General features: G+C 44.1%; 3 protein-coding genes across 5 annotated transcripts in view; all 3 read right to left on the minus strand.

The window, feature by feature from the left end:
- Nucleotides 1-6,771: 6,771 nt before the first annotated feature.
- PRSS16 (serine protease 16) lies at nucleotides 6,772-23,759 on the minus strand. The gene is made up of 12 exons (XM_087971190.1): nucleotides 23,396-23,759; nucleotides 20,475-20,668; nucleotides 19,855-19,954; nucleotides 19,302-19,431; nucleotides 18,232-18,355; nucleotides 17,338-17,415; nucleotides 15,989-16,036; nucleotides 14,312-14,584; nucleotides 12,798-12,939; nucleotides 10,889-11,068; nucleotides 8,092-8,237; nucleotides 6,772-7,193 (listed from the first exon to the last, which is right to left on the minus strand). The coding sequence occupies exons 1-12, from the start codon at nucleotides 23,460-23,462 to the stop codon at nucleotides 7,143-7,145; spliced, it is 1,533 nt and encodes a 510-aa protein (XP_087827316.1). The 5' UTR covers nucleotides 23,463-23,759; the 3' UTR covers nucleotides 6,772-7,142.
- Nucleotides 23,760-36,034: 12,275 nt separating this feature from the next.
- On the minus strand, nucleotides 36,035-57,850 carry CRX (cone-rod homeobox). 2 transcript variants are annotated; one of them, XM_087971198.1, is made up of 5 exons: nucleotides 57,704-57,850; nucleotides 50,990-51,047; nucleotides 42,689-42,917; nucleotides 38,990-39,141; nucleotides 36,035-36,967 (listed from the first exon to the last, which is right to left on the minus strand). In XM_087971198.1, exons 3-5 carry the CDS (start codon nucleotides 42,783-42,785, stop codon nucleotides 36,344-36,346), a joined length of 873 nt encoding a protein of 290 aa, XP_087827324.1. In that variant the 5' UTR covers nucleotides 42,786-42,917; nucleotides 50,990-51,047; nucleotides 57,704-57,850; the 3' UTR covers nucleotides 36,035-36,343. The 2 variants fall into 2 exon arrangements, with proteins under 2 accessions (XP_087827324.1, XP_026544129.1); XM_026688344.2 differs by lacking the exon at nucleotides 57,704-57,850 and adding an exon at nucleotides 51,240-51,485.
- Nucleotides 57,851-70,306: 12,456 nt separating this feature from the next.
- LOC113426031 (histone H3.3A) overlaps nucleotides 70,307-70,902 on the minus strand; it is a 6,267-nt gene continuing 5,671 nt past the window's right edge. For both annotated transcript variants that reach the window (XM_026688347.2, XM_026688348.2), the window contains exon 4: nucleotides 70,307-70,902. This exon is cut by the window's right edge and continues 222 nt beyond it. The gene's annotated coding sequence lies outside the window, so the exon portion shown is untranslated.

A 70,902-nucleotide genomic window follows, 5' to 3' on the forward strand; every position in this document is an offset into this window, starting at 1 on the left:
AGCTCTTTTGTGGTGTGATTCATTACTTCCTCCTTTTACTTCTGAAATTTATCGCCTATCGCGTAGGGTGTACTTCTCATACAATACAAGAGTTGCACCACTTGGCACTGCCATCCTTCTGTCCTGCAACCTGGGGCGACGCCGCTTTCTCTCACCTGGGCACCTCTGAACTTTGAATTAACTGCCCTGCTGGCAGCCATGGAGTTAGGTGTGGATTTTCAAAGCATACAGAGGCATTTTTCAGGACAAGCCCAACAAGTAAACAACCTCCGAGTTCACCAAAAGGTGAGTTAGGGTGGTTGCTATGAGTAAGTTACCTGCTGAGGTATAATTCCCCTTCTCTCCTCTTCCCAGTTCACTTTCAGAATTGGACACCTTTAAGCAAGTTGTCCTTTCTTCCAAAGCAAACTCCAGCGCAAACAGCACCCTGAATTCAGCCTCTAAAACAAAAAATTAAATTAAAAACAGGCTGCCAATTTTGAGCATCTGGTTAATTCCTCTGGGAAAACGATTCTTGGGGTTTTTTGTTTTTTTTCAGAGGGTGAAAATAGCTGGACGTCCCATCCTGAAGAATTCGATGGAGACGTCCTAAGATGAAAAAAGCCAAGAATGGAATTGGAAGGTAAGTTTTGATGGGTCAGGGCAGGGAAGCTTCAGAAAATCAGAAGTCATAATTATAGCAACAACCTGAGGAAGGTCTTATAACAATGATGTGAGTTCGAAAAAGGTTGGGCCAAAAGAACGCACAAGTCATTGTGTGGTTAGCAACCAGGGGTGGGATTCTACCAGTTTGCACCTATTTGCTAGAACCAGTTGTTAACATTCTAAGCAGTTGAAAGAACCGGTTGTTAGAAGAAATTACTGGCCTAATCCTGTAAGGAAGGCAGGAAGGAAACATTCTGGTGTTGCTTACAGAAACTGCCTCTCCATTAACCCTTATTACATTCTTGGCAGGACTAGACTTCCTGTCTCAGGAACTTTTTCCCTCCTTTGCTGGTACTTTGCTTGTGTGGAGTGACCATTCAAAGTTACAATGGCACGGAAAAAAGTGACTTATGACCATTTTTCACACCATTTTGCAGCATCCCCACAGTCATGACAGGCCAGGCGAGGAGATGCATGCCTCGATGTGAGTGATATTGAGTTGGCCATGCCCAGCCAATAACATGACCACCAAGCCACGTCCACCAATTAAACCACACCCACAGAATCCGTTGTTAAAATTTTTGAATCCCACCCCTGTTAGCAACCAATGCTTTCCTTGAAAAATTTGCTAATTTGTACTTCTTGGTGTGTGTGTGTGTGTGTGTGTGTGTGTGTGTGTGTGTGTGTAAGGTTGTAAGAAAGGACAGGAAACTGCATTTTAAAAAATAAGGATTTACAGCTCTATTTTTCCACGGCTATTTCTGTCTCCCTGTGTGGATTTGTTTTTGTTTTTTTTGCGGTGGAATAAAAATCCATTAGGAAAGGAAATTCAGTATAGTGTTATTCCAGGATGTTTTCTCAACCTCCCACTTCAGTTCTGGCATTTCCAGGTGGTTTTTAAGCCTGCTTAGTTTTATTCCAGATTTACCAAATTGAGATGATGCTGGCATTCATGTAAAGTTTGGTCTTTCCCCTAAAAAGCCTCTTCCGTGACGTATTTCATAACCGGAAGCTTTGAAGAAGAGATGGACTGCCATCTTCAGAAATAGTGCAAGGTTTCCTGCTTGGGTAGGGGGTTGGACTAGATGACCTACAAGGTCCCTTCCAACTCTGTTATTCGGTATTCTGCTTAGGCCATGGTGTTTAAAATATCTGAATTACTAGCACCAGGGAGTCCTCATCTTACAACCATAATGGAGCCTAGAAGTATGCGACTGTCCCCGGTCTTATTACCCCATTTTGTGATAGCTGCTAAAGCTAAACAATTCGACTCGTACCTTTTTGGCAATCTGTCGTAACTTTGAAGGTTTGCTAAGCAACCAGCTGTTAAGCAAGGACTACCTACCTATAAGGGATGTATTTCATAAGGCAAGGGATCCAGCCAGTGAATTATAAACTGTCACTACCTGTAAGTTAACAACTGAACTTCTCTAAGATCTATGACACTTTATTTGCACTGAAGTGTGAAAACCGGTCAGAAGTCACGCCTAATCTGTAACTCTGCAATTGATTTTTCTTGCCTAGGTGTAAAACGTTGCTTTTCTCCACGTTAAATGTCATGTTGGTGGATAGGGCCCATTGTTCAAGTCTGTCAAGATCTTTCTGGATCCTGAGCTTGATTTTCTGGGGTGTTGGCTATTCCTGCCAGCTTAGTGTCATCTGCAAATTAGATGAGTTCCCCTTCTATTCCCTCCTCGAAGACATTTATTATAAGGCCAAACAAACCATCATCTACTTCAGAGGTCCCCAAACTTGGCAATTTTAAGACTTGTGGACTTCAACTCCCAGAATTCCTCCTCCAGTCATGTTAGCCCAGGAATTCTGGGAGTTGAAGTCCACAAGTCTTAAAGCTGCCATGTTTGGTTGGCTGTTGTCAGAAGTCTAAACAGGGGTCTTCAAACATGGCAGCTTTAAGACTTGTGGACTTCAACTCCCAGAATTCCTCCTCCAGTCATGTTAGCCCAGGAATTCTGGGAGTTGAAGTCCACAAGTCTTAAAGCTTGCCAAGTTGGAAGGCCCTTGAATTAAACAAACCCTGCCATCTTTTCTCAGGTCACTGTGAAAGAGGAACCCAAATTACCCAACCCATCTCCATGGACACCTGGACCAGGGAAGAGGAGGCGGCTCCCTTCAAAGGGTTGCCCCCCTTACCTAAAGCATTTCTGGGGGCTCACCTGTCTCACGAACCTCTCCCTGAGATGGCAGACAAGGAAGAGGCCAAACCCCTTGAGGGAGAACACACCAGCCTCCATGGAAAAATCTTCTGGGTGCAGAGAGAAATGGTGAGATTCTCCGTTTTCCCTTTGGGGCAAAAAAGGTCTGAGAAAATGTTGCTTTCTAGAAGATTTTTGCACAATGTGCAAAATATGCAATCAAGTCAGCATCTGTTCTTAGCAACCATACAGGTAGATCTTTGATAGAAGGGAATATATATGTCTTTGCCTTCTGGTGCTTTGGAAAATAAGTTGACCCCCTTTTCTCTGTGGCAGCCCCTCAAATACTGGAATGCTGCTATCATGTCCCCCTTCGTCCTTCTTTTCTCTAGCTATATCCAGTTCCTGCAACTGTTCTTCATATGTTTTAGTCTCCAGGCCTTTAATCATCATCTTGGTTGCTCTTCTCTGCACTTTTTCCAAAGATTCAACATCCTTTTTTGTAACCTAGCGACCAAAACTGGATGCAGTATTCCAGGTGTGGCCTTACTAAGGCTTTAATAACACTTCGTGTGATTTTGATTCTATGCCTCTGTTTTTTACCACCAAGGATCGTATTAGCTTTTTTGGCTGCTGCTACACATTGCTGGCTCATATTTAATTGATCATCTTCTAGGACTCCAAGGTCCCTCTCACAGTTATTGCTCATGAGCCAGGTTTCACCTAAGTTGTCTTTGTACCTTTGTTTTTTCCCTGCTGAGGTGTAAAATCTTGCTTTTCTCCACATTAAATATAATTTTGTTGCATAGGGCCCATTGTTCAAGCTTGTTCAGTAACTGAAACGACATGGAAGCCTGCAAAGGAACTGTGCCAAATATCCCCGTTTTTATCTGCACGCATTCCTTATCCAAACACAGATTGGCAATTCTCCACCCCGAGATGCTTTTATGTTATTCCTTTCCAAAGGCATTTTGTGCTTGTGATAGTGGGGGGGAAAATGAACCTTTGACTTTGCTTTTAGTCCATTAGATTTGTTGTTATAAAAATGGCTAGTTATATACTAATGTGTAAAAGCACAAAGTTGAGGCTGGAGTCTATTATGTTAAAGAGTCAGAAGTCAATGCCTTTTTCTTTTTCTTTTTTTCCCCTTGTATCTTACATTTTCTTTTCCCTTCTCTTTTTCCTTCCCTCAATTTCCCATTTCTACCTCTTTTTGAATTTTTTTTATATATCCAGATAAAACAATAAAAGTTATTCTTTCCAGAAAGGACTCCCCCCCAAAACATTCCCAGTCAGGGGTGGGATCCGATAGGGTTAACTACCAGTTTGGTGATTTACGATGTGTTTCCCTGCGTGTGTAAATCTTCATCAGCTTGCTGCCTGGGCATCCGAGCAGCACTGAGTGCAGGGAAGCAGCGTTTGAAAAAGCACTTTTTTCCTGCTTTTTTAACTGCAGTTGTGCCTCGCATAGCAGCTGAGGTCGAAAAAGCAGGAAATAAAGGTCAGGTAAGAGCCCAGGCGGGCGGATGGGCCAAAACAGCAGCAGACATAGAACCGGTTCTATGTCTGCTGCTCTTCAGAGCTACCGGTTCTACAGAGCCGGACAGAGCCGGTAAATCCCACCCCTGATCCCGGTCCTTGGTAAATAATAAAAGCTGTTTTGTTTGGCATTCCCTCTTCCCAGCTGCGTCTGCGAAGGAGTGATCTAATGCTTTTTCATCACCTCTACGTCCTTGCCTTGGAGATCCAGGATCTCAGCGAGTTACATCAAGAAATGGTGAACTTCTCAAAGGAGGAGCTGGCAGGAGAGGATGCCAACCGAGCCGGAGACAGGAAACCAATGGGGAAGAGCCAGCATGAAGTAGCTTTTGAACTGACCATCTGAAAGAAAAGACGGCTTCCTGTTTGAACTTTTAAGAAAACTTTTCCCAGATGTTAGTCTACTGAGATGGCTGTAGGCCATAAGAGAAGGTATTGCCTAGATATTGAGGATTTGGGTCTCTCTCTCTGTATGCTGCTGCTTCTCTGCGAACATCAGGTTCTTCTCCGCCTTCACGTGATTAAAATTTGGTTATTTATACCGTTTGCAGTATTCCAGGGTCATGTGATTATAACTTAAGACTTTCCCAGCTGGTTTTCAACAAAGTCAATGGAAGAAGCCCATTGATGTTGGTTGTGGAGTTGTGTCTGACCCATCGCGAGCCCATGGACAACATTCCTCCAGGCCTTCCTGTCCTCTACCATCTTCTGGAGTCCACTGAAGCTCACGCCAGCTGCTTTGGTGACTCCATCCAGCCCCTTCCTCCTCCTCCTCCCTCCTCCTCCTCCTCCTCCTCCTCCTCCTCCTCCTCCTCCTCCTCCTCCTTCCTTCTTCTTCTTCTTCTTCTTCTTCTTCTTCTTCTTCTTCTTCTTCTTCTTCTTCTTCTTCTTCTTCTTCTTCTTCTTCTTCTTCTTCTTCTTCTTCTTCTTCTTCTTCTTCTTCTTCTTCTTCTTCTTCTTCCTCCTCTTCTTCCTCTTCTTCCTCTTCTTCTTCTTCTTCTTCCCTCGATCGTTCCCAGTGTTAGGTTCTTCTCCAGTGAGTCCTTCCTTCTCATGAGGTGGCCAAAGTCTTTGAGCTTCATCTTCAGGAACTGGCCTTCTAAAGAACAGTCAGGGCTGATCTCCTCTAGGACTGACCGGTTGGATGGCCTTGCAGTCCAAGGGTCTCGCAGGAATCTCCTCCTCCAGCCTCAGAGTTCAAAGGCCTCCATTCTTTGGCGCTCAGCCTTTCATATGGTCCAACCCTCACAACCATACATTGCAACTGGGAAAAACTATACCCTTGACTATACACACTTTTGTTGCCAGGGGGGTGTCTCTGCTTTTTAGTATGCTGTCTGGATTTGCCACAGCTTTTCTCCCCAGGAGCGTCTTTTAATAACAGCCTTAATTGAGTCATAAAATTGGGCCTGACTCTATTATTACCTTTATTGTCAGAGTACAACCCGTATAACAATGAGATTGGCTGAGCCTCCCTTTGTGCACAACACACCCAACACAACTCACAGTGAGGACAGAAGTCCCTAACCCAGTCCCAATCTTATTACACTATGTGACCTTGTTGCACAATGCGCCGGCCCTGCAAGTCTGTCATATTATGTTGACATGAAGTTATTTTCCAATCAGAAGTCTTGACAGCCGACAGGTATAAATTGTTCTTCAGCCTGTTGGCGCGGCTGGCTCTGCTTCTCTATCTCCCATCCGATGGGAGGAGAGTGAAGAAGGGCTGACCAGGGTGTGAATCGTCCCCGAGGATTTTCCTCACTCTTCTAAGGCAGCGAGCCCCTAGCGAGGTCATCTAGTGGTGTCAGGGAACAGCCCACAATGTTCTGTGCTGGGCTCACCAATCTCTGTAATGTCTTTCTATCTGCGGCTGTCAAGCCGACATACCACACCATCATGCAATACGTGAGGACGCTTTCTATTGTGGACCGGTAAAAGGAGGTCTCATCAGTCATTGTTCCACTTTATTCTTTCGCAAGACCCTGAGGAAATGGAGTCTCTGTTGGGCCTTCCTGGCCACCTGGGTTACCTGATTTCCAGGTGAGATCTTCGCTGAGGTAGACTCCCAGGAATTTAAAATTTAAAAGAGGAAACTCTCTCCACACAGCCTCTCTTGAATGTAAAGTGGAGCAGATTCCTCTCCTTCCAGAAGTCTAACACCATTTAATGGCATTATTTAGCGATGGAGGTTCTGGACCCAGTTGTTAAGTCAAGGTTTACCCATAAAGGGAAAAAGTTTCATCATTGCTAAATTTCTTTCTATCGCAAGCAGCTCAAAGCCACTATTTCTTTTTTTTTAAAAAAAACAGCAACATTTCCTCTCTAGCTTCCTTTTACTTAAGTAGATATGACTTCATTTGCAAGTGACCTCACAACGATCCAGGTCATAGATTTCCTCCCTTCCCCCCCACCCCCCCAAAGCCACTTAACTACGGTTTATCAACTTTATTTCTTATTGTAATAAATTTACATTTTGTCCCAATAGGTTGGGTTTCACATGTTGCAAATTGGAAACCAGCCCGGTGAGGGCTTCGTGCTGCAGGCTAAGTCAGCCAAGATCCACAGAGTTCATTAAATCATTTTTTTTTAAAAAATGTGCATTTAGAAAGTAGTGTGCGTGGTTTTTTTTTTATAAAAAAGTTAAAAAGCAGAGCCAAGGTGGCAAAAGAGGTAGTTTTCTTGTGTGCCGAAGGAATTTCGTGCAAATCTCTACGTGAAGGCAAGTCCAAACAGCGTTTGCTTCGTATCTCTAGCTACACAAAATGGTCCAGCTACTTTTCTTTCTTGTGTACGCAGGTTATCTCAGGGAATTTTTGCTAAATTCAGCCATTTGCCAACCCAGGCGGTAATTTGCTAAAGAAAGAAAAAGAAAAAAATAGAGCAAATTTTATTAACTTCAAAGAAGTATTAGTTTGTCTTTCTCAGCGGATTCTTTGCCAATCTTCTGTTCTTACTTGCTTCCTCCTCTATTTATTCATTTCTACCTGCCTTTATTATTTTTATAAATAACTCAAGGCTGCAAAATATACAGAATACTCCTCCTTCCTCTTTTTTCCCAAAACAACAATCCTGTGAGGTGGTTTGGGCTGAGAGAGGGGGACTGACCCAAAGTCACCCACCTGGCTTTCATGCCTAAGGCAGGACTAGAACTCCCAGTCTCCTAGTGATTGGCCCAAAGTCACCCAGCTGCCTTTCATGCCTAAGGCGGGACTAGAACTCACCGTCTCCGGTGATTGGCCCAAAGTCACCCACCGGCTTTCCTGCCTAAGGCAGGACTAGAACTCCCAGTCTCCTAGTGATTGGCCCAAGTCACCCAGCTGCCTTTCATGCTAAGGCGGGACTAGAACTCACCGTCTCCTGGTGATTGGCCCAAGTCCCACCTGGCTTTCCTGCCTAAGGCAGGACTAGAACTCCCTGTCTCCTAGTGATTGGCCCAAAGTCACCCAACCAGCTTTCACCCGTAAGGCGGGACTACAACCACTGTCTTCTGTTGATTGGTCCAAAGCCACCCAGCCGACTTTCATGCCTAAAGCAGAACTAGAACTTCCAGCCTCCCAGTTTCTAGCTGGTGCTAACCATTTGAGTCATTTATTTTCATTTGGAAAAAGTTCAGCTTGCCCCCAAAATTGAAGCCTCGATTTCAGACTACTTATTGTGTTTTTTTTTTTAAAATTTAATTTATTATGCCACCTGCTGCATTTCCCACACAACCTTCCCGTCTCTTTGCTTCAGCCTCCTTCACCAGTCTCACCTGTCTGGCCCGGATAAGGGACCAAGGGTCCCCGGGTGCAGGCGAATACATGTTGGCACAGTGCGAAGTACCGTTGATTAAAATGGCCAGTTCCGAGGAGGACTCGTTCTTGAGGACACTCAGGGCATGCCAAGGGTCAATGTCGCCTGCGAAAGGTTGGAAAGGAAAGGGGGGAAAAAAATCAGTCCGTCTCAGGCAGGGATGTTGGGGCTCAATTACGGTCGTAAGATGAGGACTTGTCTGACACCAGGCCTAAATACATCTGGTACTGTGTTGCAAAGCACAAATTTGCTAGAAATCGGCAAAGTTCTCTCGCACACTGTGTTTTTTAAACTGTGAGTTGATTTGAGCTTGGTTGTTTTCTTGCAGACATTTTTTTTTTAAAAAACAATTTTATTAATTTTAAAAGACAGACAAAACAAACAAAACATGAAAACATCCAGCTTTCTTTCATAGATATACAAACAGTGTGTCGGTTGGTTTACCAGTTTTTGTGCATTCATTTCATACTCTCAATTACAGTTACATCACATAATAACTCATATTATCAATCAAAGATTAAGTACCCTAGTATCACTATTAAACAATCATTTGACTATAATTTTATTCATTCATACTTTGCGAGATAAATATAATTTACTTAGTTTATTTTATAACAATTCATATAATCCTACCAGATCTATCCTGAAAACTTTTTATAGATGTGATATCGAATAAAAAAGAAAAAAAATGTCTCTTTATATATTCATTATTATCTAAAATTCTAAATATTCTATTATTGTGTTTTATCATCCAACCATTGATAGAAAAGGTCCCAAATTTTATAAAATTGTTATCCTCTTGTTCTCTAATTTCAAATGTCAATCTACTCATTTCAGCACATTCCAATATTTTCTTAATAATTTCTTCCTGCAATGGTATTTTCTCATTTTTCCAGTTTTTAGCAAATACAATTCTTGCAGACATTTCAGGACCCAAAGTAGGGAACAACATGAGTGTTACTCCTAGCACTGATGAGGCTACCTGGTTTGGGTCATATAATGTTTGCAAGAAAAAGAAGCAAGCTCAGAGACCACCAAAGACCCCACATTATTCCTCCTCCTCTTCGAGCCCCACTCCCTTCCAGAACTGATGATGTTACCTAGTTTGTCTGCAAGAAAACAACCAAGTCCAGAGACCAACAAGGACTATCATCATCATCATCATCATCATCATCATCATCTAATATTTAGTGAGATTCACAGCCTTTGGGGCTGGTTGGTAGCTCAACAGCTCGAGTCCTAACCATTATTATTATTATTATTATTATTATTAATCTTTAGTGAGATTCAACCTTTGGGGCTGGTTGGTAGCTCAACAGCTCGAGTCCTAACCATTATTATTATTATTATTATTAATAATAATCTTTAGTGAGATTCAACCTTTGGGGCTGGTTGGTAGCTCAACAGCTCGAGTCCTAACCATTATTATTATTATTATTATTATTATTATTATTATTATTATTATTATTAATCTTTAGTGAGATTCAACCTTGGGGCTGGTTAGTAGCTCAACAGCTCGAGTCCTTATTATTATTATTATTATTATTATTAATCTTTAGTGAGATTCACAGCCTTTGGGGCTGGTTGGTAGCTCAACAGCTCCAGTCCTAACCAAGGACCTAGAAACTGTTCAGGTAGCAACGGAGGATATAAGCTGTTCCAAGTAGGGTGGTTTTTTTGTAGAATCAGGGTGTTCAAGTCTGATAAATTCAGGATTTCCAAATAGCAAGGTAGCCCTTTAGGTATTGCTCCAAGGGCTCCAATTACAATTGGGATTATTATTATTATTATTATTATTATTATTATTATTATTATTATTATTATTATTATTATTATTATTATTATTATTACTATTACTATTACTATTACTATTACTATTATTATTTTTCTTCCACCTCCTCCTCCTCCTCTCCACAAACCCCACTCCCTTCTAGCACTGATGCTGTTACCTAGCTGGGTCATAAAACGTCTGCAAGAAAACAATCAAGCTCAGAGAGCACCAAGGATCCCTCAGGTCAGCCCTGAGTTACAAATATTCTCCTTTATTAATGAGCTGATGTGTTTTCCCATTCTCAGCCCCAAATAAAATCCACTCTAGACATCACGTTTGACTGCTGGCAACTTCCCGTCCACCTGGGTGTCCACGTTGCCGTGTCTTGGCAGAAGGGTTTTCCAACCTTCCTGGGATCTCCTATTGTTTGCCAGTTCCAATCCCACTTAGCCCTTTCACAGGGGTCTCCAAACTTGACAGCTTTAAAAACTTGTGGACTTCAACTCCCAGAATTCCTCCTCCAGTCAGGTTAACTCAGGAATTCTGGGAGTTGGAAGCCCACAAGTCTTAAAACTTGCCAAATTTGGAGACCCTTGCCCTTTCAAAAGCAGAGTGTCAGGGCTCCGACAATCCACCCCCATTCAAATCATATGTCTCTAGCCGCATCTCTCAGAGTTTAAAAAAAAATCATTTATTAGGAGTGACCATGTCGGCATTAACTGGGCGCAGCCGACTCTAAGACACATCATTCATTTCCCCCTTGACCCTAGTCTTCCCCCCACCCTCTGGATGCATATTCTCCAATGGGACACATCCATAGCCAAGAATCATCAATCATGCTCTCCAGTAATAATCTTGCGTGCCAACAGCTTCGGCTGCCTAGCAACTATCTGAAGCATTTAAGGAATGCACTGCTTTCCCCCCCCTTTCTGCTGGCAACTTTAAAAGACCAAAGAAATATTTTTGAGGTGACACAGCGACGTACCGTTAACAAAAAGAACCCGGCTTGCTTTGGGATGATCGGCCCCATAATAGTCGTTGGTGAAAGAGACGCCTTCGCTGACATTGCGACAAGAGATGTTGAAGACTTGAGTGCAGATATCTAACTGGTAGGCCAAGCTCATCTGAGGAGAAAAGGGGCACTCTGGGTCCTCGCAGGTCTGATCTAAAGTGGGAGGAGAAGCCATTTTGAAATGGGATTTACTACGCAGTTACAAAAGGAGATGCAGTGGCTCAGTGGCTGAGGCGCTGAGCTTGTCGATCAGAAAGGTCAGCAGTTTGGTGGTTCGAATCCCTAGCGTCGCGTCGCGGAGTGAGCTCCTGTTACTTTTGTCCCAGCAGCTTCTGCCAACCTAGCAGTTCAAAAGCATGTAAAAAAAAAAAATGCAAGCAGAAAAATAGGGACCCCTTTGGTGGGAAGGGAACAGCCTTCCGTGCCCCTTCGAAGGCGTTGAGTCATGCCGGCCACATGACCACGGAGACGTCTTCGGACAGCACTGGCTCTTCGGCTTTGTGACGGAGATGAGCACCGTCCCCTAGAGCCAGAAGCGGCTAGTACGGATGTGCAAGGAGGGGAACCTTTTCCTTTTACCTACGCAGTTTACACTGAGGGGTAGAATCAAGATCAAGCGAAGCCTCAGGATCGCTTTATAATGCCTTGGTAAGAAGGCCAAAGAGTGCAGAGAAGAGCCACACAGAGGATGAGGGAATTAGAGGGTAAAACATACGAAGACCAGTTGCAGGAACTGGGAATGTCTAGTTTAATGAAAAGAAGGATTAGGGGGACGTGATAGCGGGGTTCCAATATCTGAGGGCTGCCATAAAGAAGAGGGAGTTAGGTTATTCTCCAGAGCAGAGAGAGAGAGAGAGAGAAGTAAGCTAGGAACAAGGAGAGGGAGACCGGGGGAGAGGGGAGGGAGGAAGAGGGAGGGAGAAAGAGGGAGGGAGGGAGAGGGAGAGGGGAGGGGAGAGGGAGACAGAGGCAGGGAGGGGAGGAAGAGGAGAGAGGGAGGGAGGAAGAGGGAGAGGCAGGGAGGGGGAGGAAGGCGGAGAGAGAGACAAAGAGGCAGAGGAGAGAGAGAGGAGGAGGGGAGAGACAAAGGGAGGGGAGGGAGAGGGAGGGGAGAGGGAGGGGGAGGCAGGGAGGGGGAGGCAGGGAGGGGGAGGAAGGCGGAGAAAGAGACAAAGGGGGCAGAGGGAGAGGAGGAGGGAGAGGGAGGGAGAGGGAGAGAGAGACAAAGGAGGGAGAGGGAGAGGAGGGAGAGGGAGGGAGAGAGAGACAAAGGGAAGGGGAGGGGAGAGAGAGAGGAGGGAGGGAGAGAGACAAAGGAGGGAGAGGGAGAGGAGGAGGGAGAGGGAGGGAGAGTGAGAGAGAGACAAAGGGAGGGGAGGGAGAGGGAGAGGGAGGGGGAGAGGGAGGGGGAGGCAGGGGAGGGGAGGAGGAAGGCGGAGAGAGAGACAAAGGGGGCAGAGGGAGAGGAGGAGGGAGAGGGAGGGAGAGTGAGAGAGAGACAAAGGAGGGAGAGGGAGAGGAGGAGGGAGAGGGAGAGAGAGAGAGAGACAAAGGGAGGGGAGGGAGAGGGAGAGAGGGAGGGGAGAGGGAGAGGGAGGGGGAGGCAGGGGGAGGCAGGGAGGGGAGGAAGGCAGAGAGAGAGACAAAGGAGGGAGAGGGAGAGGAGGGAGAGGGAGGGAGAGAGAGACAAAGGGAAGGGGAGGGAGAGAGAGAGGAGGAGGGAGAGAGAGACAAAGGGGAGAGGGAGAGGAGGAGGAGAGGGAGGGAGGGAGAGGGAGAGAGAGAGACAAAGGGAGGGGAGGGGAGGGAAGACAGCCACAGCACATTGGAAACAGCCTGGGAGGATGGGAAAGGAATCCGGACGCTTTCAATGCTCACTTACAATAGCCAAATTCCGTGCAGGTCTGAAAGTACCATTGTCTCATCGCCAGATCCGACATCGCAATGCTGCTGTTGCGTAACTCCTCCAGGATTTCCTCATGAGAGTTCTCCAAACACGGCATTCCCAACTGGTCCAGGATTACCTGCCCCAGAGAAGAGCCAGTAAGGACTCTCGGAATTCTGCCTCCGGGTTTAGCGATCTATTGAATCGCTATCCCTCTTTGGTTATTTCTACAAAGAACTCAAGGCGAAGAACGTATCCAACACACTTTCTTGTCCATCTTTTCCACACAACAACAACCCTGTGAGGGGGGCTGGGTTGACTAGCCCAAAGACACCCAGCCGGCTTTCCTAGCTAAGGCGGGACTAGAAATCCCAGTCACCTGATGACTTGCCTGACGAAGATCATCCGGCTGGCTTCTATGCCTAAAGTGGGACTAGAACTCACCGTCTCCTGGGGATTGGGCCCCAGTCACCCAGCTGGCTTTCATGGCTAAGGCAGGACTAGAACTCTCAATCGCCTGATGACTGGCCCAGGGTCACCCAGCTGGCTTTCATGATTGGGGTAGGATCAGGCCTCACTATATCTTGGAGATTGACTCTAAGTCATCCAGCTGGTTTTCCTGGCTAAGGCAGGACTAGAACTCCCAGTCTCCTGGTTACTGGCCCAGGGCCACCCAGCTGGCTTTCATGGCTAAGGAAGGACTAGAACTCCCAGTCTCTTAGTTACTGACCCAGGGCCACCCAGCTGGCTTTCATGGCTAAGGCAGGACTAGAACTCCCAGTCTCCTGGTTACTGGCCCAGGGCCACCCAGCTGGCTTTCATGGCTAAGGCAGGACTAGAACTCCCAGTCTCCTAGTTACTGGCCCAGGGCCACCCAGCTGGCTTTCATGGCTAAGGCAGGACTAGAACTCCCAGTCTCCTAGTTACTGGCCCAGGGCCACCCAGCTGGCTTTCATGCCTAAGGTGGGACCAGAACTCCCGTCTCCTGGTGACTGGCCCAGGGTCACCCACCTGGCTTCATGCCTAAGCAGAACCAGAACTCCCAGTCTCTAGTTACTGGCCCAGGGTCACCCAGCTGGCTTTCATGGCTAAGGCAGGACTAGAATTCCCAATCTCTGGTTACTGGCCCAGGGTCACCCACCTGGCTTTCATGGCTAAGGTGGGACCAGAACTCCCAGTCTCCTGGTGACTGGCCTGTCTCTCCTGGCTTTCATGTCTAAGGTGGGACTAGAACTCCCGTCTCCTGGACTGGCCCAGGACCAACCAGCTGACTTTCATCTGAGGTGGGATTAATCTCACCAACTCCTGGGGATTGGCCCAAGTCACCCAGCTGGCTTCTATACCTGGTATGACTAGAACTCCCAGTCGCCTGGTCTCCTGGTTTCAGCCTGGTGTCTTAACCACTAACCCAAACCGGCTCTCTCTGGCCACCCTTGTCACTGGTTCACAGTCAGGAGCCAGGGCACGGCCTTCTCGGTGGTGTCCCCCCCCCAGAAATACAAATGCCTTACACGATTGGTGACAACGAGCCTTTGATAGGGGGTGCCAACGCTGCTGTTCGTCATGATGCTGCACATACTGGCCACGGTGCCCGACACGATCGCCTCGTAGTTGTACTGTACGGCTCCCATGAAGACGTCGGCTAGGTTGGTGACCAACACTTGGCAGTCTTTGTCCCCTTGCAAAGGGCTGCAGGAGTGGAAATCTACGCTGAGTTTTGCCAGCCGTCCGACACGCACCATGCTGTCCACGGAAGCGAAGGCCTCTCTCACTCTTTGCAGGCACTGGGGGAGAAAGCAGAGAAGCCCCAACCCAAAGTTAGGAGGGTCCTTGGTTGGGCGGGGGGGCTGGACATTCATGGATAGGAAGCCGAAAGTAGCAGAACTGAAGAATGCGCATGGAATTAGGAGGGGGAAAAATTGAGATCCGCACAGGGTCAAGTTTGCAGTGCTGAATGGTAAGTTTCTAGCTAGGTTCGGCTTCAGGAAGTACGCTAAGCCATCGAGCTGAGCTAGCAAGCCAAGAGGTCTGGGTTCTGGGTTCAAATGCTCGGCGGGGTTGGAGGACAAAGCTTCAAAGCACCATATTGCACCACCCTCTTTTCAATTTGGATGCTCCTGCAAAATACTCCTGGTGAAATTGCAGGGGTCGATGTCAGATTGCGAGTGCAGATAAAAGGACTCGGGTCTCGGTTTCCAGGAGGCGCAGCAGAAAGCAGATTGAGGGAATCTAGCGAGGAGCAGCCTTGCCAACCTCTTGAGATCCCAGGGATCTTGAGATCGGAACATTTCTTGCCTTAAAAGTCAATAGGACTTCAAGCGATAGGGAATGTAAGCCCAGAGGGGGAAGATTCAGACTTGTCAATTTATTTGCTTTTGACTTTTTGCTGAAAATTGGAAAAAAAAATTCTTGTAATTTAGGGGTCCAATGATTAGAAAGGATAAACTGTGGAAAAAAGGAGACCATGATGCAACCTCAGAGAGAAAGGATAAAATATAAATGTATTTATAGCTTCTGTAAAGAATATTGGATGTCCTTCCTTCCTTCCTTCCCCCCTCCCTCCCTCCACTTCCTTCCTCCTTCTCCTTCCTCCCCCTGCCTTCCCTCCCTCTTTCCTTCCTTCCCTCCCTCTCTCTTTTCCTTCCTTCCTTCCCTCCCTTTCTTCCTCCACTTCCTTCCTCCTTCCCTTCCCTTCTCTTCCCTCCCTCCCTCTTTTCCTTCCTTCCATCCCTTCCTTCCTCCTTTTCCTTCCTTCCCCTGCCCTCCCTCCCTTTTTCCTTCCTTCCCTCCCTCTTTTCCTTCCTTCCCTCCCTTCCTCCACTTCCTTCTTCCTTCTCCTTCCTTCCCCTGCCCTCCCTCCCTCTTTCCTTCCTCCACTTCCTTCCTCCTTCCCTTTCCTTCTCTTCCCTCCCTCTTTTCCTTCCTTCCTTCCTTCCTTCCTTCCTTCCTTCCTTCCTTCCTTCCTTCCTTCCTTCCTTCCTTCCCTTCCTTCCCTTCCCTTTCCCCTTCCTTCTTTTATATGCTGCCTATCTCCCCCATGGAATGCTTCCTTCTCTTCCTTCCCTCTTTCCTTTCTCTTCCTTCATATCACTTTTATTTTATTTTTCCTTAAATTTGTACTGTTCTCACTTTAACAAAACCCTTTTTAAAATAATTTTCTTTTAAAAATATTTTTTAAGACAACTGACCGCTTTGGAACCTTTAACCACTGGATTCGATAGACTTGCAGCGACAATCTAAAGGAATGGAAGCAAAAGGAAAAATGACATTTAAGGGTTTTCTCAAACATATGTTCCAGCTTCTTTCTAAAATATTGCAGCTTCAATCTGGAATCAAAGGTTTCACAACAGACTTCCCTTGGCCACAATATGGTTAACCAATGTGTTAAAAAAGATAGATGAGAACTAAGTTTGTGCATGAACCATGCTGTTTTCCTTCTCCTTTTTTTCTTCCGACAGAGTGGAAAACACCGGTTTTGTTTCCTTCCATGAAATATGTAGGCGAATCTTTCACTGTGCAAGTAGTGCACAGCTCAGTGTTTTTTAAGCTTGAAATACGTGGACTTCAACTCCCACAATTTTCTAGCTAGCGTTGCTGGCAAGGGAATTCTGGGAGTTGAAGGCCACACATCTCAAAGTGGCCCATACTAAAACAACTATACAGAGAGATAAATTATGGTGCTTGCTTTTTTCTCTCTCCTTTGTCTCTTCCAAGTTAGAAAGCACCATCCATCCATCCATCCATCCATCCATCCATCCATCCATCCATCCATCCATCTATCTATCTATCTATCTATCTATCTATCTATCTATCTATCTATCTATCTATCTATCTATCTATCTATCATCCCTATCTATTTATCTATCATCCCTATCTATCTATCTATCTATCTATCTATCTATCATCTATCTATCATCCATCTCTATCATCTATCTATCTATCTATCTATCTATCTATCTATCATCCCTATCTATCATCCCTATCTATCATCCCTATCTATCTATCTATCTATCTATCTATCTATCTATCATCTATCTATCTATCATCTATCTATCTATCTATCTATCTATCTATCTATCTATCTATCATCTATCTATCATCTCTCTCTCTCTCTCTATCTATCTATCTATCTATCTATCTATCTCTATCTCTCTATCTCTCTATCTATCTATCTATCTATCTATCTATCTATCTATTTATCATCTATCTATCATCCCTATCTATCTATCATCCCTATCTATCTATCCTCTCTCTCTTCTTCTATCTATCTATCTATCTATCTATCTATCTATCTATCTATCTCTATCTATCTATCTATCTATCTATCTATCTATCTATCTATCTATCTATCTATCATCTATCTATCTATCTATCTATCTATCTATCTATCTATCTATCTATCCTATCTATCTATCTATCCTCTCTCTCTCTATCTATCTATCTATCTATCTATCTATCTATCTATCTATCTATCTATCTATCTATCATGAACATCTCAGAATTCAGAAGTTATTTTGGGATCCCGGCAAAAGCTGACCTTGTTGTAGCCGGTGAAATCCATCTGGGCTTTAACTGGGGCGGACGAAGCGATGGCGGCAAAGACCAGATGGGGAAACTGCAAGAAAGAAAGAAAGGAAGGAAGATCAATAAAGGCATGGAAAAAAAAAAATTTCCCTGTAATATTTGGGACTCTCGGCGAGGGAAGAGAGATAGCCTTTCAACCAACTCCGTTTCCCTGGCCTTTGACCTCCATAAAGCCGTTTCTGATGTGCAGAAGGAGCCATTAAGATGCCGCCCCCCCCCTCAAGGTTCCACTTTCTGCAAAAAGAGTTTGATTCCCCACAGCTAATCCTCATTTAACAGCCACAGTTGAGATTGCAATCTCAGGAACGCAATCTTCACAAAGCAAAATCTTTGCTTCACTCAACGATCACAACCCTGGCAATTCTCTTGCAGTCGTTAAGTGGCCTCACGGTTAGTTAAGCAGACGGAATCCTGTATTTCGGAAGCTTTCCAGATCCTACCGTCAAGATTCCAGCAATCGCTCTAATTAAATCATGATTCTCGAGCCAAACTTCAAAGGATTCATTAGAGGCGACCTACTGGCCCTGCCCTGTATGAAGCCAACTCTGGCCTACGTCATTTACAGTCCCCCGTGACCCCGTTTCCCCCCTCCCCCTTGGGTGTGTCATAAATTAGATTCTCCAATTGAGCACCTTCCTGGGCTGGGTGTCATCATTCATGTTCTCCAATTAAATATATTCGCAGGCAAAAGCTCTGGTAGTTTAGTTACAATCTTTTAAAGATAAAGAGTTGGAATGTACTTTCGCTTTGGTGCACTGCTCTTCCCACATTTCCTTCCTCCATCCCTTTTTTTTTTAATGGCAACTACTAAAACAGGCATAGGAATGTTTTACGAGTTGACATCTACCTTTAGCCTAAACCAGGCAGCCAAAGAACCAGGATACGAGCCTCCGAAGCAAATCCAGGTGTGATTTGCTCTCAAGTTGTACTTCTCGGTGATAAAATGGCGGAAGGCAACCAGATCAGAGAGACTGAAAGGGAGAAGGTTTCAGAGAGTGTTAACAAGACACGGCGGGCGTTTCTCCATCTCAAATCTTACGGATTGTGCCTGGCACACCCTGGACAAGGTGTTGTAAGCTCTTCCTGCCCTCTGAAATGCTGTCTAAAATGGGCCTGGGTTCAAGTCAATGCAATAACCAGTGGCCGACAACTCGCGCCTCGGGTTTCTAGACCTCAAGGCAGTAAAAATAGACTCGAACCTGTTTAGACTCTGCCTGAAGGAATCTCAGAAGCCTAAGGAAAAATTAAATGGATTTTTCAATGGTCAGAATAAAAACAAGGAAGAGACGCTGAACTTCGAATCTAAAAATCAGCAATTGCAGAATTATAGTTGGAGTTCCTTCTACCCACATATACCCACATTTGGAGTTCCTTCTACCCACATATCTAGAATAAGCCAACATGACCTGTAAGTCAAAAGACAGCAATAAAAGGTTTTTAATTGCTGCTGGTTTCTGATAATTTGATTTCTTTTTTTATCATTTTTATCTGGTGTTTTTAATATTGTTGTAAGCTGCTTATAGAGTCACTTGTCACTGAGATGGGTGGTATATAAATTTAAATTAAAATAAATAAATTTATATTTTTTATATTTTTTTTTAAACAAATAAAAAAACCAGGCCCATTTTTTTTTTTATTTTTGCAAATACAGACTGAAATAGAGAAAACATTGAGGATTTCTAGCTGTTTAAACCAGCACGTCCCAACCTCGCAATTTTAAGATCCGTGGACTTCAACTCCCAGAATTCCCCAGCCAGCCATGCTGGCTGGGGAATTCTGGGAATTGAAGTCCACAGATCTTAAAACTGCTAACGTTGGCAAACATGGGTCCAAAACAGTCTAGCAAACTCCAGAAGGTGGATGTGGATGTTAGCCAGCCCCTCAAGATGAAAACTGGTGAATTTTGGGCCAACTCACGCTTGCTGGCTAGACAGGAATTGAAGATTTTCATCCTGCAAACCATCAGGATTAAGGCTGGTCCCATAGAAGCGATGTTCCAATGCTACCACCATCGCTTTGTACTTCTCTGCCAAATCTACATGATGTCCTGAAATTAGAATAAAATGCAACAGGGTGATGTGGGGTCTAAGCTTGGTGGTTTTCCTGTCGACATTTCATTACCAAACTAGGTAACAACATCAGTGCTACAAGGGGGAGAAAGTACAATTGTGCCCAAGAAGGGGTATTTTCTTCCCACACCCCAGGTGACTCTATGGTAATTCTATGAGGCCTCTCCTGTATGAAGCCTCTCCTCTCTACAGGGCAGCTGGGAGCTCTGTAGGAAAGGAGTCAAAAAAGTCAAGATGGCGTCCCCAATGACAAGATTTAAATTTGCAGAGCTGGGACCCTGGACATTTTCCTGGCTGCGCATCCCAGCTTCGCTTCTTCCCAGGGAGAGAAAGCCAAGCCGAACGTTCCTCTCCAGAGAGCGTGGCCTCCTGGCTGCTACCGCTCGGCCTGACTCACTTACCGGCCACCACAGAAAACGGCGTGAGGGTTTCTTCCCCGCCAATGTAGAGGAAAATGGGCCCTGCGGGACGCTGCCAAAATTGCTCATTAATCCAGTAGCGCTGAAATTCAGAAAGAAAGAAAGTGAGACGGAAGAGAATCAAATCACCAAATATAAAATTAGTAGTCAAGAAAAGCCACAATGCTGAAAATTAAGAACGGGGCACTGTTCACATTTGCATCCAACACCGTAGGAGTCTCCAGATTTGGCAATTTTAAGATTTGTCTATTTTTAACTCCCAGAATTCCTCAGCCAGCACAATTCCGGGATTTGAAGTCTACAAATCTTAAACTTCACTAGCTCACTGACTGGGGAATTCTGGGAGTTGAAGTCCATCTATCTTAACATTCAATAGTTCACTGACTAAGGCAACTTTTAAGATTTGTGGACCAACTCCCAGAATTCCTCAGCCAGCTATGCAAGTTGAAGTCCACATATCTTAATATTCAATAGCACACTGACAGGGGAATTCTGGGAGTTGAAGTCCACAGTTCTTAAATGGGCCTAAGTTGAGAAACACCACCAAGGCAGGGCCGATCTGAACGTACACAGCTGTCCGTTCTCAACTGCCGCTTTCTCACCTGGTTAAAGACGCGTCTCTCTTGACGGTTGAAGTGATCCAGACGCTGAGGGATGACCCCCACCTTAGTGGAGATTGAATTTAGCATCGTTGGCCTAAACTGGCTCTGCAGCTGCCAACGCATCTGCACTTCCCTCATGGCTTGTTGTTCGCGCTGCCGCTCGACATGCTGGCGGAAGAGCCAGAAAACTTTGCCTAAAAGGGCGACATGGGGGGGGAGAAATAAAGATTAAAAAGAAAAAGAAAAACTTTGCACAATACTTCAGTATAAACCCTGTCTAAACTCAAGGTGGTTTCCAGTTAGATGCAATGCCTAGGTGTGATGATCCAAAGGGGCGTGGCACAAAGGCAACCCAGTCACATAAGCAAGAAGAATCCTTTTATTATTTCCAACTTTGCCCCCAATGTGCAGGTTACCTTCGGCTGGAGGAAAAAAAACTCTCCCAGGAACAGCCTTTAACTGGAGAAAATTCAGTCCAAAAACAAAGTACATACAGACCAGGGGTAGGATTCTACCTAGTCGGACCAATTCTATAAAACCGGTTGTTATGATTCTGCCCAGCTCCGAGAACCGGCAAATCGCACCACTGGCTGGCCCTGCTCCTCCCCTCCCCCTCACTGCTTACCTGGCATGCGCTCCATCCAACTTGCCTGCGTTAGCCTATTTTTTGGTAAATTGCTATTTTTCTTTTCCCTCCCACCAGCTGTTCCAACTATCAGCTGTTCTGGAGATTTAGATTAGCTAGAAAGCAGGAAACGGTTGGATTTCTTGCTTTCTAGGTAATCTAAAAGCAGAGCCCAACCTTCCTAGCTTCTATTTTTCACTGCAGACTCAGGTAGCAGATTGCAGAATGGTAGATCTCTGAATGAATCTGTGATTCTGCAAGCAACTCAATCTGCCTGCCTGCTTGGCCTGATTTGGGGTAAAAGTTGCTCTTTTTTATATAAAAAGTTCAATATTTACATAATGGTGCGTTGGGAGTTAATTTTGTGAGTTTGCTTGCTAGCAAATTTTATGTGACATACTGAGCTAGCCAATGGCAGATAGATAGATCTCTGAATGAATCTGTGAACAATCAACCCATGGAACAGAAGTAGCCTTCAGACGTTGTGGGAGCTTCATCACTTGAGACTTTCAAGAAGAGACTGGACTGCAATTTGTCAGAAATGGTGTAGGGTCTCCTGCTTGGGCAGGGGGTTGGACTTGATGACCTACAAGGTCCCTTCCAACTCTGTTAATCTGTTATTATTGTGTTATTCAGTAGTGGGAGCTCCATCCCTGGAGGCTTTCAAGAAGAGACTGGACTGTCCTCTGTCAGAAATGGTGTAGGGTCTCCTGCTTGGGCAGGGGGTTGGACTTGATGACCTACAAGGTCCCTTCCAACTCTGTTAATCTACATGCTTGGTTACATTTGTATCGGGCAAGCGGCCCGTTCAGGCATCTGTTGAGTCTCTCTGCATAGCTGGAAATCAACACTTTCTCAAATTACAAGTCACTTTGGGGTTTTTGTTTTTGTAATTACAAGAAAAACGTCCAAGTCAGTTACAAGTAACTTTTAGTTCCTTGTTTTCTCCAAGAGGGAGACAGATGCTCTTCTCAAGCTACTTTTGCAGAAATGAAACAGAAGATCCGTTTCGGCTTCGTAATTCTCAGAAGCTAAAGGTATCAAAAAACCAGTCACAAGACCTCCATTTCCTGAAAGTGACTCACAGATTTCATCAGCCACAATCAAGGTTTATTTATTGGGCGAGATAAACTCAGAATGCACTGATTGATTGGCACTAGAAGGGCGCATTGAAACACTGAATAACCAAATAATGAAGGATTATATCATAATATAGGAGTCCTCAGATTTTACAGCTTTAAGACTTGTGGATTTCAACTCCCAGAATTCCTCCTGACCTCCAGTCATGTTAGCTCAGGAATTCTGGGAGTTGAAGTCCACAAGTCTTAAACATGCCAAGTTTAATATAAACATGGGTATTAACACTAGGCTTAGTAACTGTGGCCTGACTAGAAGCTAGAATAGAGGTAGAAATAAGAAAGAGGGGGAATATTAGCATATATATAATTTTTAATATAATAGAATATAAGCAATAACCAGATGGAAATTATTAGAGCAAGGGTCTTCAAACTTGACAAGTTTAAGACTTGTGAACGTCAACTCCCAGAATTCCTGAGCTAACAGGATTGGAGGAGGAATTCTGGGTTTTTACAACTGCAAAACCAAGCTTCCCCTTGCTGGCGCACTCTACCACCGAATATCACCTGGTGGGACAGGGTCTGTAATTAAGCATGCCGGGAGTGGAGGAGTCACTGAATAAAACCTTGAGCCTCCCGTTGCCAGCGCACTCTACCCCTATCCCCAGGAAGGGCAGGGGGCCACGTTGAAGCACCCGGAAAGTCCCTAGCGTTGACTGCCTAGACAGCCCCAGAGTGAGATAGGCAGAAGATAAATGGAATATGTACTTTTAACAAATAATGCTGCTGTTAAAAGTGAGCCTCCCCTTGCTGGCGCACTCTACCGCTGAATAACACCTGGTGAGGCCGGGTCTACAATTAAGTTGGAAGTGAAGGGGAGGGGGTCCTATGCTTTACAGCTGTAAAACTGAGCCTCCCCTTGCCAGCACATTCTACCACTTAATAATACAGTTGTAAAACTGAGCCTCCCCTTGTTAGCGCACTCTCCCACAGGTGAGTATCACCTGGCTGGGAAGGGGGCTGTGATTAAGCATGCTGACCTCCGTGTCTTTAAGTCCCCCCCCCCGCTCGCTCCCCAAATACTGAACTGGCCTCTATGGGAAACTGGGACCACCGCTGGTCCCAAGCAGAAGGCAAGCAAACAAGAGAGGAAAGGGGACCACGCGGTAACCCCAGCGGGCCGCTTCCCCCCCCACCTCCGGAGGGCCTTCCGAACTCACCTGCGTGAGCAAAGGCGAGTAGGGCGGCTAGCAGGAGCCCGCAGGAAAGGCGGAACCGGGCCAGCATCTTCCAAACCACCGGGAGCCGAAGAAGCGAAGCGAAGTCAAATCAAGTCTTGCTTGTCTCCCCCGGGACAAGAAAAAGCCTCGCTCACGTGAGCAGCGGACCCCACCCCCACCCCCCTCTCGGCCCTCCTCGCTTTGCAAAGGGACGTGCCAGGAAGCCCAAAAGGGGGAGGGGGGTCGGGGAGGGACGGGCCCGGGTTCAAAGGCCGGGACCTGCCTTGCCTTGCCTTGTCTTGTTTTGCTTTGCTTGCATCGGATCTGCAGCGTTTGCACAAACGTGTCAGCCCAAAGCCCGAACAGCTGATCTCATGTGATGCGCGACCCCGCCCCCTCCCCCTCTCTCTCTCACACAGACACACACCAGGCATGTGATGGTTTCACGTGATAGCGTGGATGAAGTCAACCTCGGGATTCCTGGCGGGGTGTGTGTGCGTGTGTGTGTGAACGCGGCCGCTGACACGGATCCCCAACTCTTGCCGGTTGCCCCTCCCTCCTCTCCACCCCGCACCCCTGGTTTCCTTCCTTGCCCCGCCAAACTTCAGCGCGGCTCCGCCCGCTGTGTGTTCCCGAGGCGCAAAGCAAGATAACAAGACTCGGAAGGGGCCTTGGAGGTCGTCTAGTCCAACCCCCAACCCCCCCCCGCTCAACAGAACCCTATACCCGGCCCGCTCAAGCAGGAGACCCTATACTATTTCAGACAATTGGTTGTCCGATCTTTTCTTTAAAAAACAAAAACAAAAAAGCGTCCAATGTTGGAAGCCCCCCACAACTTCTGAAGACAAGTCGTTCCACGGGTGAATTCTTCTCGATGATGAGAACATTTAATTCTTCTCCGGGGCTTTTCAGTCTCTTCTTGGGAAAAAAAAAATCTCCAGGGATGGAGTAATCACCACCCCAAAATTAATCGGGGGAAAAAAATCGAGTCGTGAGAAGATGAAACAAAGTTGGTGACGTCAGAAGGACCCACGCGCGGGGAAGACGCGGTCGCTCCTTCAGGGTCGTTCCCACGCCCGCCGCGGATCTTATAGGAAAAGGCCAACCGGTTTCCACGAACCTGAAGGGGAAACTCTCCTGCTTGGGGGGTTGGACTAGATGACCTACAAGGTCCCTTCCAACTCAATCTGTAAATCTGTAAACCCCAATAAAGAGAAAATCTCGGTTCCTCGTTCCGCGGAAGTCGGAAAACTTTCTCGCCGCCAGGGGGCAGCAGAGTCGCGGCGGTGAATCGAATTACAGTAGTGGTAGTGGTAGTATTGTTGGTTGATGCTTGTTTTATTTATTTGTGTGTGTGTATACATATATATACATGTATGGCACTCAGCTTTGTTCGGGTATTTTCCCACGTCATTGTAGTTGTGCTTTTAAAGTTGTAGCAACGTTTAGGCAGAATCTCATCTGCCATCATCAGGCTTGCTACAACTTTAAAAGCACAACTACAATGATGTGGGAAAATACCCGAACAAAGCTGAATGCCATACATGTAAGTACCCGCGAAAACTTAAGAAAAAACCATTCTGGCACAGCAATAGGCTGCCCCAAATTTAAATCTGAAACCACTGTAAAAGTCTGACTCACAGACAGACACAATACAGAAGCCTGATGATGGCAGATGAGATTCTGCTGAAACGTTGCTACAACTTTAAAAGCACAACTATAATGACGTGGGAAAATACCCGAACAAAGCTGAAGGCCATACATGTAAGTACCCGCGAAAACTTGAGAAAACATATATATACATATATATACAGACACACACACACGTAGGTCTAGGTGTGTTCGGGTCTTTTCCTGTGTAAGATTAAGACTATCTTGGTGATGTTTCAGCGAGGTCCCACTCGCCATCCTCAGGCTGGTGCTTTCGGCTTCGTGCCAGTAGACTGCTTGACTATTATATATAATAATACAATAAATCAGTTTTTAAACTTGAGTGATTTGATCCATTGAATGCGTCCTTTATTAAATTTATATGTTAGCTACTATCTGATATAGTGATGTATCCTGTACATACACACTATACATACCTATGTCATCATGTATGTATGAATGCATGCATGTCATCCATCTTCTCTTATTGAAATAGCTGCCCAGGTAATTTTTTTAATAATATTAAATCAGATAAGAAAGTTAATAGTAGGAACATGAAATTATGCTCATGTTTGTTTTAAAATGCTGAAAGACCTGGAACCACACTCGATGATGTATTTATTTTGCATTAGAAACCTTGCAAGCAAATTTAAGCTTCCTCACGCGCCCCCCCACCCACTCCATCCTGCCTGCCTGGCGACCCCCCCAAAAAAAATATCAATTATGTCTCCTATTCCTGCCCTGCTCCTGGCTTCACCTTGGCAAGGTCCCCTCCGCCCATCTGTCTCTGGGGGATCAAGGGAGATTATCATCCAATCTGCCTCTCTACTTTCCTGCTCTAAAACCTGCTGACAGGTTGGCAGATTAAATGTTCTCTGCCCCCTCCCCAAACTCCCATCTTCCTCCCTCCCCCATTTTCCTTCCAATTCAGCAGGTCAGCCAGCAACAAACCAGTTCTCCTCCTCCTCTTCCCCCTTCTTCCTACTTGCTCCCTTTCTCCTCTTCCCCCCTTCCTCCTCCTTCCCTCTTCCTCCTCTTCCCCTTCCTCTTCCTCCTCCTCTTTCCCCCTTCCTCCCTCCTCCTCCTCCTTTCCCCTTCCTTCTCCCACTCCCCTTCCTCTTCCCTCCTTCCTCCTCCCCTCCCCTTCCTCTTCCCCTCTTCCTCTCCTCCTCTTCCCCCTTCCTCTTCCTCCTCCTCCTTTCCCTTTCCTTCCTTCTCCCCCTCCCCTTCCTCTTCCCTCCTTCCTCCTCCCCTCCCCTTCCTCTTCCCCTCTTCCTCCTCCTCCTTTCCCCTTCCTCCTCCCCTTACCCCCTTCCTCCTCCTTCCTGCATCCTTGGAGGGCAAGATGTCTCTGAGCATACATGGATTGCCCTCAAATTCTGCCTCTGCCTACCAGCATCCATCGGTATTCATCTGCCTAGCGTCCTGTCAGTGTATGAGAGAGTTGAGGGCAGTTTGGAAACTGAAACAGTATTTGCTGTGTGAGTAGGAAGGAGACAGCATGGACCCTGAGCTTAGCTCAGCTCAACTGTTCTGTCCTAAAGCTGCTTGCCCTGTGAAAGTAAAACTGAAACTGAAACTCCTCTGCTTGTGTTTTGCATTTGGAACAGATTTCAGGTGGGGAGGGGGAGTAGAACAACTTAGCATCAGAGCGTGTTAATAATAATAATATACGAAATAGTAATACTCTGGTGGTCATTTCGAAAAATCCTTTCTTAGTGAGCCCCTAGAAGCCAAGAGGAACATACAGGCCAAATTTCAAGTTTGTAGGCTTCACGGTTTTGGAGATTTTTGTGATGATGCATGAGGGGTATTTCGCTTTTCGAGATATAGATTTGATTAAGTGTGATGATGTACGCTACCCAGAGTCCCTTCTGGAGAGGGGCCGCTGTAAAAAATGCAACGAATCAAAACACACATGGAGAAATATAAATTTTAACACTGCCTCTTTCCTCCTAAAGCCACTTACCGAAGCCTCCAAATCGAGGGAACGCCGTTCCCACGGAAGAAAAATATTTTTCCAAGGACCTGGCTGATTTTTCAACGCCATCCAAAGTTGGCAAAGGGGTACGCGCCCAACGGCAACCAGACCAGAGTTGAATCAAAGCCAACCCCCCCTCCATATATTTATTAATACAGCATCATCGAAAACATTTTGGGCCCAGGGTGCCACCCGTGTCTCCTTAACCCTGGCTGATCCTTTTAATTCTAAAACCTTGTCCTCTTTAATTAAAAAGGTTACCCCAGGGGACGGTGCACCGATCAGCAGATGCCAACGCCCCCCCAAAAAGGGAACCAATTTGCCATCCTTAGCAGCTCCTCTAATCCCCACTAATTCCGTTACCAATCTGGAGGGCCGTAAGAGGATTTGGGGGGCATTTGCTAAATTAGATAAGTAAAAATAACAAATGTCACTCCGTTGGAAGACTCGGGGTGGGGAGGGCAGTGGAATATGAAGGGCAGGAGCTGTTTCTCGAAGGTGAGGGCATTGCCCCCCAAAAAAAAAAAAATGTGGAAGAAAACAGGCCCAGTTTTTATCTCTCTGAAAATAAACTGGATAAACTGGGTTGGTTCCTTCTTCCTTTTTGTTTTTTAGCAGAATGCAAATTGCTGTGAGTTAAGGGGTCACTTCCAGTGGGATTGGAAGGTGGGTCTGGAATAGGGGAAGCCATAACAGGTGTTTAAAGTGACAAAAAGTCACGTATTGGCAGGTCCCTTCTTTGTTTTTGGGGTGGCTTTGCTTTCCAGTAGGAGCTCCCCGGTTTGGAAAGAACCCGAAGAGAAGACTTAGGAATGGATTAGGAGGACAGCTTCTCCCTGACCCTGAAAGAAACTTGCAAGGTCAACTCGTTCCTCCATCAACTCCCAGAGCAAAGGGGTCCGAACTTGGCAACTTTTAAGACTTGTGGCCATGCAGGGCTGGCTGCGGAATTGTGGGAGTTGGAAGTCCACAAGTCTTAAAAGCTGCTACGTTTGGACACCCGGGCTCCAGGGCACAGGATTATAGACGGGTGATGACCAAGGTCTAAATGGCCAGCCTCTAGACCAGTGATCCCCAACCTTTTTTATGCCGTGGCCCAGTACCGGCATCAGCTGGGCGCCGCGGCCCGGTACCGGCATCAGCTGGGCGCCGCCATCTTTTTATGAAAAAGTGCTTCCGGTGACCTCACCGAAGCACTTTTCATCAAAAAGATGGCGGCGCACGCTTCGTGAGCTTTTCCGGTAGAAATGGCTTTCTACCTGGAAAAGCTCACGAGGCAGCGCCGCCATCTTTTTGATGAAAAGTGCTTCCGGTGAGCTTTACCCGGCAAAGCTCACTGGAAGCACTTTTTCATCAAAAAGATGGCGGCGCCAGCAACCAGCGGCCCGGTAGGACTTGTTCCGCGGACCGGTACCGGTCTGCGGACCGGTGGTTGGGGACCCCTGCTCTAGACGGCTAGGCAAGTCTTGGGTGTCATGATCTCATGATTTATTTGGGGGGTTCGTTCCTGGTTTGAATGGATGGTTGGATGGGATGGGATGAGTGGAGGAAGGGAGGGAGAGAGATGGCTGGATGGAGGGATGGATTGATAGGAAGGAAGGAAGGAAGGAAGGAAGGAAGGAAGGAAGGAAGGAAGGAAGGAAGGAAGGAAGGAAAGGTGGATGGGTGGATGGGATGGATGGATGGATGGATAGATGGATAGATGGGATGGATGGATGGGATGGAATGGGGTGGGATGGATGGATGGGGTGGGTGGTTTGGTGGATGACAGCTTCTCCTTGATCTGTTCCAACAAGTCAGTTTTGGGTCAGCTGATCAATGGATTCCAAACGTGTGGATTTACTTCAGAAAGAGCACCATTTTCCTCAGCAGAACCTACTCAAAATGGCGGCCCTCACAGCCCAATTGAAGGTCCATCTCTTCTTTGCACGGACAACAAATGGGCAGAGCCTCCATACCCCTCCTGTAGCTGCTCTCTTGGCCATTCTGACCACCTGCTGGGGCACCTTTTTCTCCCAAGTCATCGTGAATTCCCTTCAATGGTTTGCAAATATTCCAAGAACGCCTCAAAACAGAAATTATTTCTCCCCTAGAAATAAAACATAGGAAGGAGCAGAGGTGGCATTTGGGAGCGGAAGGTTCTTTGCACGCTCCCATCTAAGATAAGGCTGGGAAAATTCATAAACAATGCTGTTCACACAACCCACAGGGAGTCCTCGACTTACAGCAGCTCGTTTAGTGACAGTTCAACGTTACTTATGACCATTTTTCACACCACCATTGCCGCATCCCCAGGGCCACGTGATCAAAATTCAGACACTCGGCAACTGACTCATCTTTATGACGGTCGAAGCGTCCCGGAGGTCGTGCGATTCCCCTTTTGTGACCCCTTGCCACGCAAGGTTAACAGGGAAGCTGGATTTCCTTAACAACCACGTGACTCACCGAACAACTGCAGTGATCCACTTAACAACGGTGGCCAAGAAAGGTCATAAAATAGGTCCAGACTCACTTAACCTCTCACTTAGCATTCTGGGGCTCCATTGTGGTCGTAAGTTGAGGAGTCCCTGTATTTCGCTTGGTTGCATTGATCAAAGAGCGCCCTCCACTGCTGCCATCGGAATGGTACGTAGGAAGGACCTTGGGAGATGGATGAACCACAGATAAGAGGCTACTGAGTACCCCCCCCCAAATGACCCAGAAGGCACCCTTTCAAGTCTCTTGGGCTGTAAAAGGGGAGGGAGGGAAGAAATGCGACTTGTATCAGGTGCGAAAGATCAGGTCCACACGAGAAAGTTCGATTAAACTGATTTATATTGCTATCGTCTTTGTACAGGAAGGTCTAGAGAGATTCTCAGTCATCCAGGTCATGGTTGTTCTCCAAGCTGCTTTTTCAGAATCTTCTGCACAAAAAGTCTTCTCAATCGATGGTCAAGACAAGCAGCCTTCAATTTACAACGATTGGTTTAGAAACCGTGGAAAGTTACAGCGGCGGCACTGAAAAAAAGTGGCTTTAGAAAAGCACCTGCCCTGTTGCGTGTGACCCAAATTCAGATGCTTGGCAACTGGCATGTATTTATGACGGTTGCAGGCTCACCTTTCGTGACCTTCCGACAAGCAAAGGCAGCGGGGAAGCCACTTCACAACCGTGTTAGTAACTTTAACAACCGCGGCGATTCACTTCACTGTGGCAAGACGTGTCGTAAAACGGGGCAAAAAACTCACCTAACAATTCTCTTGCTTAGAAACAGAAATGTTGGGGTCAACTGGTTGTAAGTTGAGGTTTACCTGTACCTGGCTGAAGTTAAGATCACTCCAGGGAGAACTGGAACTTCTTTTGCTTGTGACTACGTAAGGATTCTAGGCCGGACCCTCTTTTGACGCCACCTCTTCAGTGGTGCGAGATTCTGTTCAGGTAATCTTACAATAAAGTGGAATTCTTTCGTCTGAGCGTGCTTCCTGGCTAAACTACCTCACTGGGCTAACAGTGGTTGAGTCGACTCTTAGGGGCTTTGCACGATATGGTCAAGGTTCTCCTTGCATATCAGTGCTAGTCATTTCTGGCTCTAGTGGGCAGTGCTCATCTCCATTTCAAAGCCGAAGAGCCAGCACTGTCCGAAGACGTCTCCGTGGTCATGTGGCCGGCATGACTAAACACCTTCGAAGGGGCACGGAATGCTGTTCCCTTCCCACCAAAGTGATCTCTATTTTTCTACTTGCATTTTTTACGTGCTCTCGAACTGCTAGGTTGGCAGAAGCTGAGACCGGTTACGGGAGCTCACTCCGTGACGCGGCGCTAGGAATTCGAACCACCGAACTGCTGGCCTTTCTGATCGACAAGCTCAGCGTCTTAGCCACTGAGCCGCCGTGTCCCCTACAGTATGGTTGACTATATGGTCAACCAGCATCTAAATAAGCCATAATCCAAATGAGGTGGGTTCCATCAACACGCCAAGCTAACTCCCACCTGCGCGCCTGTTGTGCATGAAATACTAAGCCTGCAAGAGATCCGATTGAGGACATAGTTGGCGACAATCTCTCACTGATCGGTGATCGATCCAGGGCCAAAGAAGATCAATTGCTTTAATTGCTCAAAAGCGAAAAAGCACCTGGCCCAGCTGTCACCCCACACATTCAAGCTGCTGGTTGTTTTCAAAAGTCTTATTTCTTAACCCCAAACCGTATTGTCAACTCTTGATATCTCCTTCTGCACTTTGAACAAGGAAGTCCAGAGATAACAGCTTGCTTTGGCAGCGGGGGAAAAAAAAAAACAATTTAAGCTGCTCTTAAGGCATACCTGGTTGCGATGTGAATGAATTGACAACCTGTCCGTACATGAATGTATTGTGATTTCCTGTCCTAGCCCTGCAGTTGATTAAGATTTATAATAGCTTGCAAAGCCTGTTTGCAGAAGAGAGCGATTCTACTCCAGCCAGTCCTAGATTTACAAGCAGGGGTGGGCTGCGACCGGTTCTCCCCCAGAGGTGGTCTTCAGCTGGTTCTGAACCAGTTCTGGAGAACCGGTAGCGGCAATTCTGAGTAGTTCAGAGAACCGGCCAATGCCTTCTCTGATTGGCCCCGCCAACCCCATCTCTTCTCTGCCTCCCATTGAACCCCAGCTGATCGGCTGGGTCTCCTTTGGTTGCCCGGCATAGGAGAACGGAGCTGGAAAGCAGGTTAGTGGGGTGGGAAGGGAAGGGGGATTTTGCAGTATTCTTCCCCTGCCATGACCACCAAGCCACGCCCACCACACCTGCCAAGCCACACCTACAGAACCATTAGTTAAAAAAAATTGAATCCCATCATTGTTCTCCCTTGTCTGGGAAAACCCATAGCTAACCAGTAACTAATTTTATGGCCAGTTCAGCGAACTGGCAAATCTCACCCCTGGCTGGCTGCACCCCACCCTCCGCCCCCCTCCCAGGAGTCTCCAAGCACCCCGTTTTGGATGCCAGGCAATTGCAGGGCCTGCATGGAGGCCCCAGAAGGCCGGAAATGGGCCTGTTTCTGACCTCCACAGAGCCTCTGGAGCCAAGGGAGGACAAAAACTCCCCCCTACCCACCGTGGTGCAGGAGGCCGGTTAGGCCACGCCCACCATGGCCCCACCCACCCAGAGAACCAGTTGCTTAAAATTTTTGAAGCGCACACCCACACAATCGGGTGAACCTGTGGCACGCATGCCAGAAGTGGCACGCAGAGCAGGGGTGGGATTCTACCAGTTCGCACCTATTTGTTAGAACCGGTTGTTAACCTTCTAAGCACTTCGGAGAACCGGTTGTTAGAAGAAATTACTGGTCTAATCCTGTAAGGAAGGCAGGAAGGAAACATTCTGGTGTTGCTTACAGAAACTGCCTCTCCATTAAGCCTTATTACATTCTTGGCAGGATTAGACTTCCTGTCTCAGGAACTTCTCTGGAGTATTTTTCCCCCTCCTTTGCTGGTGCTTTGCTTGCATGGAGTGACCATTCAAAGTTACAATGGCACTGAAAAAAGTGACTTATGACCGTTTTTCACACTTACGACCGTTGCAGCATTCCACAGTCACGAGAGGCCAGGCAAGGAGATGCGGGCCTCAATGTGAGTGATATTGAGTTGGCCAATAACATGACCGCCAAGCCACGTCCACCCAGTCACATGACCACCAAGCCACACCCACCAACAAAGCCACGCCCATAGAACCGGTTAAAAAAATTGAATCCCATCCCTGACGCAGAGCCGTTTCTGCCGGCACACGAGAGGTCACCCAGAATAGCCCAACGGCACATGTGCGCATGCGCCCCCCCCACCAGTTGCTTGTCAGGTATCTGCCATGCATGCAGGAGAAGTGTGTGCATGCGCAGGGGGTTGGGGGTGCATGGAGGGGTCACCTACACATGTGCAGCGGGCGGGGAGGGGTCGCGCGCACATTGCATTATGGGTGGAGGCACATGTGTGCGTGTGTGCACTTTTGGCATGCGATGAGGAAAAGGTTAGCAGTCCCTGCTCTAGGGCTAAAGAAAGGCAGTTGTTCAGCGGGTCACACCCAGTTTTACCTCTCTTGTTCACGGTTGTTAAGAGAATCACCGCAGTCCTTCAGCAAATCCAGTTTCCCCGCGTTGACTTGACAGTGAGAAGCGAGCTGGGGAGGTTGCAAACAGCGCTCACGCGACCCTGGGAATGCGGCAACCGTCCTAAATACACACCAGTTGCCATGCAAGCATATCGCGACCACGTGACTGTCTTGCGACAGTTGTCAGTGCGAGGATTGGTTGCAACACGTCGCTTTTTTCCAGCACTGTTGAGATTTTGAACAGTCGCTAAATGAATGGTCGTAAGTTAGAAACACCCGTCCCCTTATTTGGTCACTGCAGAACCAATTGTTTTTGACCAGGAATTAAGATGACAACACATTACCCTCCCACACAAAAAAAACATCCTTGCTTTTAATAAATTTCGATGTGGTTTTTTTTTTTAAAACATTTTTAATATTTTTCGCCTTTTTTTTTAAAGCCACCAACAATTTGATGTAACTGCACAGGAAAACAGCATGTCACACACTAAGACAATAATAAATAGAGATCCATCCACAAAAATAATTTGCATGAAATGTTTTTTGCCTACAGAAAAAGGACAATTGTTTCTTTTGTTAAAAAAGTGATTAAGATAACTAGACTATATATATATGTATATATGTATATGTATGTGTGTGTGTGTATACACACACACACACACACACACACACACACACACACCAAGCATTTATTTTTAAATTTGAAAAGTCCAGGTCTTAAATGCATTGGAGAGGAGTAAAAATAATGTGTGTGTGTGTGTGTGTGTGTATGCATGCATGCATACATACATACATACACATATATATATATTAAACACTTATCACTGTTTTTACCTGTACAGTTTAATAAAATACAGCTTTGATAAATGAAGCTATAGAAAATGATAGATTTCTACATTTAATTAATTCCATCCTACTGTCGCCTCTTTAACCCACTGTTAAAAAATGACTAGCAAAAGAGGTTTTGTTGCCATTTCAATTTCTAAAGGATTAATGTACATAAAATACAAAAAAACTTCCCTCCAGGTTAGGCGCAAATGCAAAATGATCTCTAGGACTGTTGTATATAAAATGTGGATTCCTATTTTAATCAACCGTGGATTCAGAATAAATTGTGCAAAATTAGCAAAACATTTCATCTGCAGATCAAAGCAACAGCTAAAAAGATGGTTTGACAAGTCGACAATTTGCTATTCTCTTCCACCAACTTTTTTCAAGGGTACATGTTGCTTATTTTATATATTTTTAAAATTTCAGATGGAATTCATTATTCGGCATTTTTCTTTTTCTTTTTTTACAAAATTTGGGCAGGGGAAAAAAAGCCTTTCCTACTTAAAAAGACGTTGACAATTATATCTCCTTCCACTAATGTTGTTTTAAGGGTGCCCATGCAGTCTTTCTTTACAATTTTTAAAAATCCAGTTAGCACTTTTATTATGTTTTTTTAAAATCAAAAATTGGGAAGGGGAAAAAAAAAACCCATCAAAGTGTTTCCTACTTAAAAAGACGTTTTGATAAGAGGACAATTATTCTCCTTCTACCAACCTTTTTCCAGGGTACCTATGCTGTCTTATTTTACATATATATATATTTTTAAAAATGAATGGAATGTTTATTAGGTGGTGTTTTTTGTTTTGTTTTTTACAAAAATTGGGGTAGGAAAGAAACAGTGAATTCCCTGATTAAACGGCCAATGTTGCTGCCTTTATATATATAAAACAAAAAAACAAAACCCAGAGATTTTCTGCATTGTTTCTCGTGCAAGATTCAACACAAAATAATTGAAGAGTTGACCTTCGATATTTCACTGGGTCTAGAATCTCATTTGTCCAAGGGAATCGGAGATACCGAAATCTCTAGATCGCTCAAATCTTTGAAAAACATATTTTGCACTGGGTGGGAGGGGGAAAAATAACTTTGGGAAGGGTCAGCAGTCTTCATGCACCATCTGACATCTTATCCAGATGGATGGCTTGAAGGTTGTGTCTATCTACATACCTGGGTCAGCTCTTCTCTTTTAGCCTCTGCAACTAAACCTATTGCTTTTTTTTAGGAGGGGGGTGCAGTGGGGAAGATACGAAAGCCAAAAAAAAGGGGGGATTGCTGGAATATTCTTAACAGGTTTCTGAGGACGAATTAGGTGGATTGATCCTGGGGTTTCGCTCCTCTGCAAATGGAGATGGTTGATTAAAAGATAATTTTAATTCCTTGGCCCAAGGTAAGCTTCTTAAGTTTCTCAGCGTAGTTGCTTGCCCAGAGAAGAAACCAGCTAAGAGGAGAAGGCTAAGGGGACCTCATTATGGAGCAAAGCCCTCTCAGGTAGACTTGGAGAAGGAGGCTAAGGTGCATGCTGTTGGCTAAGATGGAAGTAGCAGGCTTTTGTCCCTGGAGGATCTGGGGCAAACCTTTAGAGGCTTGTCCATCGCTTCAGACTTTCTTTCTTTCATGGATGAGCTTTCTCTTCCTGTTGGAACGAGCCCCGTGGGTCGAGGCGACCGCTGGACAAAGATTCCTGGAGGATAACTAAACAGGAACTCACAACTGGTTCTGGCGTAAGGCTCTAGGATGAGCTAATAAAAAACGGAACAATCCTATCCCTCCAAAGAAATGAAAAATATTGTCAGGAGCCTGGTCAATTCAAAAGCCACCCCCACCCCCCACCCCCCCAGGAAGCTGTCTTGCACAAACACAGGTGAGGACGAAGAGATGGAGGTTTACCTCTGGTCCAGACCAACACTTGGAGAACCATCAACTCCTACCCAATGGATTTCTTCCTGCTCTGGGATGTTCAGAAGAAACAGATTCCCCGGGAGGCTAAATTCTGGAAAGTCCCGTTGACAAGGGCTGTTGACTTTTCCAACGGAGTGGAGTTCAGTCCTGCTGGGAGCGAGATGGCCTTCCTCGCTCCTGGGCTTTCAGTCCTTCCAGAAGTTCAACCATCCGTTCAACTGCTGCTGGGGTGCTGAAGGGTGAAGAGCTCCGCCCCCAAGTCCCGATTGAAAGCGGGTCCATCGTGTCTCCAAGCCTGGGCTCCTAACTTCCTCCTATTCCACCTCTCGAGTAGTAGCAAAAGCTAGGGCAGGTGTTTAGACAGGCAGGACCGGAAGGAAAGGAAAGGAAAAAGACGAGAGAAGATGGAGGCAGAGGCAGAATATCTCAGTTCAAAGAGGGGGAGAGAAGAAGGGTGGTTGACCCACCAAGACAAGATCAAGGAGAAGGAGAACTTCCTCCCGCCCAGAGATTGGGGGGGGTCTCCAGGCCCACCATTCACAAGACCTGGAACTTCCAAGAACTTTGATCTTTGTAATCCAAGCAATCGGCGGCATTGAAGTTAAGCTTCCAGGAGGCGGTTGGATCTTTGTAGTCCAGGCAATCTACCGAGCTGAAGCCCATGCCGGCCCCGCTGTAGCCCTGGCTGGAGAGGGTGGCCGGGGACTGACTCAAGTGGCTGCCCATGGTTGGAGTGGCCAGGGGGCTCAGCGCCGCGCCCGGCGCAGAGAGCTGGGGGTGCATGGGAGACAGGTAGGAGCTGCAGTCAAGGCTACTGAAGTAGGAAGTCGAGCCTGCGTAGGTCTGGGTGTAACCAGGCGCCTGGGTGTAGGTCATGGGGAAGGTGGCCGACCTCTGCATGCAGGGGGCGGTGGAGGAGGCCAGAGGGTCTGGGAGTGGCGAGATGGAGGCCGGGCTCCAGATGGAGACGGTGGCGCTGGCGCTTGAGCTGGACGCCACCGAGGTGCCGGTGGGCAGAGGGCTGTACTGCCCGTTGGCGCTGGTTTCGGAGCTGGTCTCAGGGGCTGGAGAGCTTTTCTTCTTGGCTGGCCGGGCTTTGGCCTGTCCGCTGCTCTGTTGTTGCTGCTGGCGACATTTGGCCCGGCGGTTTTTGAACCACACCTGGAAGAAAGGAAGGCAAGGTGTGCAGGGCAGAAGAAGGCTGCTCAGGTGGAACTGAAAAGAAGGGTCACGTTTCCCTCTGGGCGGCGGAGGAAGCATTTAAATGCAACACAGGGAGGCTGAAGCCTGGAAACGTCACTTGTTTGTCTTCCATTGTTATTTTTACAAATAATTCAAAGTAGTGGACGTAGTCAACAGACCTTCCTCCTCCTCCTGTCTCCACAATAACAACCCTGTGGGAAAGGTTAGGCTGAGAGGCACTAGAACTCACAGTCGCCTGGTGATTGGCCCAGAGTCACCCAGTCGTCTTTCATGCCTAATTTGGAACTAGAGCTCACTGTTTCTCACTTCCTAGCTTGATGCTTAACCACAAGACTAAACTTACTCTCCTGGGACAATCCTGTCATGGCATAATGACAAGGGAGATCAGGAGCTAAGAATCTATTCCTGTTGGCTGGTCATCTTCTTAAGACCCGAGTTATTCAACCTACTAAACTGCTACCAGCTTCCATCTCATGAACCTACCACCTGCACGAATCTAGGAAGCAGTAACTGGGTCACCCAATTTCTGTCTGCTACCTCTGCCAAGTACCAACAACAAACGGTGGTTTCCACCCTGCTTTCAAATTTGGCTTCCAAATCGCCCCAAGAGCACTAGAAATGGTGGGAGCCCCACCGGATCTCTCCAAGAGCGAATTCGGAAGGGGTCCCTGAGGGAAGGAAGCAATCCATCCACTCAAGGATGGCCCACAGTCCTTGGAACAAACCGGGGCCCCATGAAGGGCCAGCCAGATGTGTGTGGGGGGGGTTGCAACTCCCAATTCCCAACCAGCGACCCACTCAAGAAAACCTCTGGAGGAGACAAATTGGAGGAAGGTCTAACAGGGTGGAAGAAGACCTCTGTCCACTAGAGGGCAGAGGACACACACCAAAATCCCCCAAAAAGTGGTTTTCAGAGCAAAAACATCTCCTCTTGAATTTTCCTGCTCCACCAACATCTAAACCAGGGGTCCCCAAACTTGGCAACTTTAAGACTTGTGGACTTCAACTCCCAGAATTCTCCAGCCAGCTGGGAGTGGAAGTCCACAAGTCTTAAAATTAGCAAGTTGGGGGACCCCTGATCTAAACCATCCAGACATTTTCACTTTATTTTTTTTCATTCATCAACAAAATAAGTTGAATTCCCACCCCCCCAGCTTCCCCCAACCCAAACAACAGTTTCTGAAATGATAACCAAGGCTTTATCACTGCAGGATGTGCAGGAAAATCCTTATTTTAAACTAAGGACATAGATTACGAATTGAGCAGTTTCAACCGAAAGAAAGATGAACATCCTGAAAAATCACGCTAGGGCTTATTTTCTGGTTTGGTCTTTTGGGGAAACGGGCTATCTATCTATCTATCTATCTATCTATCTATCTATCTATCTATCTACCTACCTACCTACCTACCTACCTACCTACCTACCTATCCCTCCATCCATCCAGGGTATCAATCTATCTATCTATCTATCTATCTATCTATCTATCTATCTATCTATCTATCTATCTATCTACCTACCTACCTACCTACCTACCTACCTACCTACCTATCCCTCCATCCATCCAGGGTATCTATCTATCTATCTATCTATCTATCTATCTATCTATCTATCTATCTATCTATCTATCTATCTACCTACCTACCTACCTACCTACCTACCTACCTACCTACCTACCTATCCCTCCATCCATCCAGGGTATCAATCTATCTATCCATCCATCCATCCATCCATTTCTGTTCTATAAATGGAGCATTTATATTTCTAGATGGCCTCAATTTAACACTACACTAAAAGACAGTGCTAGTTTTAATTTTCTATGGATCCTTCTCCCATCCTTTCTCTTGGGTTTCATTCAACCTAATCACTATTGTGGACAATTCTTTGGTGGTACCATCGCCATCCTTGGTGATCAAGTATCTCCCCTGCAGAGAAAAGCATAACGATAATCAAGAGAGGCCAAGGCTTTGCAGGAAGCTCACCTGGACTCTGGATTCAGGCAGATTGATCTTCAGGGCAACCTCTTCACGCATGAAGATGTCCGGGTAGCGAGTCTTGGCAAACAGGGCCTCCAAGATATCTAGCTGGGCCCGTGTGAAGGTGGTGCGCTCACGCCTCTGCTTCCGTGGAGTCGCTGCGGGAGAAAAGGAACGGGAGTCAGAGAAGGCCAAAGAAGGCACGTTCTAACCATCAGAACCAGGCTGGTTCCATCTCGACCTTCGTCTCTCTAGTCACGGTCTGTTTCACCCCCATCCCAAAAAATTCCTCTACTTGTTGGCATCTGTTCCCCTCACCTTGGTCACGAATTTCCCCAAATAATACAGGTTAAGTGTTTTATCCTAGGTGCTCTCTCTTGAGCTTGGTTGTTTTCTTGCAGACGTCTCCTGACCCAACTAGGTAACGTCTTCGGTGCTAGAAGGGAATGGGGTTTATAAACCTCACTCCCTTCTAATGCTGATGATGTTACCTAGCTGGGTCATGAAATGTCTGCAAGAAAACCACCCAGCTGAGGGAGCACCAAGGACCCCACAGCCTTCCTCCTCCTCCTCCTCCTCCTCTTCCCCCCTTCCCCCTCCTCTTCCCCCTTTCTTCCTCCTCCTTGCCCTCTTCCCCCTTCCTCCTCCTTGTCCCCTTCCTCCTTGTTATCCTCTTCCCCCCCTTCCTCCTCCTCTTCCTCTTCCCCCTCCCTTCCTCCCCCTCTTTCTTCCCCCTTCCTCCTCCTGGCCCCCTTCCTCCTTGTTATCCTCTCCCCCCCTTCCTCTTCCCCCTCCCTTCCTCCCCCTCTTTCTTCCCCCTTCCTCCTCCTGGCCCCCTTCCTCCTTGTTATTCTCTTCTTCTCCCCTTCCTTCTCCTTTTCTCCCCTTCCTCTTCCTTCTCCTCCTTCCCACTTAGCACCCAAGGGTCCCAACAGTTCAATTCTGAGCTACATATATTCTCCTCTACTGCATTCCCCTGCTTGATGGTTTAAAGACAGATTAAACCAGCTTCTAAAAAGCAAACTTTAGCCGTGATGGTGGTAAGGGAGAGCCAGTTTGGTGTAAAGGCACAAGATGAGACACACCAGGAGGTCATGGGTTTACAAACTTTGCATTCTGTAAAGTCCTTTCTTAGGTCCAAACCTAGTTGGTTGTGAACAAAATCCAGAAGCTTGGCCACTGGTTCATACTTACGACTGCTGTGTCCCAAGACCTTTTGCCCAGCCACATATGGGGAAGCCAGCTTCACTTAAGAACCTCGTTACTAACTTACCGACTGCAACGATTCACTTAACAATGGTGGCAAGAAAGGTCGTAAAATGGGGGCAAAGCTCATTTAACAAAGGTCCCACTTAGCGTCAGAAATGGTGGTCTCACGTTGAGGACAATCTGTATTTAACCATCACTCCTGGGTACAGTTAGGTAGATCAGCAAAATGCGATGCACACAATCACTTAAAAAGTGTATGGCTTAAAATGCGTCGCTCTCCCAGAGGGATTTGCTGGCAACCCAAAGGAAGATGCTGGACAAACTACCAAAATGGTGAAAAAATTGGAACAAAATTAGCTGCTGCTTTTCAGTTGTCTACGGCAAAGGTCTCCAAACTTGGCAACTTTAAGACTTGTGGACTTCAACTCCCAGAGCTGGCTGAGGAATTCTGGGAGTTGAAGTCCACAAGTCTTAAAGTTGCCAAGTTTGGAGGCCCCTGGTCTACGGTATTTCTCCACTTTGGTCAATGGAAGGACTTCAACTCCCAGAATTCCCAAAGCTGGCTCGGGGTATTCTGGGAGTTGAAGTCCACCCAATTCCTCAGAGGCCAGGTGGGGGGGGAAATATAAAAAATTATTAATAAAGACCCCCAAAAAGATTATTAAACACTCCCAGGGCTATAGATAGGCTGAAATTTCTGCACAATAATTTAAAATTAAGAAGGCAACGTGGTTCAACCATTACCCTCTAAATACTAGATCTGTGCACCAGGCATTTTTGTGGCTATGGGTTATATTAATGATCTTGATTACATCAGAATAGCTATCAATAATCAATAAAGTTGGCTGTTTTTGCTCACTTGACTAGATGTAAAATCTCAAGGGAATTGTTTTCTGCTGATTTTTGCCGGTATAATGTTTGCTTTTGACTTAGGAAAGGGATTTTAAGCTGAAGTTAAAGCTTCACGTCAACCTGTGTAGTTCCAACTGCTACACTTTATTGAAATTTCCAGGTACATATACCAAACTCCTCAGAGGAAGTGTGGGAAAAAGATTATTAAATGGATATTTGATTTGCAGAACAGTGAATGCAACAATAAAAGCGAATTGCACAATGGAATCAAAAAGGAATTGGAGGCCGAATAATTTTAAACAGCATTAATATTTTTTTTTAAGAAAAAGTAAAGCGTAATTTAGCTGAAAGAGTCTCCAAAATCTTTCTCTTCTTCCTCACTGATTATTATGGATTGTATTAGTTTAATGCTTCATTCGAGTTGCAATTGGCATAATAAAAATATATTCCATTATAGCTTAGTTAAGATTAGATATTCAGCCCCTTTCCAAAACATGCATTTATATTTATATAGGGAATGGGCCAATTTTGAAGAATGGCTTTAAAATCCAGATTTGAGGAAACCACATTTTTAACATAGTCCTGAGCTGTTAAAAAAATAAAATAAAATCCACCAGTGGCCCTTTTTTCTGGACAGAAAAACAAGCCAGTTTTGTTTTATTCCAACAAATACATTCTAGGTTACTATTCTTCTATACTACAAATTGCTTTCCATTCTGCTTTACAAACTTTGCATTCTGTAAAGTTTGTATTCTATATTATAAACTGCTTGATATATTATCATTTTCTTCTCTTTCCCCCCCCAAGATAGAAATAGGTGTCTTTGTGCCTAAAGAACTGAGAACCCCTTATAAACAATGATTATTTTTGGCTGGGAAATTCTGGGAGTTGAAGTCCACACATCTTAAAGTTGTCACGTTTTTTTTGGGGGGGGGAATCTGATTTATTTGCTTACTACTCTAAATCTTGCCTTCCAATTTTCTTTCCTTTGCCTTAACTTCTAATTCTTCACAAGGCTTTCTAGGTGAGAATCAACCATGACCTCCTTCTTGTAATACGGGGAAGGGGGTAGTTTTAAGCAGAAATGTAATTTTTCTCCTAAGATCCACAGAAAAGAAATAAACTAACCACAATGAACAGATCACAGCCATTATTTTTTTAAAAAACCACACACACATATTATTGGAAACTCTAGTACAGCTTGAAAGATAGCAGATTGAGAACAGCTATTTTTATTGTAGCCATTTTCCTGGCCAGGAATAAAACAGTTAAAACTCTCCTGCATAATTGTATTTACAAAAGAACAGCCCAAATCTTCTGAATTCAAGAAATTCTATTTTTTTTTATTAAAGAAAGCAAAAGTTTATCATTTCAACTTTCTGTGAATGATGAAGCGGGAGCTTTTTACATTTTAAAAGTGATTATTTATCTCTCCCCCAAAAATATTTTTAATTTATTTAATATGAATTAAGCCAGTGCAGGAAGTTTGAAGGAGGGGACTGTCTATCAAAATGTACAGAGTTTCCTTCCTTTTCTAAGCACGTTGACTCTCAATGTCCAGAACATGATAATCCATACAATACTGAAAGACCGAAACAAGGAGAGAGAGAGAGAGAGAAAAAAAAAAGAAAGAAATTCACTTACTCGGATACCCAACAGCTGAATGCAATAAATCCATCCCAGGTCCAGCCAAAGTTAACCCGTTGACGGCATAATGTGGCTGCTTGATGTAGGACATCATGCTCAGAGAAATGGTGTCTCCAAGTCTTCTCTTTGGCTTGGGAGTCAAGGTGATGAGGTTCCTTCTGTCCTTCAGTGAACTTTGAGAAGGCAAACTTTGGGCTTATCCTGGCCACTCAGCATCCAAAGGCAGCTGGGGGGAAAAAAAGGGAAGACCCCACAGGAAATGGGTGGTCTCCACCCCAAGGGACCCAGAGGTAAGAGAAGAATCTGGCCAATGGAGAGCAGAAGACGAGAGAGGTTCTCCAGCCCTTTTTCAGAAATGGTGGGAAGGCTTGGAGAAGACCAGCTGGCCTTCTGGTCTTCCTTTCTTGCACAACATAATAGCCAATGCTCTCCAGCCTTGCCAGGAGCTCCTGCAGGAATGGGCCTTTTCAAAACTTGACTTTGGGGCCCCACCCTCTAAGAAGCCTTTAAACACAAACACACCTATACAAAGACACACAGGGAACTCCATCCAGAGTGAAGGAGGGGCCAACAGGGCTGGGATTTTAGCAACTCAAAAGACCAAGCTAATGGCTCCCCAGAAAACCAATCAGCCCCATCCTTTGTGAGTCTATTCTTACTCAAATGGACAGGTTAAATCAACTCATTAAATGGTATGGATGGCCCCCTCGGGGCTTTTTCATTTATTTTTGCAGCCCCCCTCCCCTCCCCCCCCCAAAAAAGGCTGGTAGAGGGTCTACATTACAGTAGGTGATTTTGCTCTTCCAGGAAAAAACAAAATTGCACTTAAAACCCTGGCAAAATTCAGATTTGGAAACAGATCCAGTGGTGTTCATTCCCTTCATTCCCAGGTGACTCCCTGTCCCAGTCCAGATTTTATTTTGCTCTGGAGTGACCGAATTAGGAAAGAATGGAATTGGAAGGGACCTTGGAGGTCTTCTAGTCTAACCCCCTGCTTAAACAGGAGGCCCTCTATCATTCCAAATAAAAAAAGGCAGCCCTGTCGCTTAAAAACCTCCGTTAAATGACTAGAGCTAAAAGTTTGCATGCAGATGAAAACAACCTGGGATAGCCCCCCCTCCCCACTTACAATCTGAGGCTGACTTAATGGCTACTTTACAGGGTTGTTTTTCAGCACGGATGAAATGATAAACCCGGCAGATAACTGGAAAATGCTAGCTGCATCCAAGCTAAATTCTCATCCTTGGCTGATGGGTTTGTAGGTTTGAATTACATTCAAGGCTAAATTGGGAGGTGGGCTCTTTAAAACTCTGACAGTAATAAGGCTGAGCATGGGCAGAGTATTTCTTTCTTACAATCTCTTAATAACAGCACCGGATCCCAAAGTGGCTTGGAAATTAAGATCCAGGACTCCGGTGTTAATTTCTAAGCTGTTCCTTTTATTCCTGGATCCATCCTAGAGTCCAATTAAAACTGAACAAGCAGCAGAAAAAAAAAATGTGGACGTTTAATGAACGAGTGCAAAGGTTTAAGCCTAATTCCTTACACTAGTTTATTGCAAGTCTTCCCTCCTTTCCTGGTTATTATTTTCTGCTTTAGAAAAGTCATTGGGGAAAGGGGGACAAGGAAAATAATGGGCACATTTTTCTCCTCTTCCTCCTCTTTTTTTGGCATATTTAGGAAATATCAGGTGTTATACACAGGAAACAAAGCACCTTAATACCTCTCGTTTTGCTTACTCAGTTAATGATGGTTTGGAAGAGGAGAAAGAAGAGGCGTAAAAGGGAGCTCACAACAAGAAAGAGGAAGACCATATAAGACAAAATAACCCTAAGAATGAAACTTTTTTTTTTCTGCCTTGAGGTCAGATGGGAAGGATGATGTGTAGAGGGGGGGAAATCTCTGCAAGTGAGTCACCAAAAGATTGGAAGATAATAAAGGAGTCATCAAAGCCTTAGATTTTAAAACCAGAAAACCAAATTATCTTTGTTTTTTTTTAAAAAAGATATCAAGCTGATAAGAAGGGATGGTCCAAAAATACAGGCTAGCCAAAAATAGCCACAAAGAGAAACTTCTGTCACCTAAGAGTTTCTCAACTGGCTGAAACTATCTATCTATCTATCTATCTATCTATCTATCTATCTATCTATCTATCTATCTATCTATCTATCTATCTATCTAATATCTATCTAATCTGTCTATCTCTATCTATCATCTATCTATCTATCTATCTATCATCTATCTATCTATCTATCTATCTATCTATCTATCATCTATCTATCTCCTATCTATATCTATCTATCTCTCATTTCTCTCTCTCATCTCTCTCTCTCTCATCTGTCTTTCTGTCTGTCTATTTATCTCTCTGTCTCTCTGTCTGTCTTCTGATATATCTCTATTTCTCTATCCATCTATCTATATCTATCAATCATCTCTCTCTCTCTCTCTGTCCATCCATTGTATATCTATATCTATCCATCTATCATATATCTATAAATCATATATTTATCCATTTATCCATCTATCTCTGACTCTCTCTCCATCCATTGTATATCTATATCTATATCCATCCACCATCTATTTATCAATCTACCATATATTTATATGCTCTCTTTGTCTCTCTCTCTCTCCATCCATCATGTTTCCTGCTCTTTAATTTTCTGTTTTTCCTTTTTCTTTCTTTCTTTCTTTCTTTCTTTCTTTCTTTCTTTCTTTCTTTCTTTCTTTCTTTCTTTCTTTCTTTCTTTCTTTCTTTCTTTCTTTCTTTCTCCTTTTCTTTTGGTTTTGGATTAGAACGCGAATATACGTGGAGCAGGGAGAGAGAAGCCGAAACTGACGGTGGAAATGGAAGGGAAGGCTGTCTACTTCAGTCTTCCAAGGCGTCTAAATGTTTTCTGGATCTGGCTTCCAAAAATCTGCCTCTGAAGCTCCGGAGGAATCGATCAAAAGCACTTGGGGGCTGGTGGGTGGTGGTGGTGGTGGAATTATACAAGGTTGAATGACATCAACAGTCTCCGCTTCCCTTCTACATCATTGCATCCCTTCTTTTCCTCTCTGTTCCCATCGCCCCAAAATCATGCCGGAAAAATTTTACACGTGTGTTCCGCGGGGGTTTAAATCCTCTATTTTCCCTCTTTTGTTTGAATCGCTGCTTCTTCTCCCCACCTCGGCCTTGTTGGGTCTTCCAATTTGTCGGACGTCCCACGAAGACGCACCGCGGGAGCCTCTCCCATCGGGCACAGCAAATAAACCCAACACCCTTCGAGTTGTCCCAAGCTTGGGTTGTCCAACATAAAATAAAAAATTCCACTCCCTTTCAATTAACAAACTCGGATTGGGCTAATCAACCCCCAGAGGAAAGAAGAAGGCGGCTGGGCGAAGTGATAGACAGGCATTTAACTGATTTTTGACACCTTCCACCCCTGGCTTGACGGGGAGGCAAACTTGGGGAGCCTTGGAAGGGGAGAGGAGGCAAAAATCAGATTTTTTTAGCTCTGTTTCTCTGTCTAAACAGAGATTTGCCGAAGTTTCAACTTTTTTTTTTTTTTTTGCATAAGAGACATTTGAATGGCTTTGTTCTCCCCGAATAAGATCTGTGGATTGGGGAAAAGAGGGTAGCTTTAACGGAGGGCTAACAGTCACTTTGTAAAGAGGACTTTACAAAACTTCAAAACTTTTAAGAAGTCCCTCCCCCCCCCGCCGCCAATTATTATATTGTAAGCCACCTGGAGTTGTTGTAAATTTGAATTAATATATGGTACCTTTCTTTAGGTGTGTCCCATTATTATTATTATTAATTATTATTATTATTATTATTATTATTATTATTATTATTATTATTATTATTATTATTATTATTATTATTCAATTAACTCCAGGTGGCAAATATACTATCTATCTATCTATCTATCTATCTATCTATCTATCTATCTATGTTTTCGTAGATTTTCACGGGTACAGGTAGATACTCGCCAAGATACTCTTAATCTTATATATATGGGAAAAGACCCATATAACCTAGACCTATGTATATATATATATATATATGTGGGAAAATAGGTCCTATATATATGGAAAATACAACAAAGCTGAATACCATACATATAAATACCCGCAAAAACTTAAGAAAACAAATATGTATATGTATGTGTATATGTATACACGCATACACACACACACACACATATATATACATACATAATATACAGTATATATCATCTATCATCTCTATTATATATGTATATATCTCTATTATCTATCTATCATCTCTATTATATATGTATATATCTCTGTCATCTATCATCTTTCTATATCTATCTATCTCTAATCTATATCTATGATGTGGACAATACAATAAAGGAGATAGAATATTAAATTAAGATAAAACCATATTAAAATCAACATAATATGGACTCATAGAATTGCAACGGGAAAGAAGGGAAGGTAAAGGAGGAAGGAAGGAAGTTTTATCCAGATTGAGAAATGGGGATTTTTTTTTTCAGTGATCAGAAAAAGATCCTAAAAGAAAGATTTTTAATGTCTAAGGGAGCTAAACATCTGACTGCTTCTGGTGTGGCTGTGATAAGATAAATAGGGAATATATGGCTATCAAAAGCATGAGTAGTGTTGGATGCAGGATTTGAACATTTCTAATAAGAAATGTTAAAAATATCCAGTTCTCCAAGAGTCATCAGCCACCTGGTTACTGCAGCATGATAACTAGGCTGTATTGCATTGGGTTCTTTGGTGAAAAACCCAACCTTTCTCTTTAATGCCTTGTGCGAACCAAAGGACCATTTCCTTGAGCCACAACAGGGCTTATTGGTTAGTTATGTAAATACAGTCACTTGGTTAACCTGGATTTAAGGTTCAATGTTTTCTGTAAACTCAGCTGGCTAACCGGATTCAGGAGACTGACCTAAGGTTGAGGAAGTCCTTCATTAAGGATTTGACTTCATCATGAGCTCATTATGGACCATGGGAGCTTGCATACCCACAAAGACACACGCACACACAGCCCTTGCCTTGGCTGTAACATCATAATCAACAGACAGAGACATACAAATTATATGTAAATCATGGTTATCAATTTCATTATCCCATATCCCAGGATCCCCGCTGGGGTATTTATCACTCTGTCCATTTGAATGGGAGGTCTTGGGTTGATCAAATCAAGAACATCTAAGTTGATTTTTTATCATTCTATTCTAGCTTTTTGGGTCCTTTGAGAAAAACAAAAGGGAATTTGTTTACATGTTTATTCAGTTCTTATAAGCACTTAAGATAAGGAGGCGGGTGTAAGGTTTGTAAACAGTAAAATATTCTTTCTGTAATGAAGCTGTTCGCACCTGATAACAGATATCACCTGGTTAGTTGTAGACCCCTGTGTGGCATGTTTACACAGAAGTAAGCCCTAAAAAGTTTATTGAAAAGGTTTCTGGGTAGATGGGTGAGGATTTCAGATTTATTCATGGTATTGGGAAATCTAACAAGGGATTTTAAAAATCTTTCTTTTAGGATCTTTTTCTGATCACTGAAAAAAAAAATCCCCATTTCTCAATCTGGATAAAACTAACTTATTTCCTTCCTCCCTCCCTCCCTTCCCTTCCCTTCCCTTCCCTTCTTTCCCTCATTCCTTCCTTCCTTCCTTCCTTTCCCTTCTTTCCTTTCCTTCCCTCCTTTCTACTCTTTCTTTCTTCTTCTTTCTTTCCTTCCTTGCCTTCCTTTCCTTCCTTCCATTTATCATCTATCTATCCTAATTTATTTGTCACTCATCTTACAACTCTGAAAATTAACTACTGAAGGGCAGCATATGCCAAACCTGTTTAATCTAGTTACTGAATTCACCCATTTTCTGAGTTTACCCATTGCACTTAATCATAGTTACCCATAATCACCCTGGATAGAATGGTGGCCAACAAATTTTACAAATAAATACATAAATGAATATAAACTCAACAAACACCCTAAACCAGGGGTTCCCAAACTTGACAACTTTAAGACTTGTGGACTTCAAGTCCCAGAATTCTCCAGCCAGCTGTGCTTTAGGGCAGAGTTTGGAGACCTCTGCCCTAAACCATAAAAAATTAAACCTGGGTTTATAGTAACCCAGTTTAATTTTTCTTTCTTTTCACCCCTGTATTTATTTATATCTCACCTTTATTATTTTTACAAATAACTCAGGGTGGTGAATACATATAGTACTCCTTCCTCCTCCTCTTTCCTCCCAAAACAACAACCCTGTGAGCTGGGTTTAGCTGAGAGAGGGATTTACCCAAAATCACCCAGCTAGCTTTCATGGCTAAGGTGAAACTAGAACTCCCACTCTCAAGGTGATTGGCCCAAAGCCACCCAGTCCTCTTTCATAGCTAAGGTGGGACTTGAACTCATGGTCTTCCATTTTCTAGCCTGGTGCCTTAACTATTAGACCAAACTGGCTTTATTTATTTAGTTTTATTGATTAAGTTCTGTCTTTTGCAATATATAACCCAGACAATTATTTCCTTTTATCTTCCTCCTTTATTATCCTCGATTTATTATTGCATGTTGCTTGGTGCTTTTATTTACCTTAAAATGGGTGGGCAAAATATCCTTCATTTTTAAAAGGTGGTTTCTTTTCTGTGGGAATTTAGAGTTATTTAATTTATATTAGGGTGGCAGTTGAAAAGAAAGCTGCCAAATATCTATTCAAATATATCCATAAAGAGAGACAGAAATATACCAGATTCTTAATCTAAGGAACTGAAGACTTGGGGCTTAGCAAAAAAAGGGCAGATGTTGTTTGCCCTAGATATTTTCCCGTTTTAAAGGGATGCCATCTCTTTCCGGTGTCTAGGATTATAGGTTTATAAAGTGGAGGAAAGATGCAGGGACAATCCTTTAAAGCAAACAAAAACCTTGAATTTTTCTTTTGTGGATATGTTGCTTTCTGTTGCAAATCTGTGTGATAATCTCACTTGAGAGATAGGATGGGTCTATTAATCCAAAATAAAACCAACATCAATTCTTTCCCTTCTGAAAACATCTAAACAATGGTAAATGTATTTGTATTCTGTAGAAAATGTGGAACTAAAAGGCGATTTATGATACTGTGTTTGGAATAAGCATAGAAACTGGAAAACCTAACAACACCCTTAAAAGAAGAAAATTAGTGCTGCTATTTTAATTTTGAGAGGAAATGTGCATCCATTTTATTGGTATAATCTTGACTACAGTATTATGTACTGATTTAAACCCTGCAATAATTAAAATATATATTTTAGAGAAGATCGGCATACAGGTGTAGATTCAGAGTGGATCAAGTTGCATTTGTTAATTTTAAGTAATCCAAAACAGGCGTCAAAGCAAATTTGTAGACAATTAAAAAAAACACCCTGGCTCTAAGTCTCTAAGAAATTTATTCTCTTCTTCAACCTTCATTCTTTCACTCCAAACGAATAAGTGTTGATTTCTTGAAACGAAACTGTAATAATCTTGAAGAATGAAATTATGACTTTGTATTCGTCTCCCGAGACTGTGGAGACATCCTGATGGATCCTATAAAACATTTCTTTTTCTCTTGAAGGACACATCTTGATATGAAAATATTCTGTAAAGGATCCAATATTTTCCAGTTTGGATTTCTTTGGTTATTATAAATCATAATCATAAACATAGGAATTGCTTCAACTACCTCTTCCTTTATTGGAGATGATAGAGTTGGGAGGAAAAAAAGTCTCTAGTCACTTCTACTTTCAAGATACTTTTCAGAATCAGCCTAAGGTAACCTCATGAAATTATACAGAATTTCCCCCGTGTTCCTTTCACATAATTAATTAATTTTGCCCTTTTCTGAAAACCTCTGAAAACCTCTCTCCAGTAACAAAACCTGCTCGCATGGATGCATTATAGAAGATGACAAAAATATTTGTTATGATCAAAGATTTCTGTGGTGGACCTCCAAAATACGTAAAATTATTCTATTACAGTATCACGGTTCCTAAGTTTCCAAGTGGTGAAAAATTCTTAGCGGGAAGCAGAAGAAGAAAGCAAAATTGGACAGAATATTGAAGATTATTGAAGATTTCCAGGCTGGATCACAAATAACGAACGGATGTTTATGTTTGTGGCATCCTTCTAAATCTACCAAAAACCTACTTTTTGCTTCTTCTCTATTAGGATGGAGATAAATTCATCACCATCTACTGGTCCCCTAGGACTGAAATAAAAGTTCTGGAGTCTTGTTCCACAAATACACCTATGCAAAACACAGTGACTTCTGAGTTCCATTTAAAAAAACAAAACAAAACACGTCCTTACCTTTTCTCGGTGGCCACTCCAAGGTGTAGGTGCCCAGACTAGGGACAACTGTGAGCTTCTGCAAGAAAACATAGCAAAGATTTGGTCTGGGGATGACTCCAACCGAAAAACCCAAGGCAGCTGTTTCCTGACCCCACGAAACCAGGGAAAATAACCCTGGCTAGAAAGAGCAAAATGTGTTAAAAGGATAACCGTAGAAATACAGTGGGAGATCACTCTCTATAATCTGTAATAAAAAGAGAAGCTTAACCTGAATTGGAAGAGATTTAGAGCCGGGAAGAGATTGTGTGCAGACTAGGACTTCTCCGAGCATTTAGATGGGAAGGTTTGGGATTTGCTCCTCTTAAGCCCTAGAGAGAAGCTGGGTGGGGTAGCGGCAACAGCAGCGGCGGCAGGGAAGTGGTGATGGGGATGGTGGCCACAGCGGTCACTTTGGGGGGGGGTGTGCTCAGCAACAATTTGGTGCACACATATTGTCCAGAGTCCATTCTGTGAGCTGCTCCGGAGATCTCACATGATTGGTATTAGAGCCACGCTCCGAAGATTAATCGTTTCTTGCAGGTTGATAAAAGACGCCGGGTTTTCTGCTGTTGGGTAGGATCGCCCCCCACCCCGAGTCATTGAGAGGGTGGGTGACATTTTTTTTTGGGGGGGGGGGATAAACACATTTTGGGGGGGGTGTTCTTCAGGGGTTGTCCTCATCATCAGAGCCCCAGAGGTGCCCCATGCACTTGGCTTCCTGGAGAGGGTAACAGATAACAGAATAACAGAGTTGCAAGAGAGCTCGGAGGTCATTTAATCCAACCCCTTTCTCAAGCAGGAGATCCTAGACCAGGGGTCGCCAACCTTTTGGACCTCAGGGACCCCCAAACTCATAATTTTAAATCCTGCGGACCAGAGACCCTGGGAAAATCCCCCCACCCAAAAGTCTGCAGGAAAATTCTCCACCCCGTTTTCCTCCTGATTGATCATTCTTTATTTGGGATCGCAGGATACCGTCTCCAGCTCCGTTCTCAGGGGGAGAGAGAGAGAGAAAGAGAGACTTTTGGCTTCATGCAAGGAAAGCAGCAGAAGCAGCAGAAGTCTTTCTTTCTCTCCCCCAAACTCCACCAGAAATGAGTCTTTGTGAAACTTGTCGCACCAGCGCAGCCTCTTAGAGCAGGAGGCCTTGCAGGGTCCCAAAGACTCATTTCTGGTGGAGTTTGGGGAAGAGAAAGAAAGACTTCTGCTGCTTTCCTTGCGTGCAGCCAAAAGCAGAAGAAAGAAGTGGAAAGAAGCAGCCTGGAGGTCAGGCCAGGCACGTGGGGCGCGTGCGGCAAGTTCCCCCCTCCGGCCTTTCCCCCTCCCCTCACTACCTCGTGTTATTCACAATGCAAGCGACACAAGCCTTGTGTTCCCACGGGCCATGTAGGTGGTGCAGCCTTGTGTTCCTGCACAGCCTGGATTAATTGCTTTGGGGGGTGACATTTCTCTGCAGACCACCAACATTTTCTCGCGGTCCCGGCCCAAGGGTTGGCAACCACTGTGCTATACCATCCTGGAGAAATGGTTGTCCACTCTCTTGTGGACAACCTCCAGTGATGGAGCACCCACAATTTACCTAAAGGCAAATCGTTCCACTGATTTATTTGTCTTCCTGTCAGGAAATTCCTCCTTAGTTCTGAGTTGGTTCTCCCCTTCATTCATTTCCATCTGTTATTTCTTGTCCTGCCTTCAGGTGCTTTAGAGAAAAGGTTGACCACACCCCCTCTTCTTTGTGCGAGCCCCTTAGTTATTGGAAGAATGCTTTCATGTCAACCCTAGACATGCCTAGATTGTTGGGTCATGGACTCAAGTTGGCTTTGGCTTTGATTCTTCTCCTCCAATTCTTCTGTTCCACCACAGTCCTAAGATTTGCCTCCGGGGAAACAGCCACAGGTGTCCTGATCCTTGGAGAGACATTTTGATCCTTCTGCACTGAGTTCCCCTTCTCCCTTTTCAAAAATTGTGAGTGTGTTACCACCTTTTGAGATTCAGGCATTTTCTTTGAAAGCTTCATTAGATGCTATGCTAACCAAGCCCTCCTGATGTTTAGGTATCAGAGCCCGACATGGTTCTACAGAGTATTTTTCAACTTGATCATTTTAAGATGGGTAAGCTGGGAATTCTGGGCATTGAACTCTATCCATGTTAAAAATGGTCAAGTTGAAAAACACTCTGGAGAACCATGTTAGCCTCTGGTAATTAAAAAACCAGGAGGACACCCATAGAGTAAGTAGTATATTCTGAAAAACTCAGAAAGGTCTTAACTATCTACTTGATTCTAGTTCGAAGAAGTTTTAGCAATGAAGATAAGTGATCAAATGTAAAAGTGAGCAAGGGATGACATCTGTGCAAAAGAAGAATGCCACAATTCGTGGACTTTTATCTTCTCACTCTGTTTATTGTGACCAAATCCAAAATCATCCCAGTTAGGTTCCATTTCCACCACCACCACCACCCCGCACAATCTTGTATTATTTTGTTTTCCCCAGAAGACAAAATAGTACAGAATTTTGGTACTTAACACGTAGGGTACTTTATACCCTGTAAATACCCCCAAAAAAGTGGGGAAGAGATTGCTACAAGAGATGCTTTTGGAACTGGGTGTAAATTCATCTCAATCAGCATTTTAACCCCACAAGGTTGAACAGGTCAATGCAGCTCATGCATCAAGTTGAAAAGGTTTGATTATCTTGTGTCTTTTGGTATTTCTCATATAAACGGTTAATATCCATAAATTTAAATTTGCATAAGTAAACAGTAAAAATATTCCATTTTATTCCCAGGCCAAAAAATTCCACCTCGAAAACCCATCACCTGTCTTTTATTTGGTGAAAACATACCCAGGAACATCCTAAAGACTTTATAATACATTTTGCATATCTAAGAATCCTATTTTGCCAACTTTTTTCATATCACAGACTACTTTGATGCGCTATAAAAAGAGCCAGAATTGTAATATTTTAATCTATTTTATATATATGTGTGTGTGTGTGTGTGTGTGTTCGGGTATTTTCCCACATCATTATAGTTGTGCTTTTAAAGTTGTACCTTCTGTATTGTGTTTGTCTGTGAGTCAGACTTTCACAGCCGTTTCTGTTTTAAATTTGGGGCTAGCCTACTGCTGTGCCAGAATGGTTTTTTCTTCATCCTGATTGGTTGGGAGTCTTGGTCTGTGTTTATTGGTCTTGGAGTTTGGTCTTGGAGTTTGCAATTAAAAGGAAGAAGCAGCTGCAAGCTCACATCACTCTGAGAAGCACAGAGCTGAAGACAGAAGCCTGAAGATGATGAATGAGACTTCATCGAAACGTTGCCTAGATACTTCCAATCTTACGCGGGAGAAAACCCGAATAACCAAAGATCCACATACAAATACCCTGAGAACCTCAGAATATATATATATATATATATATATATAATATATATATATATATATATATATATATATATATATATATATATATATATATATATATATATATATATATATATAATTATAACACCCAAATCAAGTTCAAATAAAAGCCTTTTCCCTCCCCTTTCGCAAAGAGGTATCTTCATTAAACTTGATTTGGCTTCCCCGCTATAAATGCTGCATACTTTTAAATCTTTAAACCAGTCGGTAGGAAATATGTGTAAAATGGAAAAAAAAAAAAAAAAGGATGCCCATTTAAGCCGAGATTTCGTTTCTTGGTTTGTAATGCTCATGAGGATAACGAGCTGGAGGGATAGGGGTAGCATTTATAACTTCGGCGTTTTACATAAAAACATTAAATGTTCATTTGACTTCCACTCCGGCTTTTTAAAACCCTAAAGCAGCGTGGGTTGATGCCACCGGCAGGAAAAATAAAATCTTCTTTCTGTTTGGGGAGCTGTTGCACAATACATCTAAATGCTTTCTTGGACATTTTTCTTTGCTAAGCTTCTTAACAGAGTAATTTCAGGGGAAGGAAACAGAGAGCCACATTTTCAGTCCTTTTTATACGCTCATTAATAGTCTGCGGCAAATGTCCTTAATCCCCTCTTTTCTGCTGTTCCAGATGCCGCTTAGGTTTTTTTTGGGGGGGGGGTGTTTCTCTTGCCCCCCCTCCCCCCAGTAGCAGGGATGGCTACGTGGAATTGCAGAGCAAATGTGAAATGCAAGGGGGGCACACAGGACAAAATAGAAAAACAGGATTGGCTGCATCTGCATATGTGTTATTTTTGGAACGGCTAAACTACGGCAGGGTCCTCAGGATATTTATTTTTATTTTACTTAGATATGGCCTTTATTTTAATTTTTTTATAAGCAGCTCAAGGGGGCCAACATATCTAACATTCCTTCTTCCTCTCATTTTCCCCCACAATAACAACTCTGTGAAGTGTGTTGGGTGGAGAGAGATTGGCTCAAAGTCACCCAGCTGGCTTTCGCACCTAAGGTGGGACTAGAACTCACTGTCTCCTAGTGATTGGCTCAAAGTCACCCAGTCGGCTTTTGGGCTTAAAGTGGAACTAGAACTCACCGTCTCCTGGTGATTGGCCCAAAGTCACCCAGTGGGCTTTCATGCCTTAAGTAGGACTAGAAGTAGAATTCCTGTCTCCTAGTGATTGGTCCAAAGTCACCCAGCCAGCTTTCATGCCTTAGGCAGGACTAGAACTCACTGTCTCCCAGTGATTGGCCCGAAGTCACCCAGCCAGCTTTCATGTTTAAGGTGGAACTAGAATTCACTGTCTCTTGCTTTCTAACCTGGTACCTTCACCATTAGACCAAACTAGCAGTAGGTTATGCCTATGTGTATTGTCTGAACTCAGTCAGTTATGGGATGAAGTAAATTTCGATAATGTTAGCATGATGCTTGGTTATGATATAAATTTTTTTGGTAGATATTACATGTTTTGGAGCAGAAAGCTGGAATCTGGCCCACTCTCCCTATGCTTTAAGCCAACACCAATTGCTTTAGCGATGAGTGAGGCTAGAAATCAGAGTTTAGCAAAGGTTGGCCTAGATCGTCATTTCTCAACCATGACAGCTTGAAGATGTATGGACTTCAACTCCCAGAATTCCCCAGCAACATGCTTTAAAGTCATGTTGGCTGGGGAATTCTGGAAGTTGAAGTCTACCTATCTTCAAGCTACCACGGTTGAGAAATTGATTCGGCTGCAAATGTTGATGGAATTAGCAAAGATGGCTAAATTGACTGCTTTTGATTAAAGAAAAAAAAATTACTTCTTTTTTCTACTTGGAAACCACTTCTGGACTTTGTGCTCGAGATGGGGAAAAAAAAACTTTGATTTTGGGTTTACTGATTAGATAGGTTTGTTGTTATAGAAATGGCTAGTTTGTGGTATTCTGTAGAAGTAAAAAAGTTGAGGTTTGATGTTATTATCTTATTCTATTTATTCAAAAGTCGGTGCCTTTTCTTTCTTTTCCCCTCTTTCTCCACACTTTTCCCTTCCCCTCTTTTCCTACTATTTTCTTTTGTATTTTATAATCATAAACTAATCAGAGGAACAATGATTCATAAGATCTTTTCCGATCCAATCTATGATTTTTACTCTCTGAACAGCTTACAGATTCATCCTCCTTTGCAATTAATTGTTAAACAGGCAGAATTAAAAACCTTTAGCGGAACCACAATTTCAGCTCCAGATATTTGGGTCTGTTCTGAGTCTCATCCGCCCCATTTCCAGATTTTTGTATCACAACTGTTTTAAAAAAGAGAGAACCTCGCCTTCCAGGGGGATCAGACAAAAATTCTCTTTGCACAAAGATTTTTTTTTTCTAAAAAAAGATCAGTTGCAGAAAGTAGATATTATAAACCACAACACAAAATATCACTCCACTTATACCAAGTGACTTGGAAGGCTGTTGAAGATATCACCTGGCAAATCTTTTTTTTTTAATTAAAGAGTTTTTCTTTGGGATACAAGAGAAGTAGATTAAACTATATCCACCCAGTAAATGCATAATTAGATCCTCCTTCCTAGTGAAGCAAGATTGCAAAGGGATCTGAGCACCACCAAAAACAAAAAGAAAAACCACCACCACATTTGCATTTAAAAGCAACATATCAACACAATATCCAAGGCACAAGATAGCCTGGGAGGGGGAGCCCAAATAATTCACACTAAGCAAGGTTGCAAATGACTTTACGTTTGCTGAGACCTAAGTCGAATTTCAGAGGAACCCTGGAACCCTGCAAATATTTGCACAGTCCCCAGGACAAATACATCAGTTATTTTACTCATCTGGGGTTGCAGACAAAAATAATAATTCAACATTGTTTTCCTTGTTGCCATAGCACTTCTGTTTCATCAATTTCTCTCCCTGGATTTCAAACAATGAACCAACCCTCTTTTTTCCCCCCTTCCTTTTACGGACTTTCTCCAAAGTGACAAACCCATTGCACGCAACCCCAATATATCAGCTGGGATGTAGGAAGAATTTTTATTTTTATTTTTTTTAAATAAAAAATGGCCATTCAAATCCCCCCACACACACACAAGCCACCCTTTTAATTAAGCTTAATAAAGCCTCCCCAAGCTGCATTACAACCATAAAGACTTTAAGTCATTAGATATAATTTTATCAAGGGGACTAAACCTCTTTAAAGCTGGATAAGTTGCAAATAATCACGTATCTCCTGTTAGGGGAGCTTGGAAAAAGAAATACATAAGGTTGGAAAAGTTAGTACGGAGACCTGGGTAGCTCACCTGAGTGTCGTGAGGCGTGAACTTTGGCTGGGGAGCCAGTGGAGAGAAGGGGGTACGGAGGAAAGAAATCGGGGAATAAACAATTGGAAGGGGGAAGAGTTGAGTACCACTCCAGTGCCTTAAGGAAGGAAGGCAAGAATGTCAACTCTCATGGTCTATATTTTACCCACTAATCCAAGAAGAGGAGGGGGAAACTTGGTCAAGATAATGTTAGCCAAGATGTCCACCACCATGCTGGCAGTGAGTCATTAATCCACTTTTCCGAATGTCCATTGTAATTAGGTTGATCGCCTCCTGGAGAGACACTGGCACGGCGGGATCTTAGCAGGCCATGTGAGTTGGTCCAGATGTCCAGGAGAGAATGGAGAAGAAGATGAACAAAGCCCTAAAGGAACATGGGAGTGGATTCTTTCAGAAGACCAAATCCTGGGGAGAAGATTGGGATGGAAGTCCTATCCCCGAGAATGTGGCTTCTAGAACATCTACAGGTCTTGCTTAGATGTTGTGAGTTGGTCCGGATGTCCAGGAATGAATGGAGAAGATTTTGGTTTTCATGCCTAAGAGAACTAGAACTCACTGTCTCCTGGTAAGTGGTCTAAAGTCACCAGCCAGCTTTCATGCCTAAGGCAGAACTAGAACTCACCGTCTCCTGGTAAGTGGTCCAAAGTCACCCACTTGGCTTTCATGCCGAAGGCAGAACTAGAACTCACCATCACCTAGTGGATTGCCCCAAAGTCACTGTATTGGCTTTCATGCTTAAAACCGAACTAAAACTCACCATCTTCTGGTTTCTAAGTCAGGTGCTTTAACCACTAGACCAAACCAGGATCTTTTTCACCCATTTATTTTATTTTATTTTTTTTTATTTTATTTTATTTTATTTTATTATTATTTTTTTATTTTATTTTATTTTATTTTATTTTATTTTATTTTATTATTTTATTTTATTTTATTTTATTTTATTTTATTTTATTTTATTTTATTTTATTTTATTTTATTTTATTTTATTTTATTTTATTTTATTTTATTTTATTTTATTTTATTATTTTATTTTATTTTATTTTATTTTATTATTTATTTTATTTTATTTGGCATCTTGCAGGCAACTTAGGCTAATGCACTTAAAAAGACCACAAGGAAATGAGTATTTTGCAAAGCGGTAAACCTGGGCGCTGTGAAACGATGCGTTTTTGGGAAAAATGATTTTTTTTTTTCCAGTTGGACACCACGAACAGGTCCAAAATCCAGGACTGGGAGAGAAAGTTTTTTTGGGGGAGGGATTGTGGAAAATATTGGTCAGGGGGAAGAGTTGCAATAGTCAACGGCAGGCTGTGAAGTTTTTCTTTAAAATATATATATATATCGGTGCAAGGAAATATTGACCCCCTCCCCTCCCCCCACAAGTGGGTGGGTGGGGGAAATAAATTAACAAGTCCAAAGGAAATAAATGGTCACTATAATCCCCACCCTGAGGAATCCACGTGCTAGTTAATTACAAGACATCAGTCTGGAAATAACCGCAGTCCTTTCCTTGGTCAAGTGCACACAAACACACTCACCCCTGATAATTATAATACACAGCCGGATTAGGGTCACACTGTCAGGACAATTAATTTACCACCAGCCACCCCTCATTAAGGGAGTGGCAGCCAAGGGGAGGGCAGCAGGAGGAGGAGGAGGAGGGGGGGAGAGGTAAGCGTTCTTAATTGAAAATCCCAGCCCTAGAATAGAACTGGGTGGATTAGGACGGTGTAGGAGAGAAGGGGACTTCAGCAGGACAGGTCACTGGCCGCCCGGACAGCAGGACAAGGCACCGGGTTGAAGTGGCTTGAGGCTCTTTTGGCTGTCCTGGAGAAGGATACGGGGCCCCTTCCTCTCCAATTCACTTTGGCTGGGGGATTCTGGGAGTCGAAGTTCATCCATCTTAAAAGAGGATGGCTGGGGGATTCTGGGAGTTGAGTTTCATCCATCTTAAAATATGATGGCTGGGGGATTCTGGGAGTCGAAGTCCACCCATCTTAAAAGAGGACGGCTGGGGAATTCTGGGAGTTGAAGTTCATCCATCTTAAAATATGATGGCTGGGGGATTCTGGGAGTTGAAGTTCACCCATCTTAAAAGACAATGGCTGGGGGATTCTGGGAGTTGAGGTTCATCCATCTTAAAAGACAATGGCTGGGGGATTCTGGGAGTTGAGTTTCATCCATCTTAAAATATGATGGCTGGGGATTCTGGGAGTTGAAGTCCACCCATCTTAAAAGAGGATGGCTGGGGGATTCTGGGAGTTGAAGTTCATCCATCTTAAAATAGGATGGCTGGGGGATTCTGGGAGTTGAGTTTCATCCATCTTAAAATATGATGGCTGGGGATTCTGGGAGTTGAAGTCCACCCATCTTAAAAGAGGATGGCTGGGGGATTCTGGGAGTCGAAGTCCACCCATCTTAAAAGACGATGGCTGGGGGATTCTGCAAATTGGAGTCCATCCATCTTAAAACATGCCGGCTGGTGAATTCTGGGAGTTGAAGCCCACCCATCTTCAAGTTGCCATGGTTAAAGAACCCCGTGTTAGATTTTGGACGGGAAGCATCCACATCTATCCCCTGGCCTCTCTCTTGCACACAAGCCTTTGTACACATGTGCATCCAGATGACCTCAGTGAGCTAATAATCCTGGAATTACAGCCGCCTTTATTCCACGCGTGTTTTTCAATTATGGCACGGAGCAGCAGTGAGGATCTGGCATCCAGCAGGTCCCGACATATTAAAAACTCAGATGAAAATGGATTTCCAGCAAAGCTTAATCCAACTCCCAATTTTCACAACCTTCCTCCACCCCACCCCCCCCACCCCCACCCCAAAATAGGCTGCCTGCAATTACACACTTACAATTTAATTTGTCCAACAGGCTTAGCTGGGGAAATTGTAAAAAGGAGAGGAGGGGGAAGTTTGAAAGAAAAAACAAAGCGGGGTGGGGGGGTGGGGGGGGGAAGAGTGAGAGACATGGGAGGGTGGATGAAATAAATAAACATTAGTGGGGGGTGGGAGAGAAACCCCACAATTTGCAATCGTCTTGCAAACACGGTCTCCGCTGGGAGGGGAAGGAGCAAAAAAAAAGATATTTGTAGAGATACAGAATCAGGCAGGTGGGTGACGTCATTGGGGGCAAATTTTCCTAGCTGGTCTGCTTGGGGATGTCTGCGTTGGGGGTCAAAAAAGTCAAAATGGCAGCTGGGACTGGACTACCAAAGCCTCACCTCTTTTCTGTGTGCTTTGCATGTTTCATGCACCTTAAAAAAGAGCATCGCTTCAATCACACGTGATCCAGTGGTGGGATTCAAATTTTTTGGCTACCAGTTCTGTGGGCATGGCTTGGTGGACGTGGCTTGGTGGGCGTGGTGTTCTGTGGGCATGGTTCTGTGGGCGTGGCTTGGTGGGCATGGCAGGGGAAGGATATACTGCAAAATCCCCCTTCCCTCCCCACCCCACTAACCTGCTTTCCAGCTCTGTTCTCCTGTGCAGGGCAACCAAAGGAAGACCCAGCCAATCAGCTGGGACTCGGGAGGCGGAGCATAGATGGGGGCGGGTCCAGTCAGAGGTGGGATTGGCCGGTTCTCCGAACTACTCAAAATTTCCGCTACCGGTTCTCTAGAACCGGTCCGAACCGGCTAAATACCACCTCTGTTTCTGACAAAGTCAATATGGAAGCCAGATTCACGTCACAGCTGTGTTACCGACTTCACAATTGCACTGAGTCACTTAGCAAAAAAAGGGGATAAAACGGGACAATATTCCTTTCGCCGTCTCGCTTAGCAACGGGGATTTTGAGTTCAGTTGTAGGCGTAAATCGAGGACTACCTATAGAACAGAAGAACTGCCTTCTTATGGAGGTTGTAGTTTCTCCATCTCTGGAGAGTTTTCATGAAGCCACTGGATGATCACCTGTCAAGGAAAGTTTAATAGATTTTTCTTGCACGGGGCTGGGCTGGATGATCCTTGCAGTCCCCTTCCAGCCTCTAAATATATATATATATTCTGATTCGGTTATAGAAAGCGGGTAGAGTTTCCTCAATTGTATGAATGACCTGCTTTTCTGCTGCCTGCTTATTCTGAAATTAAGCCTCTGTGGCCTGCATCCATGTTCGCTCACACTTGGGTTGCGCTCAACTAAAGAATTACAAAGCCACAAATCTGAATGCTTGTGTTCCTATCGCATCAGCATCCAAACAAGTAAAGTACATTAAAGCTTAACAGAAAGGCCCAGTTTATGCAACATGCTGGAAAAACAGCTGTACAGTTATTTCAATAAAATGCTCCATGCAAAAGTGCCTGAACTCATTCGGACGGCTTTAGCATATTGCACAAAGCGCTGTTAAGAGTAATTAGAATAAAACACTGTTAAGTTGCCCTAGAGCAGAAGTTGCCAACCTTTTGGACCCCAGGGACCACCAAACTCATAATTTTAAATCCCGTGGACCAGAGTCCCTGGGAAAATCCCCCCAAAAGTCTGTAGGAAAATTTCCCCACCCCATTTTCCTACCGATTGATCATTCTTTATTCTGGATTGCAGGATACCGTCTCCAGCTCCGTTTCTCAGGGGGAGAGAGAGAGAAAGAGAGACTTTTGGCTTCATGCAAGGAAAGCAGCAGAAGCAGCAGAAGTCTTTCTTTCTCTCCCCCAAACTCCGCCAGAAATGAGTCTTTGTGAAACTTGTCGCACCAGCGCAGCATCTTAGAGCAGGAGGCCTTGCAGGGTCCCAAAGACTCATTTCTGGCAGAGTTTGGGGGAGAGAAAGAAAGACTTCCGCTGCTTTCCTTGCGTGCAGCCAAACACAGAAGAAAGAAGCGGAAAGAAGCAGCCCGGTGGCCAGGCCAGGTACGTGGGGAGAGTGGGGCAAGTTCCCCCCCACCCTTTCCCCCCTCCTCTCACTACCTCGTGCTGTTCACAATGCAAGGTACGCAAGCCTTGTGTTCCCACAGGCCATGTGGGTGGTGCAGCCTTGTGTTCCTGTGCAGCCTGGATTAATTGCTTTGGGGGTAACATTTCTCTGCGGACCACCAAATTTTTTTCACAGACCACCAGTAGTCCCCAGCCCACTGGTTGGCGACCACTGCTCATGAGTATAGTCAGGTTACTCTCGAAGGGATTAATGGTCAGCCACCAGTGGACACATAGAGATCGGTCACCTTTCCACACTGTCCAAAAAGAGACAGCAAAAAGCTAAGATGGAAACAAGAGGGCCGGAACACATCCTTCCTACCAAGGCACATCTAGATAAGCAGGGATTGACACCAGACAAATAATGTAGCCAAAAACAATACCCCAATCAAGGAACCGAGGAGAAAAGCATACCTCCACAGCTTTGGAAACCATATTAGCACCAGACACTTCCACACTGCCACATTCTTGAGCCTGGGAAAATGGGAGGGGGGAATTTCTTGGAGCGTATGTGGTTAGACATAATAGCATTCTTCTTCTAAGTCAAGGTCATGTTATCTCTGCACCTGGGTGAGAGGACGTCTCAAGTTGGGACGGATGGTGATTGGGGCATGTGATGCCATGATGGGTGCAGGGGGTGGATTTGTAATTTTTTACTTATTGCAAGGAAACCCAGAATTTTCAGATTTGGGATTTCCCAGATGTGCCAGTTTATTACTCTAATAAAAAAAAACTTTGGAGACGATGTCCATCTCAGAGTTATTTGTTGGAGTGGAGGTTTTCTGGAACACGGACACCAAGACTGGCAGGGCAAGCTACTGTTTATAAGGAGGTAGCAAACTCAACATTCACTAGCACTGACAATGTTACCTAGCTGGGTAATGAAATGTCTGTGAGCAAAGAACTAAGTTCAAAGAGCACCAAGGACCCCACAGTGGAATTATCTTCTATCGGAAGTTTAATGTTGGATTGTAGTACAGTACAGCTGGATTGTAGATTGAAGCAATCGTGTTCAAAGAAACAATGTCCCAAGCAATTCCATCTACATTTCTATTCTATTCTATCCTATTCTATCCTATCCTATCCTATCCTATCCTATCCTATCCTATCCTATTCTATTCTATTCTATTCTATCCTATCCTATCCTATCCTATCCTATTCTATTGTTTTCTATTTTCTATTCTATTCATTTTCTATTCTATTCTATTCTAGGTGATAGATAGTTGTCTGATTCTTACCCTATGCTAAGCTGTAAAACCATTTGCTAAACTACATTTTATTCACCAAATAATTATGCTAAACCATAAATTGTGTTTGACAAACCACAGATACCAGGTTCACACAACTACCAGTAGTAAAGCCACAATCAATAAAATAACAGGATTGGTTAACTCTCAAATCCAGTATAATTCAAATCTATACTTGGTCGATTTCAAGGAACAATCCAAACCCCTGCTAAACTGCCTAACCAAACATTGTTTAATTACAGAGGACAATTTCAACTCCTCTGTTTCTAAGAATACAATCCTCAAGATGCCACAAAAAATATTCCTTTTTTTTTTTTAAACAGTTATCAATCTCTTACCCAACGTGCGATGATGCTGGGTTTGAATAAAAATTAAACCAACATTTTGACAGTCCCTGGCAGAAACAATAGGCTGGGGGATTAGCTCGTCCAAAGTGACTCCGGAAACACCCGGAGTTTTGTATGCTGCAATTAATTTATTACTCTTTGCTGTGCTTTCCTCTTTCCATTTCACCGGGGAGCCTTTCTTCCTTGTTGGTTAATTAGAATCAACACAGTCAGTATGGAAATGGAGTTAATTTGAGATTACAAACAGGCATTCTCATTCACTCAACCCCAGGGGCAGGAGCCCAATTAACACCTCTCTTCTCTCCTGCAGAAAACTCGGAGGGGAAAAACAAGAGTTTGGAACAAATGCCAGTTTAAGGGGACATCTTGATCATTCAAATAAGGGAGATAGATAGATAGATGTGTTGTGTTTACCCTGGAGCAGAGAAGGGAAACTGCCTGGTTTCTAATCTTGCAGGAATCCACAGATTTTGAGAAGCCGTAGAAGGCGCTGGTTTATTTTCCCTCCAAGAAACCCAATATAGGATGCTAGAGATCCTTTGAGTGGAAACAGTGGGAAAATTCAAGTTTCTGTCTTCTGTTTTGTCCTGCAAAATCCATACTTGCCAAATTCAAAGAATTGAGCAAAAGCTAATTTGCAGAATGTTCTTTTTTTTAAAGAAATCCTTCAGGAAATTATCTATTATTAAATTACCTATCAGGAAATGTCTCCTTAGTTGTTTCTCTCCTTGATTCGTTTCCATGTTTCCATCAGTTGCTTCTTGTCCTGCCTTCTGGTGCTTTGGAGAATAGCTTGACTCCCTCTTCTTTGGGGGCAGCCCCTGAGATATTGGAAGACTGCTTTCATGTCACCCTAGTCTTTCTTTTCCCTAGAACATACCCAGTTCTAGCAACTGTTCATTTTTGCCTCTGGTCCCCTAATCATTTTTGTTGCTCTTCTGTGTTTGGTTGGAGATGCAAAGAAGCTCATTGCATTAACAATTTCACAAGGAAATAGCTAATTTGGAAGCAGATTTGCCACCGCAAGCTGAATCTTCTCAATTCACCTCCAAATGATGTCTTATCTTCTGGAGACTGGTCGAATAATTACGTTACTAATTGTCCTCCGGCCAAGTAGCCCCTGCCTTATCCTGCTCCCAATTTCTGAGAGATAGCTGGAGAATTCCTAGAGTTGAAGTTTGCATATCTTCAAATTGCCAAGGTTGAGAGATAACCCTTCATGACTCTGGAAGCACAAAGAAATAAAGAGGAAACAAACATTTCACTCATTCAATCATAATATCTTTATTGAAGGAAATCTTTCCGAGACTCATAGGCTTTTGAGAGACTGAGGTTTTTAGATATTTGCATTTGGGCCAAAACAAATGTGCATGCAAGAACAGACTTGCATTGCAGCAAAACAATCTTGCATGCAAAAACATACACATTTGCATGTGGGAGAAGCCCTTTTGATATGGAGGGGGGGGGAAGAAATCCTGAAGAAGAATCACATTGCCTTGATATATTTTTGATACAGATATTTCTTGTGTCAAGAGATTTTTTTTAAAAAATCACTCTTGAGGTAGCATGTCATGATTAAGGTCCATTCCAAAAGTACAGTATTGGGTCAAATTATCTTTCTTTCCAATGACCTTTCTGCAGCTTAGTCAATGAAATGAACATTTTACTCCATTTTTTAACCACGAAGGAGAAATTTCCTGAAAACAAGGACATTTCATCAGTGGAAGAACTTGAATCCAGAAATTGCGGGTGCTCCCAACACTAGAGGTTTTTAAGAAGAGACTGGACAACCATTTGGCTGGAATGGTATAGTTTCCTGCCTGAGTAAGGGGTTGGACTAGAAGACCTCCGAGGTTCCCTTCCAGCTCTAGGATTCTGTGTTCTCAAAGTATACAGTTGACCCTTTCAGTGAGGCCATTTCTCCAAACTCCCCAGCCCCAAGGTGCAAGAGGGTGGTGGGGGGAAGAAACCACAGCCAGGACAAAACTTCCCCTGTGTGCAAATCCCTCCAGGAATTCCAAGCTCTTGTTAATACCTTCAGAAATGTTCCAAGGAGGGATGGGGGAAGAAGGGGGTGCGGTGGGGTGGGGGGGGAAACAGGAACAGACTGGACCCTGTACAGGTAGTCTTCGACTTACGGCCAAATTTCTGGTGCTAAGAAAGGTGTCATGCCCCAGTTGGAGTCTTGACTCCGAGGGAGAGATGGAACAGCTGACAGGGAGTGGGAGTGTGGCTCCGGTGGTTGTGGAGGAAACTGGGGAAGGGCACAGGCCGGATGGACATTCAGAGGAAGACCCAGGCCCATCCCCTCTTCATCCTAGGGCACGCAGGGAGGAGCTGATAAGGGAGAAAAGTGGGTTGTGTGGCTTACGGGGGAGGAAAGGGCCCTGATCTCCTTCATGGGCTGCAGCTGGGAGGACTGTTTAAAAGGACAAACTGCGCATGGTAAAGTTGCTGGAAGCAAAGCGTGCATTATTCTTGTCGGAGCCTATCTGTGTTTTGGCTTCTTCCCAACTGTGGTTGCTGTGTTATCTGGCAGAAGTCTGCAATTAATCATCCTTGCCTGCTGTAATAATTCCGTCAATGTGGTTTGTGTTGGGTTTTTTTTTATTTCTAATTAACTTTACTTTGGGTTCAGACTGCATTTACTCCCTCCGTAAACTGTTTTCTTTAAGAGTTTCATATCCAGCCGCGGATAATTGGACATTGGGGCCCAAGCTGGAGACATTAAAGGGACTTTATTCTATTTTTGTGATGTTATTTTTGTGTCACGCCCCGGGTCATCACAAAAGGCCTTTGTTGAGTTCTGCCCCACGTTACCACCCTTTTGCCGCCTTCGTTAAGCAAACCATGCTGTCGTTAAGCAAATAGGGCTTCTCCCATAGACTTTTGCCGGTAAGCCAGCCGGGAAGGTTGCAACTGGTGATCATGGGACCCCCCCGGGGAAGCCACAACTGTCCTAAATCTGAACACAACTGGGTGCCCAGATTTTGATCTACACGCGAAGCTTGCAAAGACCGCTAAGAGGGAAAACCGATCGCGAGTCCTCTTTTTTCCCCGGTGATGTTGCCAATTTCAAACGGTCACTAAACCAACGGGCATTAAAGTCGAGGACTACCCACACGACTGAATCCTGGGCTCCTGTGTCCTTCCTTGGCTTCTTGGGGAACTCTTGAGATCTCTTGATGAATCCAGAGGCGTTATAGCTCCCCAGCTCCAAATTATGGGAAAAAAAATATATTTCACAAGTATAAATAACAGCATAAGGAAGAACTCGGAGAGATGTAAAAAAGAGGTTGAGGCTCTGGAAAGAATGCAGAGAAGAGCAACAAAGATGATTGAGTCTGATGATGATTTAATAATAACATATATGGATAGCTGATTTATATGAATTTTAATCTAAACTTAAGAGGGAAAGAATGTTGATATTATGCACAAGAGAAATGTACCAACCGACACACTGTACAATTGAAAAGAAGGTTTTATTTGTTGTTTTGTGTTTGTTGTTAAAAAAAAAAAAAGATTAGGGGGCTGGAGGTCTAAATGGTGTAGCGTCTCCTGCTTGGGCGGGAGAGGTTGGACTAGATGACCTGTAAGGTCTCTTCCAACTCTGTTAATCTGCAAACTGTTGCAGGAACTGGGTATGTCTGGTTTAATGAAAAGAAAGACTACGGGGTGACATAACTGTCTTCCAATATTTGAGGGGCTGCCCCAAAGAAGAGGGAGTCAAGCTATTCTCCAAAGCACCTGAGGGCAGGACAAGAAGCAACGGATGGAAACTAATCAAGGAAAGAAGCAACCTGGGATTAAGGAGGAATTTCCTGACAGTGAGAACAATTCACCACTGGAACTACTTGCCTCCAGAAGTTGTAAATGCTCCAACACTGGAAATATTTAGGAAGAGATTGGACAACCATTTGTCTGAAATGGTATATGGTTTCTTTCTTGCCAAAGCAGGGGGTTAGACTAGAAGACCTCAAAGGTCCCTTCCAACTCATTCTTCTATTCCATTAAGAACAAAATCAAGAGGGAGAAAAATGTTGGGCATATCATGTCCTGGAATATGGAGCAGCCACTACACTAGCTAAGCTGAAATTAAAAAATAAATAAATAACTGTTAAGAGTTAAAGATGAAGATGCAAACCAAACAGGGTCATTAACCAGCGGAACAGCTTGCCAATTAAGAAATTGTGGGTGCTCCAATCACTGGAGGTTTTTAATCAGAGGCTGGGCAGTCTCTTTGTCTGAAATGGTATAATAGGTTCTCCTGCTTGAGCAGGGGGCTGGACTAGTTGACCTCCAAGGGGACTCTGTTCTAATTCCAGAAACGATGGGCTTGCCAAGTATTGCTGAGTTTGTCCCACTTTGTGTGTATAAAAATCTCATTCTGCATACATTTGAATGAGACTCTACCGCCCTCTGCTGATCAGAAGGTATTTTACAGGAAGTTCGGTGTTGGGACTTTTTTTTTTTCCCCACAAAACTTTTGTAACTTTAGAGTGGTACCTTGGTGCTCAATTGCGTTGAAACCAGGGGTGGGATTCAATTTTTTTAAACAACCGGTTGTGTGGGTGTGGCTTAGTTGGTGGGCGTGGCTTGGTGGTCATGTTATTGGCCAACTCAACATCACTCACATTGAGGCAGGCATCTCCTCGCCTGGCTTCTCGTGACTGTGGGGATGTTGCAACCGTCGTAAGTGTGAAAAAGGGTCATAAGTCACTTTTTTCAGTGCCACTGTAACTTTGAATGGTCACTCCACACAAGCAAAGTACCAGCAAAGGAGGGGGGAAAAACTCCAGAGAAGTTCCTGAGACAGGAAGTCTAGTCCTGCCAAGAATGTAAAAAGGGTTAACGGAGAGGCAGCTTCTGTAAGCAACACCAGAATGTTTCCTTCCTGCCTTCCTTACAGGATTAGACCAGTAATTTCTCCCAACTGCTTAGAAGGTTAACAACCGGTTCTAGCGAATAGGTGCGAACTGGTAGAATCCCACCCCTGGTTGAAACTCATTGAATTCGGTACTCAGTGCATTTTGACGTGTAAATTTTGTACTCAGTTTGTTTGGTACTCAACACGTAAGGCCAGAACTTGTCAGTGTGGGCTGCCTTGTAACTCACTACCTTATTCCTTAAAATAATGTGTTTGGGAGTCATCCTTTTTGGTACTTATGGAGCCTCTCTCTATATATATTTTATATATATAAAACCCATTTTTTTCTGCTTGGGAATAATATAAAGATATACAGGATTGCTGTACAAGCTATCAAGGTTTCTATTCAAAATTGCTTTATGAATGACACAACTAGATAGGAGCCAGCAGTGTGTAGTGGCAACCAAAAAAGCCAATCCAATCCTAAGCTGCATTAACAGAGGGATACAATCGAGATCAAGGGAGGTACTAATACCACTCTATAAACCCTTAGTAAGACCACACCTAGAGTAGTGCATTCAGTTGTGGTCACCACACTATAAAAAAGATGTTGAGACTCTAGAAAAAGGGCAGAGAAGAGCAACCAGGATGATGAGGAGACTGGAGACTAAGGTATACGAAGAACGGTTGCAGGAACCAGGCCTGGCTAATCTAGTAGAGAAGGACCAGGGGAGACATGATAGCAGTCTTCCAATATTTGAGGAGCTGCCCCAGAGAGGAGGAAGGGGGTCAAACTATTCTCCAAAGCCCCTTAAAGCCAGACAAGGAATAATGGGTGGAAACTGATCAAGGAGAGATTCAACCTGGAAATAAGGATAAACTTTTTGACAGTGAGGACAATCAACCAAGGGAACAGCTGTCCTTTAGAAATTGTGGGAGCTTCATCACTTGAGGCTTTCAAGAAGAGATTGGACTGCCCTTTGTCAGAAATGGTGTAGGGTCTCCTGCTTGGGTGGGGGGTTGGACTAGATGACCTACAAGGCCCCTTCCAACTCTGTTATTCCAAACTTCCATCTATTCTGTTATTCCATATTATTATTATATTATTTCCTATTCCATTTGGTTGAAGAGCTTCACCAACCAGCAAAGCTCTGTCTGTCTGAAAAAAAAAAAAGTATTCTTTTGTTAAGGCGAAAGGAAAGAAGCCAGATTGTTTTCATTCAACATTTATTTTGTTTCCTTAGAGTCTCAAGGTGGTTCCCTATAGATACAAAGGTTAAGAGTCACAGACACAAGACAAATGGAAAAGGGGAAATTAAAGAAAGCACTCCTTGTCTAAATACAAAGAAGAAAAAAAGAAAAAAAAAAACTCCACACGGTAAACAGAAGTGTGTAGTGTTTTGCAAAAACACTTTTACAAACGCAAGACCCAAAAAACTCTTTTTATATCGCTGAAAAACGCCTACGACTATATTGTTTTTTTTTTAAAGTTTTGTATATAAAACCGGATCATTTCAAAAATGTCCCCCCGCTTTTTTTTCCTTTTTTTTTTTTTTTTTGCAATTCTGAAACAAAAAAGTTTTACTCCCCCAAAAGAAAAAAAAAAAAAAAAAAACATTATCCAGACGTCTTGCAGATTTCAAAGGTTTCCTTTTTTTTTGTTTTTGCTCGTACATGATGAACAGCAATCAGGTCTCCTCCAACCTCCGGAGAGCTACTATGATAGATTATCTAACAAGTTTCCTCACAGGTCCTAGCTACTACAAACAGGAGTAGGAGAGGGAGGGAGGGAGAGGAAAGAAAAAC

Source organism: Notechis scutatus, chromosome 8 (assembly GCF_049901735.1).
Source record: "Notechis scutatus isolate UNSWTSFEM ecotype Mainland chromosome 8, rNotScu1.2, whole genome shotgun sequence".
In the NCBI taxonomy this organism is placed as follows: Eukaryota; Metazoa; Chordata; class Lepidosauria; order Squamata; family Elapidae; genus Notechis; species Notechis scutatus.

Bases quoted from the DNA above. Each gene is read 5' to 3' on its own strand.
- PRSS16 (XM_087971190.1), bottom strand. From the start codon at position 23,462: ATGCTGGCCCGGTTCCGCCTTTCCTGCGGGCTCCTGCTAGCCGCCCTA. The intron at 16,037-17,337 runs GTCAGCTTTTGC...CCATTCCTTTAG, and splicing joins ATTTCACCGGCTACAACAAG to ATTGTCGCTGCAAGTCTATC. The intron at 12,940-14,311 runs GTAAGGCATTTG...TCTCTGGGGCAG, and splicing joins GGCTCGTTGTCACCAATCGT to GTAATCCTGGACCAGTTGGG.
- CRX (XM_087971198.1), bottom strand. From the start codon at position 42,785: ATGATGTCCTACATCAAGCAGCCACATTATGCCGTCAACGGGTTAACT. The intron at 39,142-42,688 runs GTAAGTGAATTT...TTTCTCCCGCAG, and splicing joins TTCAGCTGTTGGGTATCCGA to CGACTCCACGGAAGCAGAGG. The intron at 36,968-38,989 runs GTGAGCTTCCTG...CCTTTCTTCCAG, and splicing joins TGCCTGAATCCAGAGTCCAG to GTGTGGTTCAAAAACCGCCG.